The following is a 72089-nucleotide window of genomic DNA, read 5'->3' as shown; positions in this document are numbered from 1 at the left end:
CTAGCCTTTGTCTAGACAAGCGCTTATAGTATTCATCAAACTTGAGGTCGGTCCGACTTTAATGCTCTTTGAGTCATCCAATGCAGATATCGATTAGATCTAATCTTTATTGGCTTGCGTTGAACACACTAAGGCCGCTCCTGACTTATAAGTCAACACTATGTGACCAGTGCCCAGTACCACTGCCGAACTTGACTAATAAGTCACAGCTTCACAGTTGATACTTACACCTTTGCCAATTCTGACTAATTAGTCAGTACCATGCACAAGTGAGCAAGGTTTGCTAAGCATTCAATAATCAATCCATGTCCACATTTACACAATCAACATGCCTCATGAACAACCATGTATGTGACATATGGGGTGCAGTTCTCTTACCTCTGGTTCGAGCGAGAAATATAATAAGAACAACTCCTGAGAACGATCGACCTTTTGATTCCTTAGCGGTTACTTAATCACAACCAATTATAACCTCCATTAATGAAAATCAACAATGAAAGGGTCTTGACCTAAACCCCACTCTCGGGACCTCGAAACATGCCCACACGGTGAGTAGATTCGATCCCAGGCCTTAAGGATTGAAACCCCAAGCCAAACACCCCTAAAAACACTCAAAACAGGATTTTGGAGGAACAGAGTAGCGCTACAGTACTGCTCCCTAGCGCCCTAGCACTATACTCAGAACCCCAAACCGCCCATCAGCAATCCTGTGTAGCACTATAGCGCCCTCTGATGGGCGCTACCCCCAGACTGATGTTCCCCTGAAACCTCCTTCTTCGACTCCTTCAATTCCAACCTGATTCCAATGCTTCCAAACCTAATTTTTGATGCCAAATGAACCCAAAAACCATCCTCACATACCCCAAGCATCACACCCACAAGAACCCTAGCCAAAACTCCCAACAAAACCAATCATTCAACCTAGAAATTCCAACTGAAACCAGAACTAAAACAGAGCAAACCAGGGAATTTAATGGCTAGAAGCTTACCTCAACCTCAGATTATGATGCTCTTCAATGGTGGAACACTCTCCCAAACTCTCAAGACTTACTTCCCAAGCTTGAATCCTCAAGAATGGCTCAAAAATCACAAAGAAAACTGAAGGAGAAAAGGTATAGGAAAGCTCTTGAACTATACTCTGTTTTCCTCTTCTTTCTACAACCTTAATGGCTTATATCTATCCTAGGGGTGAAAAGACCAAAATACCCCTAGGTCTAATAAGGGTTTCTAAAGGCTCCCAAGGGCAGAATTGGTATTTCCCACCTATCTCGTTAATCATAATTAATACTCTCCAATTCCCGCTATTCTCGATAATCTCAAACACTAATAATTCATATCTCGTTACCCTTTAATTCCCGGCAACGCTCTAATCATTAAAATCACCCCGAGACTCATCCCAAGCCCCGAACTTAAACCTGTTATGACTAGACCGCCAATTAATATTTCAAGATCGTCTCATGCCGAATAGCTCGAACAAACCCACATTATAATGTGGTCTCAACAATATATCACCGACATGCATACAAATATACAATTACGCCCTCAACGAGCCAAATTACCAAAACACCTGTAATGCCCAAAATTTCCTAATAAGGTTTAGGACCTTCATTAGGAGGCCGGGAGGGCCATAATTGATTTATTATGGTATTTAATGATTATATGCATGTTTATGTGAATTATATTATGATATGATGTTATATACATGCATGTGGGTTCACAAGTGTTTATTAAACTGTTTTGGCAATTTGGCCGTTTAGAGCATAATTGTGAATTTGGGTGCATTTTGTGATCTGTGAATGAGATCCCATCATTATGGAGATATGTTCGAGCTTTTCGGCATGAGACGATCATGAAATGCAAGTGTTCGGTTTAGTCATAATGGGTTGGGGCTCGGGGTGAGTCTCTGGATGGTTTTAATGATTAGAGCATTACCGGGAATCAAAGGGTAATGGGATATGGATTATTGGTGTTTGAGAATATTGAGAATAGCGGGAACTGGAGAGTGTTAATTATGATTAACGAAATAGGTGCGAAATGACAGTTTTGCCCTTGGTGGCTGTTAAGGTTTTATTTTAGGCTTAAGGGCATTTAGGTCTTTACCCCTAAAGGATTTATATAAACCATTAAGGCTGTAGAAGAGAAACAAAAACATAGTATCCTTCTCCTTCTCTCCCGATAGGTTTTCTCCTTCATTTCTCTTTGGATGTTCAAGCTTCTTTTGAGGAATTAAGCCAAAGAACCAAGCTTTGCCAAGCTAGGGTTATGCTCCACCATTGAAGAGGGGGTGTTGCTGAGATTGAGGTGAGTTTTCAGCCATTAGAACTATAGCTTTTACTCTATTTTCTGAGTTAAGTTTTAGCTGGTTTTTGAGTTGGAAAGTTGAGTTTCGATGGGTGTTTTGGCTAGGGTTCTTTGGGTTGTGATGCTTGGGGCATGTGAGCATGGTTTTTAGGTTCATTTGGGACTGAATTTGATGTTTGGAAGCTTTTGATTTGGGTTGGAAATGGTAGAATCGAAGGAGGAAATTTCTGGGTTGAAGCTGGCTGAAGGTAGCACTACAGCGCCCAGTGTAGGGCACTACAGCGCCCAGTGTAGGGCACTACAGCGCTACCTGCAGAGGAGGTTGGGCGGTTGTGGTTCTGAGTAGAGCGCTGGGGCGCTAGGAGGGTGTAATGCCCCAAACCCTAGGGACCATTACGGTGTGCCTTGTAAACAGTGCTAAACTCGCTAACCGAGTCATTTGGCCAAAAACGTGAACTAAGTATGATTAGTGGTTTAGGGATTAAACATTTTTGGTTAAGATGTAACGTTTCACTAGAACATTTAATATATATATTGGGATCCCAAAAATATAATTTCAGAGTCTATTACAGAAAATATTTACAACAGGCCGTTCTAAGCGGCAAAACAGGGTTCAACCCTAGTTCCACTTTAAACCTCGGCCGTGGCGGACGAGCAGCTGCATATGTACACGTCATCACCTAAGCTCTCCAACTCAAGGATGGTCCAACTTCCTCTTGCCTTTACCTGCACCACGTAGCACCCGTGAGCCGAAGCCCAGCAAGAAAACACCATATAACATGATATAATATCAACAGATAACATGTCGTAATATCAACAGATAGCATGATGTAATATCATCAGGTAACATGATATAATATCAACAGGTAACATGACGTAATATCAACAGATAACATGATGTAATATCATCAGGTAACATGATATAATATCAATAGATAGCTCAATTGATAGGTGGTTCCTTCATAAGCTTAATCAGGATAGGTGCATGGTGATAGTCACCAACATAACCATCCTCTCGACTCTAGAGTCGTAACTAAGGACAACGTCCCCCAGCCATGTGACAAACAGTCACCGGGGTCATATACCTTGGCTGAAATCATCTGGTCTTAGACCAGGTAAGCGCTTATAGTTCTCATTGACCTTCCGGTCGGTCCAGCACTGATACCCTATATGGATCATCCAATGCCGACCTCGATTAGATCTAATCTCCATTTGGCCCGGCGTTCGCAACGCACTGCCACTTCTGACTCTTGGGTCAGTGAAACTCGACCAGTGTTCAGCCCGTTGTGAACTTAACTAATAAGTCACAGCTTCACAGACGGATCTGACACCATTGCCGATTCTGACTAATAAGCCAGCGCCATACACAAGTAAGCCATGCCACCAAACATATATCACATATCCAATATCCATAAACAAGGCATTCAGCACGCTTACTTAACAGGTACTAGTACAATTAGGTCCATGCACAACACAGAGGCTCAAGCTCTGAACAACATCATACCCAATATACAAAGCATGTCCTAATCACATGTTTCTCGTGCATCACATGCATCATACTCAACAATCCAACATGCACTAATAACCGTCATGCATGTCACGTTCAACAATTAACCAACATGCATCAAGAATAGCCATGCATGTCATACTTAATAATCAACCCACATGCATCAGGAATAGCCATGCATGTCACATATACACAGGGTGTAGTTTTCTTACCTCAGATTCGAGCTAGAATGATTTAAAGAACAACCCTTGAGAACGATCAACTTTTAGTCCTTTAGCGGTCACCTAGTCATAACCAAATATAAGATACCATCAATAAAAATGGTCAACATAAATTCCCAAATCAATATCTAGCCTCCGGGACATCAATCCCCACTTAACTGGGTGCTAGGTACAACCCCGAGGCCTAAGGCTTGAATCCCCAAGCTTAAAATACCATTTTGGGCTAAAATGACCTTAAGGGCCGCGACCCTCCCCAGCTGCACCGCAGTGCGCCCTCAAACAGAGAGGGCCTTCCCTGCCAGACGCCAAGGGCCGCGGCGCTCAGCCCAGACCAGCAAAAAGACCACACGCGAACTCAGTTTTCCCCTGTATTTTTCCTCTCAAACCAGCCATTCAAACTAACTCAAAACCTCCTCCAAACACACAATTAAACCCCTAAAAATCACCCATAACTTCCTCTCATCAAAACCCAACCTAAACTTCAATTAAAACCTCCTCAAATCCATACTTCCATCAAGAAACCAAAAGCTGAAAACTTAAAATGAAAACAGGGTATAACCAGAAACTCAATGGATAAAACTCACCTCAAACCTAGAATTAAATCCTCTCCAATAGCTGAACCAAGCCTAAAACCTCAGCCCCTTGATTTCCTAGCTTGATTCCACCCTTTGAGCTCAAAACTCCAAAGAAGGAAAGAGGAAAATGAATGTACGGGAAGGAGAAAGTTCTTACTCTGTTTTTGTTCTGTTTCTACAGCCTTCCAAACCCCAAAAACTGATATAAATCCTTAAGGTCAAAAGACCATAATGCCCTTAAGCCAAATAAATCCCTCTAAAAGCTTCCGAGGGTAAAACCATCCTTTCCCACCTATCCCGTTAACTATAATTAACGCTCTCCAATTCCCGCTATTCTCAATATTCCCAAATACCAATAAATCATATCCCATTACCCTTTAATTCCCAGTAATGCTCTAATCATTAAAATGATCCCAAGACTCACCCCGAGCCCCGAACTTAAACCCGTTATGACTAGATCGAACACTTACATCTCATGATCGTCTCATGCCGATTAGCTCGAACCAATCCACCTTATAATGTGGCTATATTAATTAATCACAACCATGCACCCAAAATATACAATTACGCCCACAGTGGCCAAATTACCAAAATACCCTTATAATAATAAATACTCCCATATGCATGCATTTACCATCATATAATAATATAATTCACATGAACATGCATATAATCATTAAATACTATAATAAATCAATTATGGCCCTCCCGGCCTCCTAATCAAGGTCCTAAACCTTATTAGGAAATTTGGGGCATTACAGAGGGCAGCGCTGTAGCGCTACCCTGTCTCTTCAGAACCCTGTTTTAAGTGTTTTTAAGGGTTTTTGGCTCGGGGTTTCAATCCTTAAGGCCCGGGATCGAATCTACTCACCGTGTGGGCATGTTTCGAGGTCCCGAGAGTGGGGTTTAGACCAAGACCCTATCATTGTTGATTTTCATTAATTGGAGATTATATTTGGTTATGACTAGGTGACCGCTAAGGGATTAAAGGATCAATCGTTCTTAAGGGTCGCTCTCGCTTGGACCAGAGGTAAGAAAACTGCACCCCATATGTGACATGCATGGCTATGATTGATGCATGTTGGATGTTGAATGTGAACATTGATAGCATAATGTATGCTTGGCAATTTTTCCCATTTGCGTATGGTTATTATTGAGGCATGCTGGATGATTAAGTGTGATGCATGTGATGCACGAGAAACATGTGGTTAGGACATGCCATGAATGATGAAAATGAGATTGGTCAGAGCTTGAGTCTCTGTGTTTGTGCATGATCATAATTATGCTAGCAACTGTTTAGTAAGCATGCTGAATGCCCTATTCTTAGATAATTGGCATATGATACACATTGATAGCATTGCTTACCTGTGCATGGTACTGACTAATTAGTCAGATTTGGCAAAGGTGCTAGTATCAACTGTGAAGCTGTGACTCATTAGTCAGGTTCGGCAGTGGTACTGGGCACTGGTCACGTTGCACTGACTCATTAGTCAGAACGGCCTTAGCGTGTATCACGCAAGCCAACAAAGATTAGATCTAATCGACTTTTCGCATTGAATGACTCAAAGAGCATTAATGCCGGATCGACCTCAAGGTCGACGAACATTATAAGTGCTTGAAGGCTAGTGGCTTAACTAGCAGCCACTCTTCCATTTGATCTAGTGACTTGCTTGTCGGTCACTCAATATGGTTTACCAGAACCTATTGAAGGCTAGTGGCTTACCTAGCAACCACTCTTCCACTTGAATTAGTGACTTGCTTGTCAGTCACTCAGTATGGTTTACCAGAACCTGTTGGGGCTGGTGGCTTACCTAACAGCCACTCCTCCATTTAAATTAATGACCTGCTTGTCGGTCACTCAGCATGGTTTATCAGAACCTCAAGTGTTGCGACACTCATCTGATTAGGATTGACTTGATAGTCCTCTAATCAGAAGGCCAGGATTTCTTATCCTGGATACCCCAGCATTGTTTGAGGTCATTTGCATGCTTGAATAAAGCTATGTTTGCTAGGCATGCCAGATATGGTTTGATATCATGATATGACTGTTTATGAGCATATGAGTTTTCTTGCTGGGCTTCGGCTCACGGGTGCTTTGTGGTGCAGGTAAAGGCAAAAGGAAGCTGGACCATCCTTGAGTTGGAGAGCTTAGGTGATGACGTGTACATATGCAGCTGCTCGACCAATACTTGGGCGAGGTTTGAAAGTGGAACTAGGGCTGAACCCTGTTTTGCCACTTAGAACGGCTTGTTGTAAACACTTTCTTGTAATAAACTCTGAAATTATATTTTTGGGATCCCAATGTAAACAGTAAACGTTCTAGTGAAATGTTATATCTTAACCAAAGTTTTTAACCCCTAAACCGCTAATCATACTTAGTTACACGTTTATGGCCAAACGACTCGATTTGCGAGTTTAGCATTGTTTGCAATGTGCACTGTAGCGGTCCCTGAATTTGGGGCGTTACAACACCTCTGTTATCAAATGTGGACCCACATGTATGCATTTAACATCATATTATAATATAATTCACATAAACATGCATATAATCATTTAATGGAATAATTAAACAGTTATGGCCCTCTCGACCTACTAATCCAGCCATTAAACCGCATTAGGGATTTCAGGGCATTACAACTATCCCCTCCTTATAGAAATTTCGTCCTCAAAATTTACCTGAACAGCTCGGGACACTGACTCTGGATATCTGACTCCAGCTCCCAGGTCGCTTCCTCGACCTTGCTGTTCCTCCATAATACCTTAACCAAATGTATAGTCTTATTCCTGAGGACCTTGTCCTTTCTATTAAGTATCTGAACTGGCTGCTCCTCAAAGGAGAGATCTGGCTCAAGCTCCAGATCTTCATAGCTCAAAATATGATTCACATCAGACACATACCTCCAAAGAGCTGAAACATGAAATACATTATGCACGGCTGACAACACCGGAGGCAAAGCCAATCTGTAAGCCACTTGACCAACCTTCTCCAGGATCTCAAATGGACCTACAAATCTAGGACTCAGCTTGCCTTTCTTCCCAAACCTTCTCACCCCTTTCCATGGTGAGACTCTAAGGAAAACATAGTCTCCCACTTGGAACTCCACGTTCCTGCGCTTGGGATCTGCATAAGTTTTCTGCCTACTCTGAGCAGCAAGCATATGAGCTCTAATCTTCTCAATGGCCTCGCTAGTTCTCTGAACTGCCTCAGGACCTATGTATCTCCTTTCACCTGTCTCATCCCAATGAATGGGAGATCTGCACTTCCTACCATACAACATCTCATAAGGTGCAACTCCAATGGTAGACTGATAACTGTTGTTGTATGAGAACTCTATCAAAGGTAGATACTTACTCCAAAATCCACCAAAGTCCAGCACACATGCTCGCAGCATGTCTTCCAATATTTGGATCGTCCTCTCATATTGCCCATCTGTCTGAGGATGATAAGTAGTACTAAACTTCAATTGTGTCCCCATGGCCTTCTACAAACTCCCCCAGAACTTGGAAGTAAAAGTAGGGTCCTGATTTGACACGATCGACCTAGGCGCTCCATGGAGACGCACGATCTCTCTCACATAGAGATCTACATACTGATCAACTGTATATGTAGTCCTCACTGGCAAGAAGGGAGCTGACTTGGTGTAGCGATCCACTCTCACCCAAATAGAATCATGCTGACCAACAGTCCTGGGTAAGCCCACCAAGAAATCCATCGTGATGTCCTCCCACTTCCACTCTGGGATATCCAGAGGCTGCAATAACCCTGCCGACCTCTGATGGTCAGCCTTGACCTGCTGACATGTCAAGCACTTAGCCACATACTCTACTACATCCCTCTTCATCCCCGGCCACCAATACAACGATCTCACATCTTGATACATCTTCGTGGTGCCTAGATGCAAAGAGTAAGGTGTAGTATGAGATTCATCCAGAATCTCTCGCCTCAAAACAGTTTCTAACGGAACACATACCCGCCCCTTGTATCTTAACAAGCCTAACTCAGACACTGTATAATCTCTGGATGCTCCAGCCAAAACATCCTCTCTGATCTTGATCAGCTGTGGATCACTCAACTGACCCTCCTTGATTCTCTCCAACAGCGTAGACTGTAGCGTAATATTAGCCAAGTGGCCCACCAGCAACTCTATACCAGCTCTGGTCATATCATCTGCTAATTCTCTGGCTATCAGCCTCATACCATAAATCTGTCTCGGACCCTTCCGGCTGAAGCATCAGCTATCATGTTGGCCTTTCCTGGATGATACAAAATCTCACAGTCACAATTTTTTATTAACTCCAACCAACGCCTTTGTCTCATATTTAGATCTTTCTGGGTGAAGAAGTATTTTAGGCTCTTGTGGTCTATATAGATCTCACACTTCTCTCCATAAAGACAGTGCCTCCATATCTTTAAAGCAAGGACCACAGCCGCCAACTCCAAATCATGAGTGGGATATCTCTTTTCATACTCCTTCAACTGACGAGAAGCATAAGCAATTACCTTCTCTAACTGCATTAGAACACAGCCCAAACCCTGATGAGAAGCATCGCAATAAATCACAAACTTCTCCTGATCTGTTGGAAGACTCAGAATTGGAGCTGTAATCAATCTCTGCTTCAGTTCCTGGAAGCTGTTCTCACATTTATCTGACCACACAAATTTCTGACTCTTGCGTGTCAGCTCAGTCAATGTAGTAGCAATCTTTGAGAACCCTTCCACGAAACGCCTATAATAACCTGCCAATCCAAGGAAACTTCTAACCTCAGAAGCATTCTTTGGCCTTGGCCAATCTCTAACCGCTTCAATCTTTGCTGGGTCTACCTTAATCCCCTCCTTAATGACAATGTGCCCAAGAAAGGATACATGAGATAACTAGAACTAACATTTCTTGAACTTAGCAAACAGTTTGTGTTCCCTCAGTCTCTGTAGAACCAACCTCAGATACTACTCATGCTCTGACTCAGATTGAGAATATACCAGAATATCATCGATGAAGACGATCACAAACTGGTCCAGATAATCCTTGAACACTCGGTTCATCAAATCCATAAAAGCAGCAGGGGCATTAGTCAATCCAAATGACATGACTAAGAACTCATAATGCCCATACCTGGTACGGAAAGCAGTCTTCGGTATGTCTTATTCCTTGACCCTTAACTGATGATAACCAGAACGATGGTCGATCTTTGAGAATACCTTCCTACCTTGCAACTGATCGAACAGATCATCTATCCTTGGCAAAGGATACTTGTTCTTAATTGTCAGCTTATTCACTTATCTATAATCAATACTCATCCTTAGAGAACCATCCTTCTTCTTTACAAACTGAACTGGCGCACCCCAAGGTGAGAAGCTAGGTCTAATAAAACCCGAATCCAACAGTTCTTGCTGCTGTACTTTTAATTCTTTCAACTCAGCTGGGGCCATTATGTAAGGTGCTCTAGACACTGGCTCCATCCCTGGTGCCAGTTCTATAACTAACTAAATTTCTCCATGCGGTGGCAACCCTGGAAAATCTTCTGGGAACCACTACTACAAAACTGGGCTTTCCCGACACCCAACCACGACAGTCAACTCTGTTGACTGTCGTAATTGCTTAGCGGGACTCTACGCCGACAGTTAAAAACTGTAGGCATAGAGACCAATGCTGACAGCTAATAACTGTCACCGTTGCTTTTGACTGTCGCTATTGATCCCAACGCCGACAGTTAATTCGAGACCAATGCCGACAGTTAAAATGTGTCACTATTGACCCCAACGCCGACAGTTAATTCGAGACCAATGCCGACAGTTAAAATGTGTCGCTATTGACCTCAACGCCGACAGTTAATTCAAGAACAATGCTGACAGGTAAACGGTGTCGCTATTGACCCCAATAACGACAGTTAATAAAAGTCCAATGCCGACAGTCATTAAATGTCACCAAAATTCAAATAAAATATTATAATTAATTAATAGTATAATTTTAAAAATAAACTAAATTATGTAAATATATATTTATAAAAATTATGTATTTATTAAAAACTTTTAAAACTATATTTTTTTTTGTTTCTAAATTTTTCATATTATTGACTTTTGTATTTATAATAGTTTTTATATTAAAATTAAAATTTATTATTCTATAACATATTTATAAAATTAACTATATTATTAACAATATTATTCTTTAACATATTTATAAAATTTGTATTTGTTAAAATAAAGTTGTTTTATTAATTGGAAAAAAATTGTAAAAAAATTAATGAATAGTATAATTTTAAAAATAAAGTAAATTATGTAAATATATATTTATAAAAATTATATATGTATTTATTAGAAATTTTTAAAACTAGATTTTTTTTTGTTTCTAAATTTTTCATATTAACTTTTGTATTTATAATAATTTTTATATCAAAATTTAAACTTATTATTCTTTAACATATTTATAAAATTAACTATATTATTCTTTAACACATTAATAAAATTTGTATTAGTTAAAAAGAATTTTTTTATTAATTGGACAAATATTGTAAAAAAATTAATGAAAAGTATAATTTTAAAAATAAAGTAAATTATGTAAATATATATTTATAAAATCTATGTATTTATTAAAAACTTTTAAAACTAGATTTTTTTTGTTTATAAATTTTTTATATTATTAGCTTTTGTATTTATAATAATTTTTATATCAAAATTTAAATTTATTATTCTTTAACATATTTATAAATTAAATTAACTATATTATTCTTTAACACATTTATAAAATTTGTATTAGTTAAAAAAGAGTTGTTTTATTTATTGAAAATATATTGTAAAAAAATTAATGTATAAATTTATTAGTTATGATTTTTTTATTAATATATATATGTTTAAATAATTTTTTTATAAAAACGTATAGGAGCAATGCCGACAGTTAAAATGTGTCGTTGTTGGTAAATTGATTTTTTTTAAGGGGCAATGCCGACACCTATAAGTTGTCGCTATTGGAGGCAATAACGACAGCTTATAGGTGTTGGCATTGCCCCTTAAAAAAATTTCTCCATCTAAAAATTTTAGTTTCCCCCTACACATCTCTTTTTCCCTCTCTTTCTTTTCCCCTCTTCCTTTTCCCCTCTTCCTTTTTCTTTCTTCCAGCCAAACGCTCATCTTTCTTCTAGCCAACATTCCAGCCAACGTTCAGCCTCTTCTTCAGCCACCAGCCAGCCGCGTGTGACCCGCACCACCAGCCACCTCCGACGCCGCCGACGCTGAACAACTAGCCACATGTCTCCTCTGCAAGGTACCCATTTATTCACTTAACTATTAGTAATAAAATGTTGTTCCTTGTCTGAGATTTTTTATCACAGGTTTGTATTTTGTCTATGGCTCTTTAAACAAGAGAAACGTTAGAAGAATCTAGGCTATTGCATTGTAACCGTGGCTTTTGGTTTATGCTTTTGTGTTGCACACAAAGTGTTTGATAAAATACACTTAGTGTGTTGCCTATTTGAGTTGCACACATGCTATTTCCTTCTTGTTTCTTGATCATTTGCACCTTTTTTAAATGCCCTGTTATATATAAATATACATATATATCCTTGATAATTGGCCCAAACTCACGTGTATTATATATATAATTAGGAAATCTAGCAACAGTCCCCTAAAGCAACAGTGTTAAATAAAACAAACACAGCTAAGAGAAGAAACTGGAGAAGAAAGCGAGTTTTCAAATACAAAAAAATGATGATACATAGAGAGAGAGAGACTGAGACAAATGTAATAAGGCATGCTGCTGTTTGATTGCTGAGAAAGTTTTCAAGAATGATGGAAAATATTTGAGTGTGCATAATAGTATATAGCTTATAATAGCTAGACTTACCCCTTAAAAAAAACTGGTAAAAGTAGAAAAACACAACCCGTAAGCCATCAATCTCTTTAATCTTTTTTATTTATTTCTTTTTTTGGGGTGGGAGCCTTGTGGGTTTTATTTCTTTTTAACTTTGCAAAAATTAAAGTTGGGGGCACTGGTGTTAATTATTCCTTCTCTGCAATTTTCTGTTTTCTGGTTCCCTTGATGCTTGACACCAGAGTTCACATTCAATCATTTTTAGTGGTTGTGTGTGTATGGTTATGATTAATCATCAAAAGTTTGGCCAAACTAGAGTTTGATATCTTGGGGTCTATTTTTTAAATTCTTACAAATTAATTATGTTATTAGTATTATTATTTTAGAAAGTAAATGTTGACAGGGATTTAAGCATAAACTTATTACTCTTTTATTTATTTTATTTCATGTTTTTGAAAGGCTCTTTGGGATAAAACTCTTGAGCTCAGATTTTTGCTTCAGAAAGCAATCTAAAGTTCAAATAGATCATCTCAGGTATGTTTTAATGGTTAAAAATTATTAATTTGGATTCTATTTGTTTAAACATATTTAGAGGTATATTCTTTTATTCTTTTTAAAATTATACAAGTGTATGTTAGAAGAGTTTGAATATCTTAAATATTCATCCATAGTGAAGTAGGTTCTGGGATTATAATTGTGTGCTGCGGTGATAACGGAAGGTTGAGAACTTGCATGTCTTAGTGAAGTAGGTTCTGTGATATATATATAATTGCGTGCTGGGGAAGATATAAGGAAGAAAAATTGTTTGTTGTTTGAATTGATTGAATTATTTGAATTGATATTGACAGATGGTTATGTTACAAATATAGGGGAAGTGCTGTCCGTTTTAAATCATAAAAAATAGTATGAATGATTTAGATTATGAAATATTAACGTTTCACTTTCATTTATATTCAAATAGAGCTCAAGTAGCCATATATTTTGACTACTTCAAGCTTTCAAGTAGTCCTAATCAATTCCTCATTCTAAGTTTGCTCAGCAGCATAAACCTGAATGACCTCCTCATATTTCTCTGTTTCTGATGCTAGTAAAGCCTATATAAGAAGAATACGAATTCATCACCTTTACAGAAAATTTCAATTGATTAAAAAACTTGACGCCCTCATTTTCAATTCATACTTACTCCTCGTCTGAATAAATTAAACAAATACTATCTATTTATTTCAAATTGGCATAATTTAACTTTAGTCATCAATCAAATGCTCTAATATTACTACAACTAGGGTCTTGTACTCCAAGAACTTTGACTCGGAATAATTCATAGGTTATTTGAGGATACATTTTTTTTAATGTTTTTATATTAATCTTTGTAGAGTTGCATTTATATTGTTGATGCATATAAATTTTACTGGAGTAGCTGTGTTAAAGGGATTCACGCTGGACAAATGGTTCTGTGGCTTGTTGAAGCAATTGGTAACTTTTCAATAGTTCTTTCCTTCTCTCAATGTGTATGCAATTATGTACTAAAACACACACACAAGCAAATGAACAAGAAAAGAAATAACAGAGAAAAAAATGCAAAGATGTTTGTTTTCTTCTCCACTATCAATTACACAGTTACAACTTCATTCAATACAAGCTTGAGAAACACACTGAGAAGAGCATCCTTTGGAAGCCCTTTCGAGAAAACACCCTCTCAGCCCTGGCTTATCTTCTTTCACTCTTTCTCACTATTACAACTCCCAAGACTTGTTACAACTGATTATTACAGAGCTAAAAAACAATGTAATTGTGCCACTCTATTGATCCAAATGGTTTATTTGAGGACTGATATTTTAACAGAAAACTATCTCATTCTTTTGCTTTCTGGTCTTATCTTTTTCTCATTACAAGCTTCTTTTGCTAATAATGTAATCCAATGACACAGATGTTTATCTTGCTGGGACTGTCATGTTGATCTTTAGCATGGGCTTATACAGATTGTTTATCAGTAATGTGCCTCCTGATGTAGGTTCTGGGATTATAACAATCTTGCCAATATGTCAGAAGTCATGTGTGTTTGTTGCTTCTTATTTCTAAAATCAAATTGCTTGTTTGGGTTTTGCTCTAATTATTAACACACTGTTGCAGGAGAAAAAACCAAGTGAAAGGCAATCTTAATGCCAAAGTTGGAAAGATAGCTGGCTGTGTTGATGTTAATGCCCAAAAATGTATCACTACTCTGGGGGAGGCATAATCCTGGGTAGGTTTAATGGCTTATATTTCTTAAGTTGAGAGGTCAGGCCCATGGGTTGCTGCCTGAAATCTAGGGTTTGATTTCTCGTATGGACTTATATAGCAATTTGTCTGAGTGTAGGCTTTAGTGGAAGGGAAAATATGTGTGTGTGTGTGTGTGTGTGTGTGTGTGTTTACTCTTTAGTATTCTATATTCTCCAATAATCATTAAAATGTTTATAGAGTGAAAGTGCAAGGGAGTTACGAAGCAATGTAAAGTTTTCTCTGGACTTTTATTTGGAGAAACCAAAAGTTTAGAGGTTGTTGTTTGCTTAAATAGTGTTTTGACTCGACTTGCAAACCAGAGTCTAACTTATGCAATCATGACTTTAAAACCAGTTTGCAGAACATGCATATATGAGATGCTCTCAGATGAGGAGGTCGATTACTGTTCTGTATGCAAATTGATTTTGGGCCGTCTTCCAGTGGAGAAACTCAGGTCAGTACTTTGTCTCTAGAGGCTGTAAATATAACCATTCCACTATATTTTTTTACCAGTTATTATTTTTTGTTTTTAGTTTCCCTTTATTTGAAAATAAACAGCAACTTAAGCTATGAAACTATTTTTTTTTTTAACAGAATATACCTTTTCTCTCTTCTCCTACCAATTTTAGCATAAACAAGTGGGATGAAAGTTAAAGAGCGACAACCCTTATAAATGAAAATGTATTAAAGGCCGATTTTTGTTGTTAGCAATGATATATTAAAATAGTTGCATTGATTAACATTAATACAATTGTTAGTTTTGTTCTCTTAGTTTTGAAGTAAGCACAACATGTGAACTTGAGATATATGGAAACTAGTGATTTTCTGCTAATTGTGGCCATTGCAACTTGCAAAGCTATTGAGTGTTGAAATTTTTTACTTAATTACTTGTGTTAATACAGGGTTGCCTACAAAATAATCAGACAACTCTGGAATGGACTCTTTTTCCTTGGATACATATTTGAAACCAAGTATGCCTCTCTTTCCCTCCACATATTAAAAGAGGTTTATTAGTCACTCCATTGGGACTGGGAGGGAGGTATTTATGAGAGAACATATAGTTTTATGGTGTCACACGTGTATTATAGGATAAGATCTTTGGTAGGCAATTAATTAAATGTATTATTTTGTCTTTTAAACTGTAGCTATTAGTCTCTAGTTTACTACTATGGAGAGAATGTCGAGCATCACCTTAGTTTAAAGAACTAAGACTTTTAAATTGAGACTGACAAGTATGTATTCCTTAGTTTAAAGAACTAAGACTAACTACTTAAGCCATGAGGCTATTCGGTTTGAGAAGAAAAATACAACTTTTATATAAATCATTTTTGTGACTAAAAACCACATTCATCCTTTTTATGTATTCTGCAACCTTAAGTTTTATATTTATTTTAGTTTTGGTTTGACTTTAATGGTGTTTATTTTATATTGTAGGCTAAAACTCTACTTGATATTTAAGAGAATCAAGACAATTATATAAGAGAACCAAGACAACAATAAATTCTTCTTCAAGTTGTTGGGTATTATTTTATTTCTTTCTTGTAAGAATTATGTACATTGAGGATTTGATGTGTTATTTACATTGAGAATAATGAATTTTAATTGAGAATTATAATAATTTTTATTGAGAATTATTTAGACTCATAGGGATTTGATGTATTATTTACATTTCAATTGTATGAGTAAATATTGCATGTATATGAATTTTTATTATGATAAATATAATTTTTTTTATAAGTTATGGTAATAATAATTAATTATGAGTAATTTTTTTATTGATATTTATATCAAACTTCAATTGTTAAATATATAATTAAAAGTTTTAAAAAATATATATCGAAAAATTATTATATATATAAATTTAATGTTATAGCGACACCTATTAACTGTCGGCGTTGCCAGCAATGGTGACATGTATTAACTGTCGGCGTTGCCAGCAACGGCGACACGTATTAACTGTCGGCGTTGCCAGAAATGACGACACCTATTAACTGTCGGCGTAGCCAGCAACGACAACACTTATTAACTGTCGGTGTAGCTACCCTACGCCGACATAGGCAAATACGACAGTTAGCCGACTGTCGTTATTGCTCAATAGCGATAGTTAAAAACTGTCGGGAAAACTCATTTTTGTAGTAGTGAACACATCCAGAAATTCACAAACAAGTCTGGTATCTTCTGGTCTCACTGGCACGACCTGAGTGGCGTCAACCACACTGGTTAAGAATCCAATGCAACCTCCTTGCAATAGATCCCTGGCCCTCAATACATAAATCATAGGTATACGAGGTCCATGCACAGTACCAACAAACACAAAAGGATCCTCACCTTCATGCTCAAAGGTGACCATCTTCCTTCTGCAATCAATGGTTGCCCCATACTTTGCCAACCAATCCATACCCAATATCATGTCGAAGTCGGTCATAACCAACTCTATCAAACCCACTGACAACTCTCTACCTTCCACTGTCACTGGCAAAGATCTGACCCATCTCCTAGATACCACTAACTCTCCAGTGGGTAATAAAGTTCCAAACCCCACAATATAAAAATCACAGGGTCTACATAGTCTATCAATAATACTATTAGCAACAAAAGAGTGTGTAGCACCAGAATCAATCAATACATTATAAAGGGTTCCAGCACTAAGAAGCTGACCTGTAACAACTGAGGGAGAAGCCTCAGCTTCTGCTTGTGTCAATGCGAACACTCGAGCTGGGGCCGAGCTGTCCGCTTTCCTGGGTTCTTCTTTTCTTGCCTTAGGGCTATCCTTCTTACAATGACCTACTACTCCACACAAGTAGGAGGCCTTTGCCCTACACTCTCCCAAATGATGCCTCTTGCACCTGGGCATTCAAGACGAGTCTTCCAGGCTTCACTACCACCTGGACGACCCATTGAAATACCACAGGGCCGCCTATCAGGACCTGTAACTGGGAAGGTATCAGGAACCTTCCTCTTCTGCTCACTGGGGCCTATACCCCTACCAGAACCCACAAATGGAGAACCTGTCCTTCTGAAATCCTTTCTGGCTGCACTGTCTCGCCAGATCTTGTTCTCTGCACTCTCAACTGTGAGTGCCTTCTCAACCACCTGTGCATAGGTAGTAACCCTAGCCATAGTGGTGATACGTACATCACAGGCTAATCTAGGCTAAAGCCCCTGGATAAATCTCTCTCTTCTGGTCCCATCAGTGGGTACCAGCTCCATGGTAAATTTCGCCAAACGATCAAATTTCAAGGCATACTTAGTGACTGACAAACCTCCCTGAAGTAGCCTGATGAATTCCTCAGCTTTAGCTGCCCTGATGGCATCATTGTAATATTTCTCGTTGAACAGAGTCTGAAACTCTTCCTAACTCAGGGCATTTACATTCCTGGTCTGGGTAGTCACCTCCCACCAAATTCGGGCATCCTCCCGAAACATATAAGTGGCACAGGCCACCCTTTCATTACCAGACACCCTCATGAAATCAAGGATAGTGGTAATCATACTCATCCATTGCTCTGCCTTGGCAGGATCTGCACTGCCCTAAAAAAATGGAGGTTGTTGCTTCCTGAACCTTTCATAAAGAGGCTCCCATTTATTTCCAACCTCAGGTAGCTGCTCTGCCGCTGGAACCGACACAGGAGGTGCCTCTGATACACTGGCCACTGCTGGCGCTTGCTGCTGTTTTAGGAGACGAAGCTCTTCTCCCTGTCTCAACACTGTTGCCTGCAAATCACTAATCATTTGCTGCCAGCTTACAGGAGCTGGCTGTGGAATCTGTGACTGGTCATTTTCCTGACCCCGACTATTATTATTCTGGCCTTGATCACTCTGGCCAGCTGAAGTATCTATCTGCCCTGGATTCATTCTTATTACTAATACCTTGCTGAAACAATGATCAATATGACCAGCCATGTAGTAATAACTAAACCTCTTGCCGCCTTACGGTCCAAGAACAAGCAAACAATTATCATATTCCACAGTCATACAATTATACAAGCAGATACATGTTTATAACATTTAGCACCCAGCATGTATCACATAATAATTCATAATCAACCATACTAATGAGTATGTTCTAGCAATCTCAAAAATCACAAAGAAAACTAAAGGAGAAAAGGTACGGGAAAGCTCTTGAACTATACTCTGTTTTCCTCTTCTTTCTACAACCTTAATGGCTTATATCTATCCTAGGGGTGAAAAGACCAAAATACCCCTTGGTCTAATAAGGGTTCTAAAGGCTCCCAAGGGCAGAATTGGTATTTCCCACCTATCTCGTTAATCATAATTATTGCTCTCCAATTCCCGCTATTCTCGATAATCTCAAACACCAATAATTCATATCCTGTTACCCTTTAATTCATGGCAACAAATCATTAAAATCACCTCGAGACTCCGAACTTAAACCTGTTATGACTAGACCGCCAATTAATATTTCAAGATCATCTCATGCCGAATAGCTCGAACAAACCCACATTATAATGTGGTCTCAACAATATATTACCGACATGCATACAAATATACAATTACGCCCTCAACGGGCCAAATTACCAAAACACCCCTATTATCAAATGTGGACCCACATGCATGCATTTAACATCATATTATAATATAATTCACATAAACATGCATATAATCATTTAATGGCACAATTAAACAGTTATGGCCCTCCTGGCCTACTAATCCAGCCATTAAACCGCATTAGGGATTTCGGGGCATTGCAGTTGGTCTCGCAATGCTAGGGCCCTCTTGCTGTGCGAGGCCTCTTAGCCTCGTTTTGTGTCTCTGTGACTTAATCCTTCATTTATGTTTGCAAGGTGGCATTTAGAAAGATGTCCAATGAAGGAGTGGAGCCCGAGGGCAACCTTGCCAAGGAAGGGTGCCCTTGCTATGCGAGATCCTCTTGCAAGGTGTGATGTGTCTCGTCCCTTTGTCAACTTAAGCTATTAATTTTAGACATCTTTACTTGGTGATGCTATAAGGAATGTCTAAGGTAGGAAGATAACTCAATTGGGAGCCAAAGTCAAGGGAGGATTTCCATCGTTCACACTTGATAAAGTATGAATTAAGATGCCTCTCGTTTTGGGAGATGGATATTACTAAAGAGATATTCATAAGTTGACTTTCATTGAGTCCTCGCGATGCATGTGCATCTAAGTTAGGAGGTGAATACACAAGGGCATCGCATTGCGACCTCGAATTGCGGGAGCATCAAGGTATCCATAAATTGACTTTCATTGTGTCCTTGTGATGCAGGCGCATTTTTCCATGGGCCTATGACATAAAGATCTCTTATCTCGCGACTCTTTGAGATGTACCAGTTCGCAAGTAATTTTATAAGCTCACACAAGTATTAAGGAAGTGTAAATCCCTTTCTCTTTTTCTCATTGGTGTGAGACTTTGAGAAGCCTTGTTTTCCTTAGTCAGGGACTATGAGAAGCCATTCTTTTTTCTTTTTTTCTTTTTTTTTGTGAGGGACTTTTGCAAGTCCTCATGGTCAATATCTTTATTTTGAAAGGGTTCCCTTTGGGACCCCTCTACTGCGTGTGATTCGTGTCTGTTGGTGCACCTTGATTACTGGTAAGGATATGTTGACCCTTTGGGTTCTCACTATCCTTTTATATATTTTTGCTCGTGGATTTTATTTTGTGCGAGAAACGTCCTTCTCGTCATTATGCATAGTACTATTTTTGCAAGCGTCTTCTTCGAGACCCTTTTTGCAAGTGTCTTCTTTGACACCCTTTTCACAAGCGTCTTCTTTGAGACCATTTTGCAAGCATCTTCTTTGAGACCCTTTTTGGGCTAGGTGACCTTGACCGACCCAGGATTGTTATGAGGACCCCTTTTGGTCTTTAAGGTGATCTCCCCTTGGGTTGGGGCCCTTATAGGGAGATGGTACTTACGAAATCTCGCAAGCGCCTATTTTTAAGGCCCTATTTCCCTTGGTAAGGTGACCCAGTCAATATAGACATAGGGATCTCTTTGGGCTCCCCTTTTGTCTTCTACCACGTGGTCCCTTTGTGGGGTGGGTGTGTTTATGAAGATGTAACTTTTGACGGACCTTTTGACTTCCTTAGATTCTATAAGGGTAGCTAGTCCTTATAGATTCAAATGTTATTTTATAAGGTTCACCGCTCACACATATATACATTATAAGTAATTTTATATATATTTCACAAGGCCAGACACCTGTTTTGCTCTTGGACAAGCACCTATTGAGGCTCGCAAGGCTAGGCACCTATTTTTCACATGTCTAGGTGTCTGTTGAGGCTCGCGAGGGTGGACGCCTATTTTGCACAAGGCTAGGTGCCCATTGAGGCTCGCAAGGCTAGGCACCTATTTTTCACATGGCTAGGTGCCCGTTGAGGCTTGCGAGTCTAGGCACCTATTTTGCACATGGCTAGGTGCCTGTTGAGGCTCGCAAGGCTAGGCACCTATTTTGCACATGGCTAGTTGCCTATTGAAGCTCACGAGGTTGGACACCTCCTAAGTGGTTGATGGGGTCTATCTTGCCAAGCACTTTGTTTTTCATTTTCTCCGATATGCTTTGACAATTTCGGATTCCTGGAGTCAACTTGGTGACCTCTTTGGATCTTTATGGGGACCAATTGCGATGACTTCTTTGGTTCCTAAGCGACTCAGATAAAGGGAGTCTTTAAAAGGTTATCCTTGATGAATCCTGCTTGCTTCTTCCTTGAAGCCTTCTTGTAGACCTTTTCCAATCTTCAACTTGATCAGTGACTCCTCTATCACAACGAACTCTTCTATGTAGAATCTTCAGATGTATTGGTAGAAGGATGATTAAAGGAAGGTTTTCTTCACTCAACATGCAAGTTCTTATTGCCCTCTTCCACACGTATATACTTTTGGGATTTTTTGAAGAAGTCGTCTAAGTTTTCAATCTCCCTCTTGAGCATGTTATCCCATAACTTGTTTCTAGGGCGAACTCTGGTCGTGATTGCCATCTTGAGCTATGCTTTAGTCACACTCCCCATCTTAGTTGCTTCCATATTGAATCTGTGGATATAGCTCTTCAGGCTTTCACTCTTACCTTGTTTTATGTTAGCGAGGTTGGTACTCAGCACAACATAGTCATAGACCGCATGGTGTTGCTGAAGAAATTCACCAGAGAACTGCTGCCATGACCTAATTGTTCCCGGCCTTAACCTCTTGAACCACTTATATGCCACCCCTTTGAGTGTAATGACGAAGCAATGACACTTTGCTCTGTTGTTGACCCATCTTAGCTTCATTAGGTTATTGAAGGTGTTTGAGTGATATTTTGGGTCTATATTGCCCTCGTATGGAGTCATGCGATGCTCTTTGAGGCTGGTGGGGAGTTGCTCAACCTAGATCTCCCTTGTGAAGGGCAACTCACAGTCTAATTCTTTGTCATCTCTGTACCCCCAATTGTAGTGATGATCTTGCTTTGAGGGTTTTGCATATCAATGTTTAATTCCTTCTTCTTTCCATTTAAGGAGTCTCGTGGGTTCTTAGGGTGAACCCTTGCTTTGGTTGTGTCCATCAGAGGAGCTGTAAAGGGGTGTGGTTTTTACCTCGGACCCTCTTTGGTTAAGTTTATCCCGTAAGTCGGGTGAAGCTCTTTTGGAGGTTGCCTTGGGTTCGCACCTCCCGTGGGTGGGGTTCGTACCATGTTGCTCCGTTGGTGTAGAATCTTCCTTGCACCCTGGGCGGGGGTATGACAAGTGGAGATTTGCATTTTTCCACCGTCCATTGGCATGGTGGTTTCTCCTCGTATATGTTCCCTCTCTTTATGCTTAGAGAGGGGGGCATCAGAGTTTTCGTGTAATAGGTCATTGAGTATCTCTCGCATGTTCTCCACGGTGGCCTACAAACTTTGGTTTTTCAAGTGTAGGTCATTTATTTCCTCTTCATAGCGACGATATCGGGAACTTGAACTCACTGAGTGTACTCATGGGCATTTACCATGTCTTTGTTTGGAGGGACCCGGGTCCTGATGGTTCGGACTTGGGGCCACCAGTGGCCGTTGCAGAGGGTGAGTTGTACAACCCTTCGTTGGAGTTGTTGTTGGGGTTTTATGCCCTAATTAAAACCTAATTTCTTTGTAATCTTATTTTATTATCAATAAAAGAATAGAAATCATTTTTTGACTTGGTCAATCACTTTGCTCACATGTTTTATTTTCATGATTATTTATTTAATATAAACTTCTATTAAATCCCGAGCATATAGCTGAGCGTATTTATAGTGACGTAATCACTGTGGAATATAAATATGATTATATGTTCAAAACAAGTTAGTCCTAAGATTAGTCAGTGCACAAGATTCTTTATTTTCATGCATGAACATGTTAAAAATTGGATTATTTGATGTGTTTGAATAATTGGATGGTTTTTCATGTTTTTATGAAGCATATTGATTTTATGTGATTATTAGCAATTTTTACGTTATTTTGTTGTATTTTATATGTCATTAATTTTTATATATGCTTTATTTTGTGTAAAACATGTTAAAAATGAATTAGAAAATGGTTTTGGTTTGAAAAATTGCTCAAAATAGTTTTTTTTGACAAATTTGGCCTGGCTGCCCATGCACGCGCGCACCCGCACGCTCGTGCGCCCCCGCGCGCGATGAAGAAAATTAGAATCATCCAGTTTTTTTAAAAATAAAATTAAAAATGTGAAAATTTATTATTTATAATCAAAGCCAAAAATATTATATTTGTTTTATCATTTAAAATTATTTTTAAAAAAAGATATTTTTGTTAGTTGACGTTTAAATAATTAGATATTTTCTGCAAAGATTCAAATTCAAATTTAAAAAATAGACTAACAACTTAATTTTAAATCTTTTAATATATTAAAATATTAGAATTAAGATATAAGATATTTTCTTTTAAATTCTTCATTTTTTTTATCTTTATTTGAAAATATAAATATCTTTTTATTCTATAGTTTTTAATATTTAAATTATTTGAAATTTGAATATTGTTAGTTAGATATTTTTATGGATATTTGAATTTGATTAACTGTTTTGAGATATTTATGATTGTTATAACTATTAATATATTTTTTTTAAATGGTTAAAATATTAGCTAATAGTTGTAACAACACAAGATATTTTTTGAAAAACAATTAAGATATTGATTTTAAAATTGGTTAAATTTTGAAAAATATCATTTTTTTCAACCAATTAATAAAATATTTTTTTAATAAATGGGATTTAAATTAACTTTGGTTAATTGCTGATAAATCCTATTTAAATTAAATTAATATTTTTTTCAAATTAACCTAAAACCAAGTTGATTGTTGATAAATGAAAGTTAAATTAACTATTGTTAATTGTTGTTAAATTTCATTTAAATTGACTTATTTTTTGTAAAAATTTAATTAATTTGAATTTTTTGATAAATTATAGATAATTAATTGTGATATTTTTGCAAATGAAATAAATTGTGATATTTTTGCATAAATTCATAGAATTGCTTGTATAGTAACATGATTAGGCCAATCCAATTATAACATGTCTGTTTGCACTATATGTGGTATTTTTGCAACTGAGCTTAGATGCAGATGGTGATCCATATGTTTGTTAAATATATAGATTTTGCCAAATAAAATATTAATAAAATGATAGGTTTTATTTGGGCCTATTAGAAAATGTAAAGTTTAAATTCCTCTCTTGTGGGTGATTCCACTTGTGAAGACCCATTTTCTTTGCATGACTATAGTGGGTCTAATCAATAAATAACTATTAATAAATCGAAGGTTTAAATTCCTGTCATTTGGACCTTGTATGGAAGATAGGGGGCCTTTGTAGTGGGAACGATATACTGGACCCAACCTTCCTTCATACAAGCACAATTGTTAAGGTACATTTACCTGAGTTGGACTTAATTGTATAAGTTCATTATATTAGTTAAACCTAAATATTGATTAGCAATAAATTAATTCTAAATTAATTGAATTTGTTTCAATGTGACACTTTAGAATTAATAGGAAATTATAGGACTTTGGTTTTAAAAATTCTAATCTTACAATTTTTTGGAGAACCAGCCATTAATTTTTGAAAAATAAAAAAAAATACTATTTTTAATTTTATAATGAGCTTTTTTTTAGATTTTTATTCGATCTCAACCGTTGGTTTAACATAGACAATACCTTAATGGGGCCTCGAGGCGCTTTGATTCATCCCCCTACGGAAGGTGTTCATTAGCTATTTTGACAAAGTTAGATTTCGAAAGATAGATAACTATAGGTCAAATTCTACTAGACTCACCCATACAGTGACTACCAGGACTAAATCTATGATTATCGAAATCGTGGGTCTAGCTCATAAAATAAGAGATTTTGTTTTCTTATTTTGATCGAATAGTAGGTTGTTAATAGTGATGTCCATTATTAAATGAGTTTACAACTCTATTTAACTAGTGGTATTTTTGACTCTCGCCATCCGAGACAAGGATATCATAGATTAGTTAAAAACCTAAGAAATAGAGATATGATTATTTTGGTATTTTTTCTCATATCTTACATATTTTGGTATATGTTGTGCTATTTCTTGAATTTTGTGTGAATAGAAGTTTTATTAAGAAAAAGTGATTGATTTATATTTTATTGATAATTTGTAGTTTTGAGCTAAGTAGTGTCTGTGTCTACTCCCATCCATTCTCAACTTTCGATGGAGAAACTCACTGGAGAAAACTCCCTTAATTGGAAGCAGAATATCAACATAGAGTTGATTGGTGACAACTCTGAATTCGTCATGATTGAGGAATCTCCAGAACGAGCACTATGTCTGCACGCTCGTGATGGCACCATAAATGCTTGGATAGCACTGTCTCCGCAGATACGTGATGACACCGTGAATGCTCGAATGGCACCGTGTCTGCACGTTCGTGATCAACTCAACTATGGTCTGACGTAGCTCATGAACGAGCTTCAGATTTTTGAGCCTATCATGGGTGGACCTAGTAAGGGAGGAGAAAATAAGACTACTACTGGTGTTGCTGATCTAGCTAAGGCTAAAGCTAACCAAGCTTTGTCCTCGAAAGCTAGAAACAAGAGGAAAGGTGGACAAAATAACAACCCCAAGCCTGCAAAGGCTGCAAAGACGAGTGCACAACCAAGTGCACAGACGCCTAAGGGGAAGAACAAGAAAGGAAAAGGTAAGTGCTTTCACTGCAAAGAGATTGCCCCAAGTTTCTAGCAGCAAAAAACAAAGGTAATGATTATAGTTCATTTATCTTAGAAACATGTGTTTTAGAGAATGGTAAATCTATTTGGATTATTGATTTTGGATCTACCAACCATGTTTGTAACTCTTTACAGCTTCTTGAATCATGGGAGGAAGTGGACGAAGGTGGCTTAAAGCTTAGAGTTGGGAACGGAGCGTTCGTTGCAGTCCAAGCTAGAGGAAGAGCTCGTCTGAAGTTCAGAAATAAATACTTAATTTCAAAAGATGTATTTTTTATTCCGGATTTTAGTAGAAATTCAATTTCAGTTTCCATGTTGCAATTAGAACAATTTTTTATGAATTTCACAAGTTCTAATATATCTATTTCCTTCAATGGATCACAATTGTGTATTGCAAGTTTGGAAAATGGGCTTTATATTCTTCGACCTAATGAACCCCTCGCTCTTAACAATGATTTATTCAAAGTAGCTAAACCTAGGACCAATAAACGTCAAAATACCGATAACGATAATATGACGTATTTATGGCACTTGAGACTAGGTCACATTGGCTATGATAGGATTCAAAGACTTACAAAGGACAAACCTTTGAGGGAACTCACCTTAGGTGAATTACCTGTCTGTGAATCTTGTCTAGAAGGCAAACTGACCCAGCGTCCATTCTCTGCAAAGGGTGACAGGGCCAAAGAATCACTTGGACTTGTTCATTCAGATGTTTGTGGACCTTTGAATGTACAAGCCAGGGGTAGTTTTGAGTATTTTGTCACTTTCATTGATGATTACTCTAGATACTCATGTCTTTACCTAATGCATAGGAGATCAAAAACATTTTCAAAGTTTTAGGAATTCCTAGCAATGGCTCAGAACCAATTAGGTAAAACGTTAAAGATCTTGCTATCTGATAGGGGTGGAGAATATTTGGATATGCAGTTACAAGATCATTTAATTGAACTTGGGATTTTATCACAACTTACTGCCCCAGGTACTCCGCAACAAAATGGTGTAGCGGAACACCGAAACAGAATTTTATTGGAAATGGTTATATGCATGCTTAGTTACTCAACTATACCAACTTCGTTCTGGGGACATGCAATTGAAACTGCGAACGACATTCTCAATGTCGTGCCGTCTAAATCAATCCCCAAAACACCTTTAGAACGCTGGAATGGTCGTGAACCTAGTTTACGCCATTATAGAATCTGGGGGTGTCCCGCTCACGTCCTGAGGAAAAAGGAGGGAAAGCTAGAACCGCAAACTAAGGTTTGCATGTTTGTTGGCCATCCTATAGGTACTCGGGGTGGACTTTTCTATAGTCATTCAAAAAAGAAAGTGTTTACTTCTACGAATGCTACTTTTCTGGAAAATGACTATGTCCAAAACTTCAAACCTCGCAGCAAAGTAGTTTTAGAGGAGATGGTTAAAGAATTGAATCCAAACAATGTTCCATCGTCATCAACGCGAGTTGAAGATGAAATTTCCACTCTTCATGTCCACTCTTCACAGAGTTATGTAATTTTGAGAAGAAAAGAGAAATTAGGACAGATTTATTAATTAAGATAAATTGTTATCTAAATTAATAAATAAATTTAAATCAAGGTTCAAATTATAAATAATTAATTTTATAAAGGATTTAAATAATTATTTAATTAATTAAATCAATAGAAAATAATACAGGCCTTGATTTTAAGTCCAATGGGCTTATAGTCAAATGGGAAATTTCACGAGCCTAAAGCCCATGATAATTTTGACCTAGGGCTGCTAATTGGCTATTATTTTATTGATTTTTTTAATTAAATTAAATGACATAATTGAGTCTATAGAAGGAGTGCTAAGTGAGAGAAGAAAACATAAGTCAAAAGTCAGATTTTCTAATAGTTTTTAGATTCTCTCTAAACACAAGTCCTTTTCTAAGCCTCTTTGTTATTTTCTATTCTTCTCTTTGTATCTATCTCATGTGTTGAGAATTGTCCACTCTAGTCTAGGTGATTCTAAGGATACTTTGGAAGACTGTGAAGATAATAGAAGATCGATTTAGTTTCTTGATAATACTCTGCGATAGAAAGGATACAAGGGTTAGAGAAACTGAAGGAAGGACTCATTCATTCCGCTGCGTATACTGTAAGTATTCTTATCATTGTTTCTCTTTGAATTCAGTTTTAGAAACATTTTCTAGGTTATCTCATATTAATTTGTTTAATATTAGATCTACGTGAAAATAAATAAAGATCATGTATGAGTTTCCAACAGTTGTGGCATGTGTTATAGGGTTTGGTGTAGGATGAATGGCAGGGGATGATACTTCTTTCTCTTTGCCATTATCTCTAGGCAGATCCGTCGCACCTCCATTCATCGGCGGGGGAGGATCCCTCATGGATGCCCTTAGCTGGGTTCCGTCTAGGTGAACCTTCGGTTCTTGGTGGTCTTGTAGACATTTTGAACGCCTTGGCATGTTTTCTTACTGAAATTAATGTAGGAACTACTATTTGTTAGTTATTCTTCCCACTGACGGTGCCAAACTGTTGATGATGAGAACTTGTCAACTATGTTAGGTCGGAAAACTCAAAGTTTAGTAAGAGAATAACTAAGTATGAATTTAGAATAGAATTGAGGAAAGATAAAGGTAGATCAACAATGGAGTAAAAACTCGTATATTTCTTAATATCCTGAGTACACAATGAATTTTCCAATCCCTTATTCTGAGGGGTGAATGTCTATTTATAGCTGGGCTCTAATGGCTCCTTGTGCATGGTGGTCCATGGGGATAAAATAATACACGGGTACACTGTCAGGGCAGTAGCTCAAGTGGTAGTGGTGTTGGAGGAGTGGTGTTCGACTTTAGTACGTGTTAGGGGTCTGCAAAAGTACTCATACCTTGGTACCATATTACACCTCCACTACTTGTCGGGTACGGACCTCATAAGCATGCTAAGGAAGTCCTTATTATGTATCATTCTAGTACTGCCACTACTTGTCCGGCATGGGTACCTAGTTCGTTCCATGTGCTCTCCAGGCTTGTACTTACCTGACCAAACGTACTACGTACTCAGGCTTTGTCCTCCTTTGTCTTCCTTGGGTCATCTTGGCCTTGTTGTCCATACCTCCTAACACTTGACAAAGATGAGGTATGGCTCCCTTCGTGGGAGTTTGTTGTGAACAAATTATTGTGCTCTAGCATGATTGGTCAAGCGAAGGATGCTCCACTGGTGGCATGAGGCTCAGGTAATGAGTCACAACCTCATCAACAAAGTCGGTATCACTAAGTAAGGCGATATAGGTGCGACGCATATGGGCATGAGACCCTCAGGCATGAGGCGTATGGGCGCGAGGCCCGAGGACCCCCAACAAGGCGGGGGTCTCGCGAGGCCCATGGACGAGTGGCACTTGGGCGCGAGGTGCTTGGGTCTTCAGGTAGGTTGGGGCTTTGCGAGGTGCAAGGGTGCGTGGCACCTGGGCGTGAGGCGTTCTAGTCTCCAGCGAGGTGGGGTCTCGCAAGGCCCATGGACGAGTGGCACTTAGGTGCGAGGCACTTGGGTCTTCAACTAGGATGGGGCTTCGTGAGGCGCAAGGGTGCGTGGCACCTGGGCGCGAGGCGTCCTGGTCTTCACTGTGATCAACACATGGGCGCGAGGCATGGGCCTCATGATCCACACGGGAGCATGACTCCTAAGAGCAAGGCGCTCGGGTCTCCAACCAGGCTGGGGTCTCGCGAGGTGCATGGACACCCAACACATGGGCGCGAGACACACAAGGGTGTCGTGAGCCTTCAAATCTTCAGCAAGGTAGGAACTTGCAGGGCACTTGGGAGTGTTGGCTAGACCGTGGTCTCGTGAGACCTACAGGCCCGAGCTCGATATAATGACTATGTGTCCGTTAGCCATTTATTTCAACAAGGGATCAGACATTTTTTCCTTGGTGGATTTTTGGCATCCATAGGCTTTGATTGTTAAGCGGGGTCACTTTCTTTTTAAGAGACTCCACACACACGTCAATGCAAGGAGGTTAAACATGTTTTCTTGATTGTTATTTTTTATGCAATGCATGTTGTATGCTAAATATTTTAGGGCACGTACTTTAGAAGGCAAAAGATGGACAAAGGTTGCCATAGTTTTGACCAAAGTTGTCATAGAGAGGACCCAGTGCTTCCTCGTAGTTATCTCTCCCATTTATGTGTGTAGTGTGCGCATAGGTTTTGCATAATGAAGATATGCATGATGATATTTGGAATTAATTATTAAAATTTCAAAAATATGTTTATTGATTTTAGTATTGAAATTCATATATATAAATGAATAAATTAATTTTTGAAATTAATTATATTATTTGAGTGGGAGAAAATAAAATTGGTAAGTTAAAAAATAGTTTTTGATTTATTGAATTTTAAAAGATGATGATAATGATGATCATCAATTTGAATTTTGAATTTAAAATTTAATTTTTGAAATATGGTTGTCATTTTTTTCTTCAAAAGATAAATACCTTATTTTGTGGAAGATTGATTTTAGTTAAATAAATAAATAAATGAAAAAATAAAATATCCCTAAAAAGGGAATATAACAATTCACGCATGTCACAGTCCAAGGACTGTGCCATGCGTGTAGCATTGCATTGATATTGTATCAGTGTTGTTTTTATTTTATTTTATTTATTTATTTAATTAATAATTTAAAAATAGATATTTTCAAATTTGTTGAGTTAGATATTTACCTAAATCAATTCCTATCATCATTATGATATTATTATTATATTACCATCATTATTAGGAATAATAGGGTAATAGAGTAATCTCTATATATATGATATAGAATAATAAATACAATATACGAGATATAAGAAAAGTTTCAGAATTTTTGTCGCACAAAAAGATTATCTTCTTCTTCTTCTTCTTCTTTATTCTAACATTTCTCAGACCGTAATCCAAGTTCTCATGTGTTGAGAAATACTTGTGATTCCTAAATTACAAATCCGTGTTCTTTATGTGCCCACACACATCTTGAGGTGTAGAGGAAGATCGTACTTTGAGTACTCAAAGCGTTGGTTAGGAAGATCGAAATATATACGAAAAGACTCAATGATACTTATTAGATTTCAAGAGGTAAATAATCATGTTCTTGAATATTTATGTATATGTTTATATGATATATATATAAATATTGTATATTTATATATATGTTGCATGATTAATAATATTGTATGTTAATGTTTCTGTCTGGATGTTTTCTTGATCATATAAACTGTTTATATGAGTGATGGAAATTTTTTATTGTTGTATACAATGGGCCCACCATGTCTATTCCCCTGCGTACTCTGATTGTTTTTCTAACAATTGGTACCAGAGCAGGTCATTAATCTATTCATATTATTAATTGTTGTGTGTCATTATGTGCATTTTTATATTATATGTTGTATATGTTTGAATTGATGGATGTTTATTTCGATGATGATAGATTCTTAAGGGTTGTTTAATAATTGTGCTTTTGGGTTTAGGAATTATTCTTAAAATTTCTAGATGAAATATGTAAGCTCCTTTTGGGGCATAGGAATTTTGTAATTTTTTCTTTTAAAATTTTTGGCTGAAATTCCAAAATGGCTCGAGCCCGAGCCTAGACCCGAGCCGCGCTTGCCTGCGCCACTCGTGCCCGTGCGCACCTCACTACCCAAGCTCGCACCCTAGCGCCTCCCAACCCTGCCCAGGCCTCTGCGCCTGCCTGCCCAGGCTCGCGCCCAGCCTACCCAACGTAGGCGCTTGTGAGCCTCTATCGCTGGACCACCATGCTGTCGCCGCCCCACTTGTTACGCACCTAGGGTTTGTATCATACAAACCCTAATGTATTGTTACCATAACTGTTTTAATTAAAAAAAAATCAAAAATTGAATTGAAATGGTTTTAATTTGGAAATTTCATTAATTGAAATAATATTGATTATTTTCCTTAATTAAAAATATTTTAATTGTTATCTACCATAATTAAAATTGTTTAAATTAAAATATCCAAAATTAAAATTATCTTGAATTTTAATTTATAAAATTAAATTATTTAATTTAATTTTTAATTAAATTACCCAAATTCAATTTAGGCCTTAGATACTTTTTGGGTGTTAAAACCCAAAGTTTAATTATTTTAAAAGTTTGTTTAAAATAATTAAAAAAAATTGTATAATTCAAAATGGATATGGAAAAGAGTAAATTGGCTCAACAAGACTGCTTCTTAAGGTTGAAGATCAAGGTTCTCTTCATCAGGCCTTAAATAGTCTAGGTTACATTTTCTTGTATTTTTTGCAAGTGTTGTAATTTCTCTATAAATACCCAAAAGTTACCATATTCACTTTTATTTACTTATTATAAATGTTTGAATGTGATTAAAATGTTTAATATTTTATCATGCATTATAACATGTCATTCATATACCCACACAGTATGCAATTAGCATGCATTACATTCGTGTAGAAACATTCAATTAGGAACGTCCTATAATTTTTGTTATATGTTTATATATGATAAATCATATAATAATAAATTTATTCTTAATTAGTAAAGATGGTAAATTAAAATTAAAGTTGTTTAATTTGTTGTTTTAATGAAAAATATTTTATTAAAATAAAAATGATATTCTCTTAATTATAGCAAAATTAGAATTAGAATTAAGGGCACAATTTTGTTTTGTTTTGCTTAATTGGATTAGTAATTATTAGAATATCATTTGGTAAAAATAATTAAATTTATTTTTACAACTAAATTAAAAAAATATTTATTTTGTGAAAAACTCACTTTTTTCAAAATAGTGAGTAGGAGAGGGAGTTATGACAAACAGCCTCATGGTCTCCATTATTGGTTGAACACCGAGAGGAATAGGAAAGGCCTGGTGTCGCCTCCGTTTGCGGCCTCCCTAAGGAAATGCTTCCGAATATGTTTATTTTATCTCAAGGTTGACTTCTCTTATGAGAATATAATTAGTGATGTATTTCAAGTTTGACTGACCCTAAGGCAAATTCTTGAGTTAAGTCATTGATTGAAAATAATGGGTTACACATCAAAGGTGTATCTAGGCTTTCGAGAACGACTAATGCATCTTCACCAAACTAGCAGTAGTTTATAAGTCAAAAGAGAAAAAAACATTTTTAAGTTCTTACTTATGAAATTGAGATTTGTCTCAAAATTAATTTGGAGTTAGTCTGACCTACCCCAAGACGGTCCATTAATTTTCAAATTAATAAATCGTGGATTAGTATTATTTTATGTGTTTTTATATGTTGCATTCATGCATCATGTTTACTTTTCCAAATAAAATCTTATATTTATTATATGTTTTAATTAATTATATATTTTTTTATTTATTTCCAGCAACAATGGTTAATTCTCTTAATCTTGATCAAGAAACTCAAAATGTGAAAGAACCAGTGAATCCTCGTGACGACTACCTAAGTAAATATGATTTTCTCATCTCCTTTTAGTAAATTTGAATAGTTGATTCAATTTTTTTATGCCACATACCATATTTTTGTCATCTTTTCAGGAACACATTATTCAAGAAAAGAAAAGAATGTGAAAGAAAAACAAGAAAATGATTGCAGATTGGTAGGCCAAGAGATAACTGACATGAAAATTAGTTTTTCATTTTTAACTTTGTATTAAGTCTCTTTTCTTTAAATTAGTTCTAGAATTCTTTCTAGAAACTATGTTTTTAGATTCATTTATTTGATGAATGAACAAGTTTAATATATTTTTTTGAATAATAAATTCAGTTGTTATTTCTGAAATATACTTGTTCCACCTATTTCATCAATGAGTATAAATGATAATTATGAATTATTCATTATTGTGCAAATCATAGATTTAATAAATAAGACATCTTATTCCAACCACAATTAAGTGAAGCATATATGTGAAATATTTTTTATATTGGTAGTAATTAATTAGACAAATAAAACAAATAAAAGACAGTCTTTTTTTGGAACCATTCATTAGTTCTCTCCCTGTTTATATAGTCTGTTAGTTAAAGTTAACCAAAAGACTTTTCTCTTATAAAGACTAAAAAATCACATAATCATTTAGTTAATACATGAAGATGTATGTTGAACATTTTAATGTTCAAAGCTAAAAGAAATAATAAATAGTAAGTCAATATTGATTGCCATTTATTTAAGATATGTTTAACTTCGATTGAATGCAAAGAAAATTTCTAGAAAATTTCATGCAACATTCAAAGAAAATTCACTTAAAGAATTATTTGATCTGATCAAAAGGAAGTCTAAACTCGAATTTGGAATTCAAGTAATTTGCACGTGAACTTGGAATTCAAACCCAACTCACACACAACTAGAATGCTAAGCAAAATTAGTATTTTGGAAATTAAATAAAATCATATTAGATAAGATTAAATAGATAATGAGTGATCATTATCGTCTTTATTATTTATATAAATTTAACACTTGTTATACTCTGTACATGTTTGATTGGACAACATCAAAGACTTAGAGGTTGGGATTCACAAGTGGTTATGTGAATAAATTGAAAATTTTTCGTGGAGTCATTTAGTGAACAATTTAATAATCATAAAAGATTACAAAAGAGTTTGTATCTCTTCAATGCTACTTTAATAAAGCATGATTATTATAATCACTATATTTTCTATTTAAGTTGTACTAGAAATAATGACTGCAAGTCAAGTAAGCAAGTTACTGATAATTAACAATGATAAAACCAAAGAATATCACAAATTCTGTAAAGCATTATTGTAGTGGGAGCGTTAGTTAGTAACTACTCCATTACAAATCTAAAGATAGTTAAATTGTGTGTAACACAAGCTAGCTATATTTCATTCACATACTAGTATGAAATGAATTTTTTTTTATGGAAAACAATGGTTGAAACACCATGAATCTAGAAATGGAATTTGGAATTATATGACATCTGGATTCTTGAACATCCAACTAAAGTTCATTGAACTTCAATCTGAAACAGGATATTCAAGATGAAGAGGAGAACAGAGGAAAAGTACAGACTTTTCAAAGTTAGGCTAATAGCCTAAGGCTATGAATAGAAAGAAGAATTTATTACTCGAATAAATATCTTCTAATGTAACCAAACTTAAATCTGTTTACATACTTTTATCCACTGCTTTATGCATGTATTATGAGATTAATTTAAATGGATGTCTAAGTAGTCTTTACTGAATGGCTGACATGACAAAATCATTTGAAAATCTCAACTAGAAAGATTATGTTGTGATTCTTATTCTTAATATTGACAACGTTATAATCATTGGGAATAATGTAGAGAAATCGTCAATAGAGAAGAAATGGTTAGATAAACATTTCCAAATATTAGATTTAGAAAAGCCAAGAACTTTCTATACATTCAAGTCTATAGAGATTGAAAGAACAATCCTTGGGCACTATCTCAAGCAATTTATATAGATAAGAATCTTAAATGCTTTAGTTTACAAAAAATCTAAGAAATGTTTTTTGCCTTCCCGATCATAAGGATGTATTATCTAAATAATAATGTCCATTATTCTTTTACTAGAAAAGGAGGGCATAAGACAGTTATTCCTACAACTTAGTGATAGACTGTTTAATGTATCGAATGTAATATTTTCGAATTTACATTTGTTAAATAGTGGGAATAGTCAGCAGTTATCAAGCCAATGATGGATTAGTCATTGAATAATTTTAAGGACTTAATTCTGAGTATCTTGAATATAATAGAGATTATATGTATGTGCATTTAGGCAGTAACCTAAAATCCCAAAGGATGAACTAATTTTAAATCTTCAAAGATTGATATCAGAATCAGCTTCCATAACTGTGGAGGAGACACATTATTCTGGAAATGTATTAGACATTTTAGATTTGTATGTTTCACCACAAAAGCCGAAATATAGCAGCTATGAGCAGTTAAATAGGTCATTTGATTTAGTTGAGTTCTTTGTCATTCTGGAAAGGTTTTCAGACTAGAGTACACAACTAGTATCTCATTGCGAAAGCAATGGAGATGCATCTATTTAGAAAATTAGAATTCATGAGAGGGTAAAGCACATAAAATGAAGTATAATTTAATTTAAGAAATTTTTACATAATTGATGTAATGATCTTGAAGATAACTTCAAAATAATTTCTTACAAAATTGTACAAAGAATTTCGCTAGACAAATTCGGTCAGGAGAATGTAATTGGCATATTAAAAGAGATGCCTCAATTTGCTTTAGGGAAAGTGGGAGATTGTTGGGAATAGTGCCCTTAAAGCAATTGTAGTTAACAAATGTTTTAAATGAAATATATAATTGAATTGAATTATTATAGATATAGACTACGTCCAATATTATGTTGATAATATTAAGTAAATATTAGAAAATTCCAAAGTTTATCTATGAAGTCTTAATCTCATATTGATATGAGAGGGTCGAGATTAAGATAATAAACTTAAAACAGTTCGGAGTAAAATAAAATTATGGAATCTTTAGATTAATTACTGCTAGTATGGTTCGCTGGTATTATGAATACAAGTGACCTAGATCCGGGTCACTAGTATAGTAGGACACTTTAGTGAAGGTACTTTATATATAGTGATATATAGAACTGGACCAGATGTGATTTGTTAATACTTGTTTGAATACCGTTTCATAGTATTAATCAAACGCATCAAATGATGATCATATACACGATGATCTTAATCTCGAGGTTGCTATGAACTCCTATATATGTCATCTGATCCTTTGATTCATGCGTTAGGTTTGTCAGAATGATCAGGCTAAGAATAATTGTTTTCGGGACTCAATGATATATATGGCTGGGGACATAGTTTAACAAATATGAAATCTATACCTACTTATAGATTGAATAATGGTTCTCTATTGGGTTGACTTTTGGAACTGAAAATGTTATGAGCGATCACGTCACAAATATTTTGTGACACAACCTTCACTAGTAAAGTCAATGGTACTCTAGGAACAAGATATAGCTAAAAGGGTAAAAATTTAATTTTATTCCCTTTTAATTATGAACCATTAATAGAGGATTAATGTTGTATGTAATGATTATATCAATGGATACTTTATTCTTTAATAAAGTACTCAGATTTATATGTCTATATTATCAAGAGTTCAATGTCATATTTATAGTAGAGTAATCATGAGATTAATAAATATGATTATTTAATCAAAGAGTTTTGATTAATAATCTAATATTTAATGGAACTTGATATTATAGGTGCATAGGTCCCCAGGGTGGCTGTATCAACACTATATCATGGTAAGAGTTGATATAAGGGTGAAACTGTGATTTGGAAATTGGAGAAGAATTTTATTCTTTAGGTCAAATATACAAATATGTGATAATTAAGGTTAAATAATTAATTTGGAATTAATTATTAAATTTTAAAAAATATGTTAATTTATTTAAATATATAATTTTGAAATTCATATATATAAATGAATAAATTAATTATTTTATTTGAGTGTGAGAAAATAAAATTGGTAAGTAAAAAAATTAGTTTTTGATTTATTGAATTTTAAAAGATGATGATAATGATGATCATCAATTTGAATTTTGAATTTAAAATTTAAATTTTGAAATATGGTTGTCATCTTTTCCTTAAAAAAATAAATACTTTATTTTGTGGAAGATTGATTTTAGTTAAATAAATAAATAAAAGAAAAATGAAATATCTCTGAAAAGGGAATATAGCAGTTCACATATAACACAGTCCAAGGACTGTGCCATGCGTGTAGCACTGCACTGATTTTGTATCTGTGTTGTTTTATTTTATTTATTTATTTAATTAATAATTTGAAAATATATTTTCAAATTTTGTAAGTTAGATATTTACCTAAATCAATTCCTATCATCATTGTGATATTATTATTATTATATTACTATTATTACTAGGAATAATAAGGTGATAGAATAATATCTATATATATGATATAGAATAATAAATACAATATACAAGATACAAGAAAAGTTTCAGAATTTTTGTCACACAAAAAGATTATCTTCTTCTTTATTCTAACATTTCTCAGACCATAATCCAAGTTCTCATGTGTTGAGAAATACTTGTGATTTCTAAATTACCAACTCATGTTCTTTATGTGCCCACACACATTTTGAGGTGTAGAGAACACTCTGGAAGATCGTGGTTTGAGTACTCAAAGCGTTGGATAGGAAGATCAAAATATATATGAGAAGACTCAAGGACACTTGATAGGCTTCAAGAATCAAATAATCATGTTCTTAAATATTTCTGTATATGTTTATATGATATATATAAATATATTGTATATTTATATATATGTTGCATGATTAATAATATTGTATGTTAATGTTTCTGTCTGGATGTTTTCGTGATCATCTAAACTGTTTATATGAGTGATGGAAAATTTTAATGTTGTATACAATGGGTCCACCACGCCTATTCCTCTGCGTACTCTGATTGTTTTTCCAACACTTCCAAGATGTATCTCTGCACCTCAAGACGTGTGTGGGCACGTAGAGTTTTGGTTGGAATTTTTAGATTCACAAGATATTTTCAACACAAGAGATCTTTGAATTTTCAGGTTTGAGACAATTTTCATGGATAAGAAAAATATTACGATGTATTTTTCTCTGTGTGTGAAAAACTTAGAAATCTCTAGAATCTTGTAGTTGTATATAAACTAATTTTCTATCAGATAGATTTATAAATTCAAAATTTCAAATTATAAACCAATAACTAATTAATTAAATAAAAGAAATATCCAAGACTATTCTTGGACCTAGTCACACGCCAATCAGAGTGCAAGGCGCGTAGCACATCCTCTTTTTAGGGATATGTGTCTTAGTTACTTTTATTTAATGATCATTTATTCAAAAACATCTCAACTTGATAACTAATCTTATCCGATTAACTAATAAATAGATTTCAAATCAATTTTTAATCAACTGAATTATCTTTTCACATTATTTAAATAAATAAAACTCATTGATTCAAAATTAATTATCTTAAATATTAAAATGCCAATTTCGAAAATATAATTTTAATTAAAAAATTATTATAAAAAATTACATTAATTAATTTATTAATTTTGAAAAATTAATATATTAATTAATTAATTTATCTCATTTATATATTTGACCCAGAAGAACAAATTTCTTCGAAATATCATTTTCCTGATTTTTCCTTGTTTCAACTCTTACCTTGAATAGTATTGATAGAACCAACTCAGGGACATATGAACCTATAATTTCAAGCTCCAATAGATTATAAATTAAAACTCTTTAATATAATAACCTTAATTTATTAATTTCAATATTATTCCACTAAACATATGAGACTGCACTCTTGTAATTATAGATATTTATTTATTGAGTACTTTTTAAATATAAAAAGTGTCCATCGATTTCATCATTACATACAATTCAATTATCTATTAATGGTTCATAATTAAAGTAGGGTTAGGATACCATTTTTCTCTTTAATTATATATTGTTTCCTTAAGTACCATTAACTTTACTCGTGAAGGTTAATTCACAAACTGATTTATGAATTTGAGCTCAATAACCTTTCAGTTCCAAAAGCTAACCCTTAAGTGAGCCATTATTCAATTCCTCTCGAAAATATATAGATTCCATATATGTATATTATGTCCCCAACTATTTACACCAATGAGTTCCAAAAACAAAAGTTTTCAGCCTGATTATTTTGACAAACCATAACGAGTGAATCAAGAACTCAAATGACATAAACAGGAGTTCATAATAACTTCAGGATTAAGATTAAATTGTATATGATAATCTTATTTATATGTTTAAGTAATACTTATAAAATAAACGGTATTTAGTTACGTATTAATAACATATTGGGTCCAGGCGACATGTTGCCATCCCTCTGCCTTAGGTGTCTAAAATTACTCTTAAACATCGCCAAATGACTTCAAACTTTTAGGGGATGCTTGGATATCTCATTGTATCACTTTAGACCAAAAACAAGTTGATTATAGATGCCTACAACAAAAACTCATATTTTCACTTGAACTTAAGTGAAACCATTAAGTGTTTTACATCACCTTGTGTAAAACTTCTTAACTATTATATTTAGCCAATCTCAAAAGGAGACGTTATACCCTTGTTATGTCTCCCACTAGGAGGCGTTGTAGCGTCTCAGAATTTTACTTATCTAGATAGCAGTAGCTTGTGCGGTAGTATTTTAGTTTTCGTGGTTATTGGTTCAAGCCGAAATTTAGTTGGAAACTCATAGAGATAGTCATGGATTTTATAAGTTTAGCCTATAGTTTAAAAATATTAATTTTAGCATAGGGTTTGATTAATATAGCTGGTCCTAGAAATATTATTTATTATAACCTAAGGTTTAGATAGAATAATTAAGAAAGTGACACTTGTCACATGTATGTTTATTAAGGATTAAGGAGTTTAGATGAATAAATTAATAAGGATAAATCTAGGAAGTATAGAACCTTCTCTCAACTGTTAGGATCACTTTTTACTCAGTCAAAGTGGTTTAAACAAATTCAAGTGTGCTGAAAGTGTGCAAAAACGTGTTTGATATATTAGCGTATGCTGATATATCGCAGCTATAGGGGCCGATATATCGCCTATGATTGATATGAAAAATACGTCGACTTCGCAAGAATGAAACCAGGGAGGCTCAGAATTATGGGGCAGGCGATATATAGCCTATAGGGGGCGATATATTGGATCCCTTTGGCATTTTTGAAAATCTGTGGAATCCGAGCTAGAAACAGCCCTCAACAACTTGGACTTGCTCTTGAATGTTTTTGACCGAGTTCTGAACATCTATTGAGCTGAAAATTCAATTTTTATTCATTTGAAAAGAAGTTCATTTCACTACTTGAACTCTATAAGTATGACATTTCACTCAGCCATTTGCATCATCATTCAAGCACTTCTCAGAGCCTCTAAGCTGCTAAGTTCGTTCTAGAGAGAAACACTAGGGTTTTGGGGTTAAAAGCTTTCAAATCCAAGCTCTTCTAAACACTTGGGAAGTAAGATAGAGTGTTATTTCGATATTGAGGTGTAGATTGAAGTTCTAATCTATCTAAGGTACTCTTATCTTCAGGTTTAGTTCATTACAGTTCCTCTTATTCATTCATTTTCTTCCAAATCCTAACTTGTAATAATGGCTTTTGGTTAGGTGTTTTATTCCTTTGAAACTTTAGGTTTTCGATAAGTTCTTATCTTAATGGTTTAGATCTTCTTTTTATCTTCATTTCTTTAGAAAACTTATGGATCTTACTGTTTGGTTTTAGGAGTTTTCAATCTCGTTCTTGTCTCCAATATCTCGGTTTTCGGTAAGGAAAATAAGTTAGATTTTATGTGTTATGATTATGTTTATATGCTATGTGTATGTATGTATGTATATGTTTTATATTGAAGTCACTTGGGAAATATGGTTGCTTAGATAGCGAATAACCAAATCCTAAGATTTTTTATCATTATCGTAGACTATAGTTATATTTAAACCTACCTCTAAATAGTAGCAAGAGGACCTAGATGGTTTCTATCACATACTACAGTAATGAATTAATGGCCATTAATTTGTAGTCTTATGTTTTATAATTTTCATTTTTACGTCTTACGATATATGTTTTTACATCTTATGTTTTATGATATGCTTTAGTAGTTTTTCCTTACTGGGCATTAGGCTCATTCCTTTTTATTTAGATGGTGCAGGAAAATAAGCATGGAAGGCGGGGCGAATTCATGGCAGCTTTGACATGTGTATTGGGAGAGAATTGAATGAATGGACTGGTGGGAAAGATCGAGGATGACGTTTATATTTTGAGTCTTTTTAATTATGTATTATGATTTTTCGTATTTAGTATTTGAAGGATTAATAATAAATGTTTAAGTTTTTCTTATGTTTTTATGTAATAACAATTGGATTCTATATTTTGGATTTTTATAATAAAGTTCTATTATTTTATGCATGTATTCAAAAATAGTAGTTATGTCTTAGTTGTTTTTAATGGTCTGAGATCTTCAAGTTAGTTGGGTCATTACAGACGTCATATGCTGGCCCTTTGGTGCCAACATATCACATCTCCCATATGGAGACGTAAGATTGGCAGTAAACAAGGGAGACTTGACATGTTTGAATTATTATTTTTTTCTAATTTTAATTTCCAAGTTATATAAGTTATTTTAATTGAATAATACCCAAATTTCACAAAAATATAAATTATATTAAAAACTATGATGCAAGAAAAAACATGACTAAATTATAACTCAAACATATTTGTTTCTATGCATTTTCTTTCAAACTATTACACAAATCCATCAATCTTTTTTCTCCTTAGCACTAAAACCCCAAAATTATTTAGTCCATCAAGCAAATCTTAAGAATTCTTTCTTTCTTTTTCTATTTTTTAAATGTATCCATGTCTCTCCAAGGGAGACATTTCAAACATTTAATATGTCTTCCCCCTGGGACATGTGGAGTGTGTTACCAAAAGAAAAATAGAAATATATTTTATGTCTCGCATAAAATTTTATGTCTTATCAAGGGAGACTTGATAAATCACTATTTTATGTCTCGCCAGGTAAGATATAAAATACCCCTCCACTTTTTTATGTCTTGCAGCTATGGTGGATGACATAAAAAATGATTCCTCTTTTTTTTTATATATTATAGTTGTGAATTATTGAATTTATATGTATATGTATATGCTTGGTGATAAATATTGTAGGTAATTGTATTACATTTCATAAATAAGAAATTTTCCACTACTAGATAGGTTCCAAGGTATAATTCAAATGTCTTGTAGTATTTTAATGAAAACGTGGGATATGGATAAACTATGTGCAGTTACGCCATGCATTTTTTTAAACTAATAATTTTTTTTTCTTCTAAGGCATATACACAATAAAAATATTGTTGTCCAAAATCTCTATTCCAAGCCTTCCCTTATTGCTTGAAGCTTCAACTAAGTATAATGAGATTTGAGATTTAACAATCCTTAAAACTCATGCAAGTCAAGCAAATCTTGATGAGTTTTAGGAGAAAACTTTTGTCTTTGAGAGCTAGAGAGACAGAGAGTAAGTTGGAAAGAATGATCAAGACTTTACAACTCTAATAACCCATATTTTTAGTGTAGGCATCGTCATTAGTCTAACCAATAGGATTGGAGCATTTAAAACACATCATTTAGAGCATTTTACGTAATTGTATGACCCTGCATGCAAGCGATACATCGCCTACTAGCAAGTGATGCATCTCCTGCTGGGGCTTTTGAAGCCCTTCGTATTTTGGCGATGCTACGCCACTTAGGGGGCAACACATCGCCATCTCCTCTGACTTTGGATCCTTCCAATGGTCATAAAATTGCTCCAAATGCTACCAAACTTTTTGAGAATGTTTGGATACCTCATTGTATCACTTTAGACCCATAAAAGTCACTTTTAGATGCATTCTACACAATCTCATGTTTTCACTTCTCCTTAAGTAAAAACTGTTAAGTATTTTACACCTCAACATGTAAACATCTTAACCATTATATTTAAACATTCTCAACATTCCTCACTTGGTTAAATATAATTCTCTCTTCTTAGCTTAACAGTTTTTGTGCATAAAATAAAGTATCTTTCGATTTGAACTTTACCTTATTGAAAGTATTACAAAGCCTTATCGAAGTCATTGGTGTCTTAAAGATTGAACCAAGTACTCTTTAATGATAAAATTGGTAACACCTCACAAATCTCCACTTGACCATTCATTTTCATACTTTTCTCGCTTAGCTATCATATGGCCATGTGCTCATCCATATTATGAACTTTTCAGGGAGAAACGCCAACTGGCATGAGAGGCGGAACCACCTCTAAGTTCACATAGGTGAAGTTCTTATAACATCTTTGCTGCTTTTAGTGATGCTTGTTGCCACAACTGAACTTCATTAAAAGCCCTAGGATTAACCCTCACTTGATAGCAACAAACACTAACCATCCTTGGATGACACTCTTGATTATGTTTTTGTTGAAACTATTCACCCAATGCTAGTTCTTAACCATTAAAATCTTGCCCTTGATGTTCACAAGTTTGGAGTTGGGTTGTTGTAACATCTCAAATTTGCTAATAAGGCTTATTGCCTTGATTAGTGTGTTAGAAGGGCATTAACGGATATTATGTGTATTTTATGATTATATTCATTATTAATTATGTGAGTTATATTATGATATGACTATTGTAGCATGTTTAGGTGTATTAAGTATGCATGTGGGCCTGTTTCTTATTCAAATGGTATTTTCATAATTTTGACCCGTTGAGGGTATATTTGTACATATATGTGTTTTGTGATTTAGACCACATTTTTATGTGAATGTATTTGAGTTATTCGACACGAGAAGATCCTAGTGAGCAAATGAGCGGAAAAGTCACAACGAGGTTAAATACTTGGCTTGGGGTGAGCCTAGGGGTATTTTGGTAATTTAGCACTGCACGCCCTGATTTTCCCACGGGCTGATTAGCAAGCCGAGCTTCGGCCTAACCATGATTACCTCATGATCATCCCCAGGGCTGGAGCTTCTGTCGTAATGTCGTGCCTTCTTAGCTGAGGAAGCCCCAAGAGTTCGCCTTCATCGCCCAAGGCCGGGGCAGGGATTCCGAAGGCCGAAGACCGAGCTAAGTATGCAGCTCGTGGTACGAGCTGGATATGGAGGCTGTGACCCTTTGTGAAGTCAACACATGCAAGGTAAATGTGCATATATCAGGCATCACATGTCTGATATCCCTCTGACTTCTCGGACACGCAGCAGGAACGTGCGTGTTCAGACACCCACGACTGGGTTGGGCCGTGCGACCCATTACCTCCTTACCTATTGATTTGACCACACTTATGTGTCAGGTTTAGGAATTAATCATGAATGTCACAGAATTGATACGACAACTAAGAAGGTCACAGGATGACCTTCTTACCAACTTCCAGGTGCCTTCTCCTATAAATATGGAGACCCTGGGAGTTGATAGGGGTTGGAAAAATAATCTCTTGTAAGAAATACTCTGTAATCAAATACTCAGTATAGATCAATAATATTGACTAGTGGAGTAGAAGGATTTTAACCTTCGAACCACTTAAAAAACGTGCCTTGAGTCACCTCTTTCATCCTCTAAGATCATATATTTGTTTCGGTTCTACATTTGGCACTAATCCCTTTCTCTTATTCTCTTAATTACCTGTTGGCGAAGAACCGCGTCAACAGTTTGGTGCTTTCATTGAGAGCAAGTTCGATTAGTGCTGCTGCAAACATCCAACTATGGTGACTACTCGGTCCAGGCATGGTAACGAGACAGAACAACATGATGGACAAGAGGCTCATTATACTACCATCCTTGATGAGCAAGTTCCTGAAGTCCAGCAGCGGCCAGGAAAATAGCCGGTGGGCCAAGATGATACCGGTAGTTCGGCGCCTCGACCACCTAATCTGAACCCATGTTATTATACTGCGGTGGAGATGGAGAACGCTCAACTGAGGAGCCAATTGGCAACAGCTAGCCATCAAATCCAGGATATCCTGGCCCGATTACCCCCTCTCACAACCGGCGTTAACGTCAGAGAGAGGCAAGGCGAGGCTCCTAAGTCTCGCCGGGGTAACCGGTCCAGGCATAGCCGTTCGAATAGACTTCCGGCAGCCAACTCCACCCCTTCATCACACCATCGAGAGGCAAACTTCGAGGAAATTCCTAGGACCGGACAACAGCAATACAGCCGTTCGGTCAGGACATCAACTCCTAGCTCTCAGCCATCCTCGAGGACGCCCAGGAGAGCTCGAGGAGATTCCTGAAGGAGATCCGAGGAGGGCTCGCGACGTCAGCCCGTCCCCGACGACCGTCCTGCGCCTCGTCCAGATCGCTCGGCGCGGGATCAACAGGTTGGCAGGGCCGAAAGGCCCCCACCAAACTTGATCCGTCCAGACGGAACTAGGATCGCCTCCCCAGTCAGGAATCCTCCATCTCCGATCCGATATCCGTCTCCTCCTCGTCCCGTCCGGGACATCCCAGCCTATGGGGGTAGTAGGAGAAACTCGCCATCAGCTGGACCTTCCCGGCGTAGCAGGGCGCCAGGGGAAAGCTCAGGTTGTCACCACCAAAGGCAGACTCCAAGCCTATCCAGCAGGAGCCACTGGACCGGCAGTCGCCGGAGTGATCTCTCTGGGGGAGACCTGCGTCAGCGGTTAAGTTCGGCACAAAGTCACCAGACCACCCAGGGAGGTGACCTGCGAGATCGCCTCAACTCTCATAGAGGGGGCAGAGCAGGAGGAGATGGCCAGGCTCGTTCAGGGGGGGCCCTGTCCGAAGTACGCAACGGGGGGAATGTCCCAAATAACCTATCTCAAGATAGGAGGGGCAATAACCCACCAAATGTGTACAATGGATCCGGAGCTGTTGAATAGCCCCGGAATAACCAAGGACATCAGGACCAAACCCTCGAGTGTCTGACTCAGTTGGAGGAGCTGACGAGGAAGCTCCTATCAGAAAAATAAAAAGACGAATATGATTCAGGAGACGAGATGGAACTCTTCGCCCCCAATATAGCATCAACGACATACCCATCTAGTTTCCGTATGCCTCACTTGTCAAAGTTCAACGGGGACGGAGACTCGTCGGACCATTTAGGGATGTTTAACACCCTAATGATGGCCCATAACATTGGCCCGAAGCTGAGATGCTTGATCTTCCCCTCCACACTGACTAGACCTGCCAGGCAGTGGTTCAAGCAAAGTAAAAGACAGTCAATCAGTTCCTGGAAGACCTTCTTAGCCGACTTCAAAAGGGCATTCCGAGCCTCCCAGGCCGCCCGTGTTCAGGCCGACTCCCTAGCTAACGTGAGACAGCAGCCTGGTGAGACTCTGAAGGCCTACCTGAGCAGATTCGCGAACGTCGCTGCTCGGGCTAGAGACGCGGATGATAGCTCCAAGCTCATGGCCATGAGAACCGGAATCCTTGTCGGAGGAGACCTATGGAAGGATATACAAAGGAAGGGAGTCAGCTCGGTCAACGAATTCCTTAACAGGGCCCAGGAATGGATAAACTTGGAAGAAGCCGAAGCCTCAGCTGCGGGAACCAGGCAGATTCCCGATCAGCCCGCGGGAGTAGGGACGGAGGTCGTGGCAATGACCCCAAACGTCGCACAGAGCAACCAGCCCGGCGGAGGCAAAAGAAAGGGCAATGGCAAAAATAGTCAGCACGGCCAAAAGAAGAATAGGTCCGTAGATAAGTTTAAGCCCGTTTTCACGACGTATACCGAGCTCACCCAGTCCAGAGAGAGTATCTTCTTGGCCAACTCTACTCGGGTCCCTTGGAAAAGGCCGGAGCCATTGAAGCACCACAAGGGAAAGAGAGACACTTCCAAATTTTTCTGTTTTCATAACGACATCGGCCACAATACCGACGATTGTAGGCATTTAAAAGATGAGATCGAGACTCTCATCCGAGCCGGTCCCTTGGCTCAATACTCGCGGAACAGGGTCCCAGCGAGTCGACCTGCTCCAGAAGCCCCAGCCAGTCAGCCCGGGTCTCGGGTAGATCAGGATGTCCCTCCCCCCGTGGTCGGAGGAGAGATATCCACCATCTCTGGAGGACCGCACATGGCTGGCACGAGCAGAGGTGCCCAGAAGAGATACGTGAATGAACTAAAGGCTCACAACGGAGTGGAGTTCGTCCCGGAGCAGCGCCAGTCAAAGCAGCAGCGATTGGAGAGGCAACCAATCATTTTTACGGAGGAAGATGCAGGCCATGTCCAGTTCCCTCACAATGATCCCTTGGTTGTAGCAGTCCAGCTCGCCAACCGGAGAGTGAGGAGGGTACTAATAGACAATGGGAGCTCGGTGAACCTCCTATTCCGATCCACCTTAGAGAAGATGGGTTTGACCGTCGCCGAGCTAAAGGCAACCTCCATGATGTTGTATGGTTTTTCGGGAGAAGGATCAGCGGCGATAGGGACGATTGAGCTGGTGATCACCCTAGGGGAAGAATCTCGGACAGTCTCCAAACTACTCGAGTTCGTGGTCATAGACTGCCCCACTGCTTACAACGCCATTTTGGGCCGACCTACGCTCATGGCTTTCGAGGCTACACTTCCATTCGACACCTCGCCATGAAGTTCCCTACTTCAACAGGAATCTGCACTATCCAGGGCGATCAACTCGCTGCCAGGGAATGCTACAGCATTTCCATGAAGGGAAAATCTAAACCCGGGCAGCTGGCTATGGCCATTCTGAATGAAGAGGAATCTCAGGAACCCTCAGCAGACCCTGAGATTGAAAAACCTCAAAGCGCCAAAGGGGGAAATGTCGCTTTAAGTGAGGATATTGACCCCCGAGTAGGCGAAGATAGATCCGAGCTCCAGGCTATTGAGGAGCTCGAGGAGGTGAACCTTGATCCACAAAATCCATCACGGATGGTCAAGCTCGGGAAAAATCTCTGCGGCAAGAGGAAGGCGGAGCTGACTACGTTTCTGCGGGCTAACTTAGACGTATTTGCCTGGTCCCACGAGGACATGGTGGGGATTAGCCCGAGTGTCATCATGCACACGCTTCATCTGGACAAAAGCATTCCTGCCAAGTCTCAAAAGCAAAAACGTTTAGGAACAACCCGGGCTGAAGCCCTAGAAGAAGAAGTAGCTCGGCTAAAAAAATGTGGCTTTATCCGCGAAGCCAAGTTTCCAATTTGGGTCGCCAACCCCGTGCTAGTTCCAAAGCCCAACGGAAAATGGCGAACCTGCATCGACTTCTCCGACCTGAATAAAGCCTGCCCCAAGGATTGTTTTCCATTGCCAAGGATTGACCAGCTGGTGGATGCCACGACGGGGCACGAGCTCATGTCCTTTATGGACGCGTACTCAGGCTACAATCAGATCGCGATGAATCCGGCGGACCAGGAACACACCAACTTCATGACCCCGACTAATGTCTATTACTATAAGGTCATGCCGTTCGGACTGAAGAACGCCGAAGCTACCTACCAAAGGCTAGTAAATAGAATGTTCGCGGACCAGATCGGTAAAAACATGGAAGTGTACGTTGATGACATGCTAGTCAAGTCAAAGACTGCCGATAACCATGTTTCCGACCTGGAAGAATGTTTTAAAATACTACGAGAATACGGCATGAGGCTCAATCCCCAGAAATGCACTTTTGGAGTCGCGTCAGGGAAATTCCTGGGGTTCATAGTCAATACCCGAGGAATCGAGGCAAACCCCGATAAGATCAGGTCGCTGCTCGAGCTTCCTCCGCCCAGGTCGCGGAAAGATGTCCAAGGCTTAATAGGAAGAGTGGCAGCGCTCAACCGGTTTATTTCCAAGTCAACCGATAAGTGTTTGCCCTTCTACAACCTGTTCGACAGCGACCTGTTCACTGAGTTCTATGAAAGACATGGGATTGTAAAAAGTTTCTCCTCCGTGGCCTATCTTCAGGCTAATGGCTAGGTCGAAGCTGTCAACAAGACCCTAAAGGCGAGCCTCAAGAAAAGATTAGATGAAGCGAAGGGGGTCTGGCCAGAACAGCTCCCCCAGGTCCTATGGGCATACCGGACCTCACATCGGACTCCTACGGGTCATACTCCCTTTTCCTTAACCTTTGGGAGTGAGGCAGTCCTCCCCGTGGAGATAAAGGTTCTTTCGCATAGAGTCCAGTCTTACGACCAAGATCGAAACCATGAGCTCCTGTGCCATTCCCTCGATCTGGTTGAGGAAAGGCGAGAGGATTCGCAACTCCAGCTCGCCCATTATCAGCAGAAAATCACCCGCTACTTCAACACCAAGGTCAAAAAACGCGCTTTTAGCATGGGTGACTTGGTCCTGAGGAGAGTTTTCCTCGCTAGAAAAGATCCCAAAGATGGAGTTTTGGGACCGAACTGGGAAGGACCATACCAGGTCATCGAAGTCATCAAGGAGGGAACTTATAATTTAGCTCGACTTGATGGAGGGGGGGTCCCGCGGACTTGGAACACCATCCACTTAAAGAGATATTATCAATGATCCACTTGTAAGGCCTGGAAGGCCACTTTTTATGTATTAATGAAAATCAGCTTTTTACGCATATTTGCAAGTGTAATCTTAAAGTAACCACGAAAGACCCTTTCCCAGTTACTTGGGGGGCATATGGTACCTGGATATAACCAGGTCTCTTTAACGACTTAGATGTTGATTCTTATCGATTGAACGTTGTTTTCTTAAAAACGCGAGATATGGATAAGGGTTAACGCTAACTAAGTCCTATCCTGGTTTTAACCGGGTCATAAAACTTAGAAGTTGATTTAAATCTATTGATCGTTGTTCTTCTTAAAGAGCTCGAGATATGGATAAAAGTTAACCCGAACTAAGTTTTCAAATTAAGTTCCTGGTTTTAACTGGGTCATAAAACTTAGAAGTTGATTTAAATCTATTGATCGTTGTTCTTCTTAAAGAGCTCGAGATATGGATAAAAGTTAACACGAACTAAGTTTTCAAATTAAGTTCCTGGTTTTAACCGGGTCATAAAACTTAGAAGTTGATTTAAATCTATTGATCGTTGTTCTTCTTAAAGAGCTCGAGATATGGATAAAAGTTAACACGAACTAAGTTTTCAAATTAAGTTCCTAGTTTTAACCGGGTCATAAAACTTAGAAGTTGATTTAAATCTATTGATCGTTGTTCTTCTTAAAGAGCTCAAGATATGGATAAAAGTTAACACGAACTAAGTTTTCAAATTAAGTTCCTGGTTTTAACCGGGTCATAAAACTTAGAAGTTGATTTAAATCTATTGATCGTTGTTCTTCTTAAAGAGCTCGAGATATGGATAAAAGTTAACACGAACTAAGTTTTCAAATTAAGTTCTTGGTTTTAACCGGGTCATAAAACTTAGAAGTTAATTTAAATCTATTGATCGATGTTCTTCCTAAAGAGCTCGAGATATGGATAAAAATTAATGCAGACTAAGTTTCTCAAAAAAAAAAAAATTATTATTGTAACCAAAGCGCGAAAAGGCATGAAAAAGTGTAAATTAAAAGCGTCAAAGCAAATTGTCTCGAGGTGAAAACACCTCATGCAAAGGTTACATAGAAAAAAAAAAAACGCCCTAAGCTCCGTCAGATGGCCCCTGGGAGGTTGCTGTCTCACCCTGCTCCGCCGCGCCAGAGCCTTCCCCAGTCTCCAAAGGCGGTGCCTCTTTGTCAAGGCGAGCTTGGAACTTCACCAGCAAGCGCGCCCAGAGACTCGGTGACATGAAGGAAAAGTCAGCCTCCGGATTGTAGACCCAGCAGTGATAGAACAGATCTTCCATGGACTGCTCCGAAGTGGTCCGTTCGGCCTGGGCGGCCTGGATCTCAGTCTTCGCGGCCTCGAGGTCTGTCCGCGAGGTGGCAAGGGAGGTCTCGAGCTCTTGGACCTTCGAGCGGGTCTTCTCCAACTCGGCCTTCGAGGTCTCCAAGGCATCTTTAGTCGCCTTAGCCGCCTGAAGAGAGGCCTGATGCTCGGTCCTCATATCCTCGAGCTGAGTTTTGGCCCTGACGATGCTCCGGTGAAGAGCGACGACGCCCTGCGAGAAATGAAAGATAAATTTCCTTAGAGGAAAAATAGGGCAAAGTGTAATGGTAAAAGCTTTAAAGAAAACAGGGCAGCTTACCGTTAGGGTCATGCTCATTGAAGACTCCATTACGCCAACCGGGCTCATTGTCTCAATAGCCCGGAGTTCCTTCTCGGTGAACTTGTATATATGGCTGACGGCGTAGTTCACCGACTCATACACCGTTCCCCGGAAGGCCTCTGGGATCTTCTCCAGGTCCTGGGGATTGATTGGGATGCGTACATGGAGGCCACCACGGCTGAAGTCCCGAGCTCCGTTCCTACGTCCTGGGTGGTGGCTGGAGCTCGTGGAGGTGGTGGAGGCATTTGGCCTGCTCCTGCAGCAGGAAGAATCGCTCCCGCGACCTGGTCTGCCGGGGTTTTCTCCTTCTCCTTTGCCGGAGACTTGGTGGAGACCCCAGCGGCGCTCTTGGACGCCCGGAGCCTTTTCATTCTTGGCCCGGCTGAGGGGTTCCCCCCGAAGACTGCGCCTCGCAAGCTCTCCTCGGGCTGAGACATCTCTTCTGTCAAAACAAAAACATGGTTAGTACAAGTTAGCAACCATACAGAGACAAAGACAAAGGGTTAAAGGTAAAAAGTATGCGAATACTAAGGGAGCCCTACCCCCTGAGCTGGAAGAAGAACCTAAGGCGATTACTTCCCGAACTGGTGCAAGTTCTGGGTCCGGGTCTGACTCAGGGCTAGATTCTCCTACGTACTGCCTAAGCCCCGGAGCTAAGATACCCCTCCGGAGGGATGGCCATGAGCGGAGGTTGGTCCCATACTCCTCGAATAGGATCGACCTAAAGGCTAGGGTGTTATCTACTACTACGGTACCCCTAGGTCGGCTATCTTGGTAGTCCAACACGAGCCGATCGACGCAGTGGAGCAGGGTTGTGTCCAGGTCCGGATCACTTCGGTGATGATGGACGAGCTGTCGGGGGTTGAATCTAGCTAGCCGGGGGTCGGCAATTGCCCTATCTAAGTTCCTAAATATGTAAAGGTTACCTTGGCCCGAGGGACCCGCGGCTGCTCCGGACTGGATCCTCTCTTCGTCTGTTATCTGGGCGACCTCCAGCGCCCGCTTCCTGCTCCTCACAAGTGGAGTCTCGTCCTCCTCGTCCTCCTCATCCTCGTCCATCGCGACCTCCTCCACGATGATGGGCATAGAGGAGCGAGCTGGGGGAGGCCCCCGAGGCCTCCTTAGATTCAAAGTCTGATTTGGGAAAATCAGCTTACAAGCCACCATCGTCTCGTCCATCACGAGCACCCGGTAGTCCTTCTCACTGGGGGGCAAGCCCGCCAGTGTCTCGTATTGACCCCCGAGGGTCGCAGATTTCTCTATCTTCGCGAAGATAGCTGCAGGATTAATCCAAGTCAGAAAGGGACACAGGAATTGTACGAAATCTAACCTATGAGCTAAAGATAAAAAGAACTTACGAGGACGATTGAAGTAGTGGTGCTCGTAGTTCCGGAACCCAGTTGACATGAAGAACTGGTCCTTAAAGTCATTAGGGTGGCTGGGCAGCTCGATGACCGCTGCCGTATTGGGAAACCGGGTTAGATAGTAAAACTCGTCGCCTCGCCCCCGCTGGTCTGGGCTGGCTTTGAGGCAGAAGAAATATAAAATGTCTGCAGGAGTGGGGACCTCCCACTCGTGCTTCTGGAACAAATACCTCAACCCTGCCAGCAGACGGTAGGAGTTAGGGGGGAGCTGAAACGGGGCCAACCCCACGTAGTTGAGGAAATCAGCAAAATACTGATCCAGTGGAAGGAAGGCCCCTGCCTTAAAGTGTTCACCGCTCCAAGCCGCGAACGACTCGTCGAGCGGCGCACAGCTCCGCTCGCCATCTGAAGCAGGTCGGGCCACTACGGATGCTTTCCCCAGGGCGATATTGTGGGAAAGGAAGATTTTGTTAATCTTCACCTGGTCGGTGATCTTTGAGACGATCCTCTCCGCCTCAAAGAATGCATCAGGAGCCACCTCGACCTCTTTCTCCACTGCCGGCCCGAAGCGGTGGATCGGGGAGCTAGGCATCGCCGCCTTTCCCCTGTCCTGCTGGGAGGCCGAGCTGCTGACGTTCTTCTGTGGAAAATTCCTCTTTGGAGCCATCTGGTTGCCTAACGAACAAAAGAAAACATTTCAGAAAAGGCGACCCAAGCATGAGGAAAAAGCAATTATTATTTGCACGAGCTGAGGTAAGCCCAACTTGTGGAGAGTGGGACCACGCGGTTCGATGAACACGCGCCTGTGCTCCCAACAGATCCCCGATTCCTCGGGATTCGTGTGTCAGGAGGGTCAGGATAGAATTTGCCTTGGGGGGAAAGTTTCAGTAGGCAGAAAATTGCAAAACCGCCTGTGAGGCGTGTTCCCTAAGCTACCCGGTTTTACACCCAAAACTACCAAAACTCCTACCCAGAAAATTTTCCCCAGAGAAAGCATCCTAAAACCCATACTCTTAAATGATTTCCTACAACAAAGATACCCTAACCTAAAAAAGGCTTTCACCCTCCGTATCCACAAAACCCAGTAAAACCTTGCATGCCACTACAGTAAAAATTTTACCTATGCCACAGTGGCATATATTTTCAAAACGCACATGGTCAGGAAACTTACAGTGTGGCTGGGAGGTGGATGGAGGTGTCACCTTTGTAAAAGCTTCGTCGATGTATTGGCTTCCAAATCTTTGAAGAAATCCGTGCGCCTAAGCTTCTTGAACGCTGAAAGTAGCAGTAACATAGTAGGGGGTTTATTCTTCTGAGATAAAGAGAGAAGAAGAAGAGAAGTTTGAAAAATTTCAAATGAAAGGGTGGCCCATGCGTAGGGTGGCCACCCCTTTTTATATGCGTAAAGGATCACGTGTAGAGGGTCGTTGGATGGCCCTGATGAGGGATCCGAGGCCCTCCACTCGAAATACAAAACGACGGCTGGGCATAGGCTAGGCCATTAAATGCGGTTCTCGTAAGGCGTACCGTCACCACCCACGATGTTCCACGTATCAGGTGCTTGCGTAAAAAGTAGAATACGAAGAGTTCATGGGGAAGTCTGAAAGCCCCTGCTGTGGTCTTATATACGGTGTGATATACCACGAGCAGGAGCTTAGGGGGCAGATGTATGCCCTGATTTTCCCACGGGCTGATTAGCAAGCCGAGCTTCAGCCTAACCATGATTACTTCATGATCATCCCCAGGGCTGGAGCTTCTGTCGTGATGTCGTGCCTTCTTAGCTCGAGGAAGCCCCAAGAGCTCGCCTTCACCGCCCAAGGCCGGGGCAGGGATTCCGAAGGCCGAAGACCGAGCTAAGTATGCAGCTCGTGGTACGAGCTGGATATGGAGACTGTAACCCTTTGTGAAGTCAACACACGCAAGGTAAACGTGCATATATCAGGCATCACGTGTCTGATATCCCCCTGACTTCTCGGACACGCAGCAGGAACGTGCGTGTTCAGACACCCACGACTGGGTTGGGCCGTGCGGGCCATTACCTCCTTACCTATTGATTTGACCACACTTATGTGTCAGGTTTAGGAATTAATCATGAATGTCACAGAATTGATACGACAACTAAGAAGGTCACAGGATGACCTTCTTACCAACTTCCAGGTGCCTTCTCCTATAAATATGGAGACCCTAGGAGTTGATAGGGTTTGGAAAAATAATCTCTTGTAAGAAATACTCTGTAATCAAATACTCAGTATAGATCAATAATATTGACTAGTGGAGTAGAAGGATTTTAACCTTCGAACCACTTAAAAAACGTGCCTTGAGTCACCTCTTTCATCCTCTAAGGTTATATATTTGTTTCGGTTCTAAATTTGGCACTAATCCCTTTCTCTTCTTCTCTTAATTACCTGTTGGCGAAGAACCGCGTCAACAAGCACACTAACATGATTTATTGGGTAATGGGAATTATTTGGTGATTACATGGGGATATTTGAATTAATTGGGAAATATGGTGTTAATTGAGGATTAGTGGGAAATGGTGGCAAAGGACCATTTTGCCCTTGAGGGCAGGCAAGGGGTATTTTGGTCTTTTCCCTAGCCTTGGAATAGCTTAGTCAATTAGAAGCCTTTAGAAGAAAATCATATTACACACTAAACAACTCTCCCATTTCTCTCTCTCTCTCTCTCCCTTTCTCTCTCATTTTCCCTCTTTCTCTCTTGGTTGTGGTTAAGTTTTTTTTTTTTAATTTTGGGGAAGGAAGTCCTTGCATTGGAGGCTTAGAGCTGGAAATTGGAATAAGGTACAACTTTGGGTCATAATTACTCAGTTGAGGTAAGAGTTTTAATCTGTTTTTTGGTGAATTTCTAGTTTGTTTTTAGTGTTCTTGAGTTTTGAACCCAAGGTTTGGATTTTGAATTGTGGTGAGGTTTTGGCTTGGTTCTTGATGTTAATATGATGCCTATGATGTGTTGTTATGAGTTTAGAACTCAATCATGGGTTTGGTTGAAGTTTGGGGACTGATTTTAGGGGTTTTGGTTCGGAGAAAATTGCTGGAAAATGCTGGAATTTTGGGTTCGCGGGGTTGTGCTGCGACGCTATTCTTGGAGCGTCACGACCTGCATGAACTTAGAGGCATTGGGGTTCTTCTGAAACACCTTGGCACCACGACTCCTGGTAGTCTGCACCGCAGCGCGTGTCCTATGTCTTTATGGTTCGGGGCTCTCTGCCTAGAGGCGCGACGCGGCCTTTCAAAGGGAGGGTTGTGTCTCTAATTAGGGAAAATGGCCAAATGAGGTTTTGAGTTGCGAGGACTAAAACCTAAGGAAGGGCTCGAGAAGGATTATACTACCCGGTTTAGTAGAATTCGAGGTCTCGGAGGCTAGGACTCGGTTCAAAAGCCTTTATTCGCTCATTATTAATGGTTATTCACTATTAAGGTTGTGATTAGGGTTCACCAATTAGTTCGGGTGGAAAGGGTCATTCTTAGGGTCGTGAAACTTGTCTCGTTAAGGATCTAAGGTAAGAAAACTGCACATGGTCTGTGGTTAGGGCTTGAGCCTAGTCATTGAACATGGTTATAACTATGATTGAGATGTCTTATTAAACGTGTCTAATTGTATTGAGAATATCTGTGATAAATGATTTATGCTTGTCTGTATTATCTGATTGAAAGGCTTGACTTATGAGTCAAGGGTGGCAATAGCGCACTGAGCGCAAGCCGAAATGCTTAGGCATATCCAAGTGTGTGACATATGCTTTAATGACCTTATGGTCACTTGGAAAACAAAGTGTCAGGTATGCTTGACTAGCCCTGTGGTTAGTTATTAGTAAATAGGGCTACGGGCCCCAATGTGACTCTATAGTCACTTAGTTTGATTGGATGCATGCATGAGTAGAGTTATTACTGCAAAGCTTGCCAGATAAGATTTTGAAATCTGTTATTAACTGCTTATGAGCATGCCTATGTTTACTTGCTGAGCCTTGGCTCACAGGTGCTATGTGGTGTAGGTAAAGGAAAGGAGAAGCTGGGCTAGGCATGAGTTGGAGAGCTTCAATGGCGGCGTGTACATATGTAGCATGCTCAACTTCAATGGTCGTGGATTCAAAGAGGAACTAGGGTCAAACCCTAATTTTGCCGCTTAGTTTGTATTCACCTTTTGGGTTGTAAATAGCTTTTTTTAAATGTTTATTTTGGGATCCCATGTACGAACTTAAACTTTTTAATGAGAGTAAATTTTCCTTTGACCAAAATTTTTAACCCTAACTTGTTAATTACTTCTAGTTACGCGTTTATGTCCAAATGACTTGATTAGCGACTCCAACACTATTTAAAATATACAGTGTAATGGTCGTGGATATCTGGGGCGTTACAACTTGGTATTAGAGATGGCAAGGTTTAAGAGTTCCTGAAAACTGGTTGGGCATGTACAATCGCCGCTAAAGACAAGCTCGACTCAAGGTTTGGTACTGTTTTTGAGGTTATGTGTTTAATTGTTTAAATGAGATATAAATTCCTTATTGGTCTGCCTTATTTGGGAGTGTGAGATATTCTTATAGGGATTGACCCTTGATTGCTGTGTGTCTATTAAAGATGTGCTTATTAGCACTATCACTGCCTGTGAATGCTAAGGAAACACTTATCAGTTCCATTATATGCATATGTAAGCTAGAAAATGCTTATTAGCATTGTTATTTGCTTATGAATGTCAGAAATCATTTATTAGCATTGTTATTTGCTTATAAATGTCAGGAAGTTCTTACTAGCACTATGTTTGAGCATGAATATGAACTGACATGCTTATTAGCATGACGACTGAGTGTGAAAGCTATTGAAATGCTTATTAGCATTGTGATTGTATGTGAATGCTTATTTGATCGGTTTTGAACCGTGGGATGACAAGATGTATTGTTATCACTACCTGATAGGTCGAGTTGTTAACTGCAGATAAACTTGGAAGTATGCTTCCAAACCGGCCAGATGGATTAGCCGGCCAAGAAATACAGGCCTAGAAAGATAATCAGGGCCAGGCCCCTCTGACAGCTCCAGAGAAATAGCAGCAAATTCTTGCTGATATGGAAGCTAGATTACAGAGGCAAGAAGAAGAGATCCGTCTATTGAGATAACAACAAGTTCCAGCAGGGAACATTCCACCAGTTGTGCCACCTGCATTGGTACTGGTAGTAGTACAGCCGCCAGAGGCTGAGAACAGATGGGAACCCCTTTATGAAAGATTCAGAAAGCAGCACCCTCCAGTTTTTTAGGGTAGTGTAGATTCGGTTAAGGTTGAACAATGGATGAGTATGATTACTGCTATCCCGGACTTCATGAGGGTAGTTGGTAATGAGAGAGATGGCCTATGCCAGTTATATGTTTAAGGAGGATGTCCAAATTTGGTGGGAAGTAATATCCTAGACTAGGAATGTGAATACTATAACGCCCTACTTCCTTAGAGCCGTTACTAAGTGAGTTTAAAATGTGCAATTAACTCGCTAATCGAGGTTTTAAGAAAAAAGTGTAGCTAAACCATAGACAAAGTGACATAATTTGAAAATACAACCATTCATTGAAAATTATAAGGTGTTTAACATTCGGGATCCTAAAACACTTGTTTAGAAATATTTACAATACCAAAATATGACTAAAGTCGACTAAACGACAAAACTAGGTTTAACACAAGCATCTCCCAAAAATACCCATGGCCGTGGCAGCCAGGCAGGCCAAACATGTACGCGCCGCTTCACGCTCTCCGTACTCATGGTTGGTCGATCTTCCCCTTGCCCTTACCTGCACCATAGAGCACTTGTGAGCCAAAGCCCAGCAAGAAAACTCACACAAGCAAATAACATATGCATATTGATCATTCAACATATAATCAAGCCACCAACAGGCTAAGCACATACGACCATCTCGTCCTAGATGTTTTACCCGGCACTGGGTTTGCAGTCCATACAGTGAGGATATCCCAGGTATCCTATAGGGTCTCGCATCGGTAACTCACACTCCGCGTGCTAAATGCTGCTCCTGGCCTTTTGCCATACTCGGCCTTGCCATTCTCGGTCCTTGCCGTTCCCGGCTCTTGCCGTTCCTGGCTCTTGCCGTTCATTCACATATATGCACACATAGCATAGCTAAATAAATACTTAAACACGTATAAACATATTCAATGGGCTACTACCTGCAACACAATCATATAGGGTCATGCCCTGCAACACAAGCTATAGGGCCTCGCCCTGCTCTACGGGTACAACAATTTTCTACTTGTGTCCGGAGCTTTCCAAGCACCGATGTCCCAAGCACAGTCCCCTAGTCCGAGCCTCACCCTCACTGAACCCTAGTCACAACGCATCAACAATATCCATCCATCAAGTTCTAATCCATTAAATAACTTTAGGTCATAATTCTAGTCTCCGGGACATTGAATTCTATCAATCCGAGTGATAAAATCCATCCCAAGCCTTTACTATTGGATTCCCAAGCCTAAAACCTCCTTAAAGCCCAAAAGTACACTAATTTCCGCGGCCCCATGAAGCCATGCCGCGGCCCGCCTCAACTAGAGACCCCCTACCCCAAAATAGGGCAGGCGTGCCGCGTCCCAAGCTAGGGCATGCTGTGGCCCACCCCTCTTCCTGGCCTCCAACTTGTTCTAGAGGGTCGCGACTCAGCAAGAACAATGCCGCAGCCCGACCCTTCGAACCCAGAAAAATCCTCCATTTTTACCTCCAAAACCAAGCCAATTTACCCCAAAATCAACCCAACAATTCAAACTAATCATCACAGAGGTTTTACCACAATCTCAGCAACAAAACCTAAAAAGAGTTAACCCCAAATCCCATCTAAAACTCTAGAATGATCCTTCACCTATCCCACATGGAAAACTCTGAAATACCAGTAGGAAACCAATGTAATTCACCAAGTTAAGAGCTTACCTTTGCTTGATTAAACCTCTGAGTTAATCTCCTAAGCTCCAAGCTTCAATCCCCCAAAATCTCAGCTTTAAATCCTTAATCTCTGGTTAGATTTCACCAAAATTTACTAAGCTTCCAAGAGAGAAAAGGGAACTGAGAGATAGAGAGAGAAAGGGTCGGTTTCCTAAAGTTCTGAACACTTCCTCCCTTTTGTTTTATTTAACCTAAGTTTCTAAGGTTACCTCAATGGCTCGGGGTGCCAAAAACGTCCCCGAGGGCAAAATGGTAAATTTTCCCAATAATCCCTCCTAAACATTCTAACTTCAAATATATCTCCAAATATCTATTTCCATAATCCGATAACCCCATAAAACGTCCAATACCCGAAATACCCCTCGACTCGCCCCAAGTCGGGTTTTCGACCTCATTGTGACTCTCTAGCTAACCGATCCCTAGGTCTGTTTCGGATCGTGCAACACAGATATATCACAAGTATATCACAATTATTAGAATTATCACATTTATGCCCTCAACGGGCTAAAATTACAAACATGTCCCTAATAACCAAACGGGGCCCACATGCATATTTAATTCACCTAAACATGCATCTCTAATCACATATTCATAAAAATTAACATATTATAATAATAAATCACTTATTTCCCTCTAGGCACGCTAATCAAGGCCCTAAGCCTTATCAGCAAATTTGGGTTGCTACAACTATCCCCTCCTTACAGAAATTTCATCCTCGAAATTACTTGAACAACTTGGGATACCGCTCCCGCATCACTGATTCAAGTTCCCATGTCACCTCCTCAACCTTGCTGTTCCTCCACAGCACTTTCACCAAGGCGATGGTCTTGCTCCGCAAGACTTTATCCTTTCAGTCAAGAATCTAAACCGGCTTCTCCTCATATGATAAATCCTGGTCCAGCTCCAAGTTCTCATAACTCAGTACATGCATCGAATCTGATACATACTTCCGGAGCATGGACACGTGAAAAACATTATGAACCCCTGATAAAGGCTGGAGGCATCGCCGGTCTGTAAGCTACCTCTCCAACCCATTCCAGAATCTCAAAGGGGCCAACAAACCTAGGGCTCAGCTTGCCCCGAACACCAAACCGCTTCACTCCCCTCAAAGGTGAAACCCTAAGAAACACATGGTTGCCGACTTGAAACTCTACGCTTCTGCGTTTCAAGTCTGAGTAACTCTTCTGGCGACTCTGGGTGGCGAGCATTTGAGCTCTAATCTTCCTAATCGCCTCACTGGTCCCCTGAACCATCTCAGGACCCAAATATCTTCTCTCATCCGTCTCATCCCAATGGATAGGTGATCTGCACTTCCTCCCATAAAGCATCTCATACGGAGCCACTCCGATAGTCGCCTGATAACTGTTATTGTACGAGAACTCAATCAAAGGGAGATACCTAATCCAAGATCCCCCAAAGTCTAGCACACAGTCTCATAGCATGTTCTCCAGTATCTGAATTGTCCTCTCAAACTGTCCATCTGTCTAAGGATGATAAGCGGTACTAAACTGCAACTGCGTGCCTATAGCCTTCTGCAGACTCTTCTAAAACTTGGAGGTGAAGGTGGGGTCCCTGTCGAATACTATCGACCTCGGAGCCCCATGAAGTCAAAAATTTCCTTCACATACAATTTGGCATACTGCTTCACAGTATAACTCGTCCTGACAGGTAAAAAGTAGGCGGACTTGGTATACCTATCCACAATCACCCACACCGAGTCATGCTGTCCCACGCTCTTTGGCAAATCAACCACGAAGTCCATGGTGATATCTTCCCACTTCCACTCTGGAATCCCTAGAGGCTGCAACAACCCTGCTAGCCTCTGATGTTCAGCCTTCACCTGCTGACAAGTTAAGCACTTGGCCACATAATCCACCACATCCCTCTTCATGCCCGACCACCAATACAAAGCTCTCAAGTCTTGGTACATCTTCATCATACTTGGATGTAAGGAATAGGGAGTGGTATGCGATTATTCCAAGATCTCTCGCCGGATATTAGAATCCATCGGAACACAGATCCGAACCTTGTACTTCAGCAACCCCATATCCGAGATAGAAAAGTCCTTATCCACTCCGACTAAGACGTTCTCTCTATGACCTCTCAGCTGGGAATCCTTCCCTTGCGACTCCTTGATCCTTTCAAGGAGTGTAGACTAAAAAGTGATGTTGGCTAATCGACCAACCACCAATTCTATACCCGCTCTAGTCATCTCCTTAGCTAACTTATTAGATATCTGTCTCAAACTGAACAACTGTTCTGGGCCCTTCCGACTCAATGCATCATCCAGGCACTACATTAGCCTCCCCAGGATGGTATAGGATATCACAATCATAATCCTTAACCAACTCCAGCCACCGTCTCTGACGCATATTCAAATCCTTTTGAGTAAAGAAGTACTTCAAACTCTTATGGTCGGTGTATACCTCGCACTTCTCACCATATAGATAATGTCTCTAAATCTTAAGTGCGAATACCACCGTTGCCAACTCCAGATCATGCATGGGATATCTCTGCTCATACTCCTTTAACTGTCTCGATGCATAGGCTATCACCTTTCCGGCTTGCATCAGCACACACTCTAAACCCTATCTGGAAGCATCACAATAAACCACAAACTTCTCATTATCTGTCGGCAGACTCAATAATGGCGCGGTGATCAGTCGCCACTTCAATTCCTTGAAACTATTCTCACAGTTGTCTGTCCAAACATACTTAGTCTTCTTCCTTGTCAATTCAGTCAACGACGTAGCTATCCTGGAGAACGCTTCAACAAATCGCCAATAATATCCTGCCAATCCCAGAAAACTCCTAACTTCAGGTACACTGCTTGGTCTAGGCCAATCTCTCACTGCCTCAATCTTACTTGGGTCAACCAGAATCCCCTCCTTACTAATGATATGGCCCAGAAATGTAACTTGCAGTAGCCAGAACTCACACTTGCTGAACTTAGCATATAGCCTATGCTCCCTCAACCGCTGCAATACCAAACGTAGATGTTGCTCATGCTCTGTCTCTGACTGAGAATACTCCAGAATGTCATCGATAAACACAATCACGAACTTGTCCAAGTAGTCCTTGAAAACCCTATTCATCATGTCCATAAAAGCTGCTGGGGCATTGATTAATCCAAAGAACATAACTAGGAATTCATAGTGTCCATACCTCGTGCGGAAAACGGTCTTTGGTATGTCCTCTTCTTTAATCCTTAACTGATGGTAACCTGACCAGAGATCAATCTTGGAAAACACTATTCTTCCCTGTAGCTGGTCAAATAAATCTTTGATCCTAGGCAATGGATACTTGTTCTTAATGGTCAACTTGTTCAACTCCTTGTAGTCAATGCACATCCTAAGAGATCCATCATTCTTCTTGACAAACAACACTGGAGCACCCCATGGCGAGAAACTCGATTTGATGAACTTCAAATCCAGTAACTCCTGCAGCTGAATCTTTAACTCCTTCAACTCTGCCGGAGCCATCCTGTAAGGTGTCCTTGATACTGGCTCCGCTCCTGGTGCAAACTCTATAACAAACTCAATCTCCTGCTGTGGCGGCAACCCTGATAGATCTACTGGAAATTAATCTGGAAACTCACATACCAATCTGGTCTCACCCGGTCCAACCGACACAACCTTAGAGGTATCCACAACATTCGCTAGGAATCCTATGCAAATTTCCTGCATCAAGTCTCTAGCCTTCAGTGCTGAAATCATAGGTACTCCCAGTCCACTAACTGTCCCCACAAATACAATGGGTACCTCCCCTTCTGGTTCAAAAGTCACCATCCTGCGTTTGCAGTCAATCACCGCCTCATACTTCGATAACCAATCCATCCCTAGGATCATATCGAAGTCATCCATTACTAGCTCAATCAGATCAACAGACAACTGCCTACCATCTATCTCTACTGGCAAAGCTCTAATCATTATCCTAGAGACTACCAGTTCTCCAGTGGGCAACATAGTCTGAAAACCCCTAGCATACAAAACACTAGGTCTATACAACTGATCTATCACTCTAGCAGACACAAACGAATGAGTAGCTACCGAATCAAACAATGAAGTATAAGAAAACTCGACACTAGAAATCTGACCTGTCCCAACCGAGGGGCTAGCCTCCGCCTCAAGCTAAGTCAAGGTGAACACCCTGGCAGGAGCGAGATTGTCGCCCTGCTTTGGCTCCTCTTTCCTGGCTTGTGGGCAGTCTTTTTTCAGATGATTGACACTCCCACAGATAAAGTAGGCCTTAATCCTGCACTCCCCCTGATGTCGTCGTCTGCACCGAGGACATACTGGAAAACTCCTCCAGTTGTCACCTTCGCCCTGATGGCCACTAAAAGCACCCCGTGCTTTCCTATCCGAGCTAGGAGGAACAAAAAATTATGGGGCCTTTCTCTTCTGCTCATTGGAGCCACTACCCCGGATGGATCTAATAAAAGGAGGCACCATCCTCCTGGCATCGCGCCTAACATCGCTTTCTCTCCAAATTTGATCCTCGACCCCCTCAACTGTAAGGGCCTTGTCCATGACCTGAGCATAAGTAGTAGTCTCTGGGTCTAAAGTAATCTTCACATCATGGGCGATCATAACATTCAACCCCCGTACAAATATATCTCTTCTTGCCGCATCAGTCGGCACCAAATCCGGCGTGAACTTCGCCAACCGGTCAAATTTCAAGGCGTACTTTGTAACGATCAACCGATTCTAAGTCAGGTTGATGAACTCGTCAACCTTTGCAGCTCGAACTGCAACACTGTATTATTTCTCATTAAAGATGTTCTTGAACTCTTCCCAAGTCATAACTGCCACATTCCTTCTCTGAGTCACTACATCCCACCAGATGCGAGCATCTTCTCTGAACATGTACCTGGCACAAGCTACTGTCTTGTTCCCTACCACCCTCATAAAATCCAGGATGGAGGAAATCATATTCATCCACTGCTCTACCCGTAGTGGGTTTGGTCCACCCTCAAAGGTGGGAGGATGCTGCTTCATCAACCTCTCATACAAAGGTTCCCACCTGTTCTCCATAATAGGCTGAACCGGCACTGGCACCACATCCTGCTGAACTGGCAATCCAGTGACCTGAGAAGGGGCATGCTGCCTCATTTGTCAAAGTTCTTCCTCAGTTTGTTGCAGTCTTGCTTCCATTTTGGCAAACATATGTTGCCAATTCTGTGGGGCAGGTGGAGGGTCCTGACCCTGGTTGTTATCCTCGGCCCTACTGCCGCGGAGTCTCGATGATTGTCGAGGCATCTTAACAATATGTCTGCAATCAACGACGCCACTTATGAGGCATGCTAACAACATCCAAAACCACCTCCCAAACACATCAGCCAATCATAACAACAATCCACAAAACATACAAATAGCATATAACACTCAACAGACCATGCCCTAACATCATGCATATGTTAACTCATTCATCATGCTTTATATCAATTAAGCAGGCAAACAAGGAATTTAAGCACATATTCAAACATATAAGTCAATTATTACCAACCAACCCTGAGTTAAGCTTGTTACTGACAGCGAGCGTGCATGTTCGGTCAATCTCTAGGAACCATAAACCTTGGCTCGATCTGATACCAAGTTGTAACACCCTACTTCCTTAGAGCCGTTACTAAGTGAGTTTAAAACGTGCAATTAACTCGCTAACCGAGGTTTTAAGACAAAAGTGTAGCTAAACCATAGACAAAGTCACATAATTTGAAAATACAACCATTCATTGAAAATTATGAGGTGTTTAACATTCGGGATCCTAAAACACTTGTTTAGAAATATTTAAAATACCAAAATATGACTAAAGTCGACTAAACAAAAAAACTAGGTTTAACACAAGCATCTCCCAAAAATACCCCTGGCCGTGGCAGCCAGGCAGACCAAACATGTACGCGTTGCTTCACACTCTTCGTACTCATGGTTGGTCGATATTCCCCTTGCCCTTACCTGCACCATAGAGCACCCGTGAGCCGAAGCCCAACAAGAAAACTCATACAAGAAAATAACATATGCATATTGATCATTCAACATATAATTAAGCCACCAACAGGCTAAACACATACGACCATGCCGTCCCAGGTATTTTACCAGGCCCTGGGTTTGTGGTCCACACAGTGAGGATATCCCAAGTATCCTATAGGGTCTCTCTTTGGCAACTCGCACTCCGCATACTAAATGCTGCTCTCGGCCCCTTGCCATACTCGACCTTGTCATTCTTGGCCTTTGCCGTTCCCAGCCCTTACCGTTCTCAGCCTTCGCCATTCCCGGCCCTCGCCATTCTCGACTCTTGCCATTCTCGGCTCTTGCTGTTCATTCACATATATGCACACATAACATAACTATATAAATACTTAAACACGTATAAACATATTCAATGGGCTATGCCTTGCAACACAATCATATAGGGCCATTCCCTGCAACACAATCATATAGGGCCATTCCCTGCAACACAAGCTATAGGGCCTCGCCCTGCTCTACGGGTACAATATTTTTCTTACCTGTGTTCCGAGCTTTCCAAGCACCGATGTCCCGAGCACAATCCCCTAGTCCGAGCCTCACTGAACCCTAGTCACAATGCATCAACAATATCCATCCATCAAGTTCTAATCCATTAAATAACTTTAGGTCATAATTCTAGTCTCTGAGACATTGAATTCTATCAATCCGAGTGATAAAATCCATCTCGAGCCTTAACTATTGGATTCCCGAGCCTAAAACCTCCTTAAAGCCCAAAAGCACACTAAGTGTTGCGGTCCCATGAAGCCATGCCGTGGCCCACCTCAACCAGAGACCCCTAACCCCAAAACAGGGCAGGCGTGCCACAGCCCAAGCTAGGGCATGCCGTGACCCGCCCCTCTTCCTGGCCTCCAACTTGTTCTAGAGGGCTGTGACTCAGCAAGAACAATGCAGTGGCCTGACCTTTCGAACCCTAAAAAATCCTCCATTTTTACCTCCAAAACCAAGCCAATTTACCCCAAAATCAACCCAACAATTCAAACTAATCATCACAGAGGTTTTACCACAATCTCAGCAACAAAACCTAAAAAGAGTTAACCCCAAATCCCATCTAAAACTCTAGAATGATCCTTCACCTATCCCACATGGAAAACTCTGAAATACCAGTAGGAAACCAATGTAATTCACCAAGTTAAGAGCTAACCTTTGCTTGATTAAACCTCTGAGTTAATCTCCTAAGCTCCAAGCTTCAATCCCCCAAAATCTCAGCTTTAAATCCTTAATCTCTGGTTAGATTTCACCAAAATTTACTAAGCTTCCAAGAGAGAAAAGGGAACTGAGAGATAGAGAGAGAAAGGGTCGGTTTCCTAAAGTTCTGAACACTTCCTCCCTTTTGTTTTATTTAACTTAAGTCTCTAAGGTTACCTCAATGGCTCAGGGTGCCAAAAACGTCCCCGAGGGAAAAATGGTAAATTTCCCCAATATTCCTTCCTAAACATTCTAACTTCAAATATATTCCAAATATCTATTTCCATAACCCGATAACCCTATAAAACGTCCAATACCCGAAATACCCCTGACTCGCCCCGAGTCGGGTTTTCGACCCTGTTGTGACTTTCTAGCTAACCGCTCCCTAGGTCTGTCTTGGATCGTGCAACATAGATATATCACAAGTATATCACAATTATTAGAATTATCACATTTATGCCCTCAACGGGATAAAATTAAAAACATGCCCCTAATAACCAAACTGGGCCCACATGCATATTTAATTCACCTAAACATGCATCTCTAATCACATATTCATAAAAATTCACATATTATAATAATAAATCACTTATTGCCCTCTAGACACGCTAATCAAGGACCTAAGCCTTATCAGCAAATTTGGGTGGCTACAAATACCATGGATTGGGAAGAGTTCATAAATTTGTTTAATGAAAAGTAGTAGAATGATGCAGTTCGGGCTGCAAAGGTAGAGGAATTTGATAGGCTGCTATAGAGGAATATGTCAGTGATGGAGTATGTATTGAAATTTGGTAGGCTTGCCAAGTTTGCTGCGAACTTTGTGCCCACATATGGGACAAGGAAGGAATGGTTCCTTTAGGGGTTGCAACCTATGATAGCCAGAGATGTACGGATCACGACTGCCTGGGGTCACGACATATGCTCAAGTGGTAGAGAAAGCCCTTACTGCATAGGGCGTTGTGAACAAGATCTGGTAGGAGAATGCAACCATAAGAGATATTAGGAGGACAAGACCTCCATTTACAACTTTTTGTAGAGGCAGAGGCCCTAGTGATCATAAAAGGAAGGCTCCAGTTACTTTGTTAGTTTCAGGCCCCGACAAGAGGCCTAGGGGTGTACAGATAGGCCGTCAGGACAACAATGAGATTTGGAAAACTTACCCAGAATGCACCAGATGTAGAAGACACCATCTGGGAGAATGTCGGGCAAAGGCCTGCTTTTTATGCTGGACAGTGGGACATTTGAAGAAAGATTGCCCAAGAGCAAAGAAAGAGGAACCAAAGAAAGCGGATAGCTTGACTCCAGCTCGAGTGTTTGCATTGATGCAGGTAGAGGCTAGTCCCTCAGTAGTGACAGGTCAACTTTCTATTGCTGGAACCTCTTATACCATTTTGATTGACTCTGGTGCTACACATTCCTTTGTTTCTAGTAGAATAATTGATTGACTGTGTAGACCATGTGACTATTATACTGTGGGATTAGGGACTTTATTTCCCACTGGGAGTCAGTAGTCTCTAAAAGATGGATTAGATCAGTGCCAGTAGTGGTTGATAGCAGGGAGTTGTCAGTGGACTTGATCGAATTGGTTATGGATGATTTTGATATGATTTTGGGTATGGAATGATTAGCTAAATACGAGGCAACTATAGACTGCAAGAAAAAGATGGTGACCTTTGAATCTGAGGGTGAGGATCCCTTTGTTTTTGTTTGCACTGTGCATGGACCCTGTGTACCTATCAGCATTGAGAGCTAGAGGCCTATTACAAGGTGATTGCATAGGATTCCTAGCCAGTGTGGTGGATACCACTCAGGTCGTGTTAGTGGGACCAGAAGGGACCAGAATAATCTACGAGTTTCTGGATGTGTTTCCAGAAAATTTGTCAGGGTTGCTGCTTGTACAGAGAGATAGAGTTTGTTATGGAACTGGCACCAGGGACAGAACTAGTGTCTAGGGCACCATAAAAAATGGCCCCAACAGAGTTGAAAAAACTGAAGGTACAATTACAGAAGTTGTTAGACTTGGGTTTTATTAGACACAGTTTCTCGCCATGGGGCGCACCGGTCTTATTTGTGAAGAAGAATGATGCTTCTCTGAGGATGTGCATTGATTACAGGAACTGAACAAGATAACCATCAAGAACAAGTATCCATTGCCAAGGATAGATGACCTATTTGATCAGTTACAAGGTAAGACTATATTCTCAAAGACTGATCTTCAATCTGGTTATCACTAGCTGAGGATCAAATAGGAAGATATACTGAAGACAACCTTCCACACCATATATGGGCATTATTAGTTCCTGGTTATGTCATTTGGTTTGACTAATTCCCCATCAACTTTTATGGATCTGATGAACAAAGTGTTCAAGGATTACCTGGATCAGTTTGTGATTGTCTTCATTGATGATATACTGATTTACTCTCAGTCAGAAGCAGAACATGAGCATCATCTCAGGTTGGTTATACAGAGGTTGAGAGAGCACAAACTATATGCAAAGTTTAAGAAATATGAGTTCTGGTTACCTCAGGTGACTTTCCTTAGTCGCATTGTTAGTAAGGATGGAATCAAGGTGGATCCTATAAAGATTGAGGCAGTCAGAGATTGGCCAAGGCAAATAGATACTTCATAGATTAGAAGTTTCCTTGGATTGGCAAGATTTTACTGGCGTTTTGTGGAAGGATTCTCAAAGATTGCTACACCCCTGCCAGAGCTGACACGCAAGAACTTAAAGTTTGCGTGGTCAGATAGATGTGAGAACATCTTCCCGGAGTTAAAGCAGCGATTGATTACAGCTCTAGTACTAAGTCTTCCATCAGATCAGGAGAAGTTTGTGGTTTACTGCGATGCCTCGAGACAAGGGTTAGGTTGTGTCCTTATGCAAGTGGGAAAGGTGATTGCCTATGCATCATGACAGCTGAAGGATTATGAACAACAGTACCCTACGTATGATTTGGAGTTAGAAGCGGTGGTCTTTGCACTAAAGGTCTGGAGGCATTACCTTTATGGTGAGAAGTGTGAGATATACACTGACCACAAGAGCTTGAAGTATTTCTTCACACAGAAAGATCTGAACACGAGGCAGAGATGTTGGTTAGAGTTGGTAAAAGATTATGACTGGGAGATTCCATATCATCCAGGGAAAAACAACGTGGTGGCATATGCCTTAAGCCAGAAAGATCCAGGATAGTTATTCAATTCAAAACAGATATTCATGAAATTGGCAGAGGATATGACCAGAGCAGGGATAGAGTTAGCAGTGGGTTAGTTAGACAATATCACCTTATAGCTTACTCTTTTAGAGGGGATAAAAGAAAGTCAGTTGAATGATCCTCAGTTGATGAAAATTAGAGAGGACATCTTAGCTGGAGTGGCTAAAGACTATATAGTTTCAGAGATAGGTTTATTGAGATATAAGGGTTGGATTTGTGTTATGGTGGATGCTACTATTAGACAGGAGATTCTGGATAAATCTCATACTACCCCTTATTCTTTGCATCCAGGCACCGCGAAGATGTATCCGGATTTGAAGACTTTATATTGGTGGTCTGGGATTTAGAGAGATGTAACTGAATATGTGCCTATGTTCCTGACATGTCAGGAAGTCAAGACTGAACATCAGAGACCAGTGGGGCTATTACAGCCTTTGGATATCCCGGAGTGGAAATGGGATGAAATTACCATGGATTTTGCGGTTGGCTTGCTAAAGATGTTGGGTTAGTATGATTCGGCATAGGTTATTGTGGATCGGTATATCAAATCAACTCACTTTCTACAAGTGAGGATGACTTATATAGTTGACCAGTATGTAGATCTTTAAGTGAGAGAGAGATAGTACGTCTTCATGGGGCTCCAAAGTCGATTGTGTCAGATCGGGACACCACATTTACTTCCAAGTTATGGGGAAGTTTGTAGAAAACTATGGGAACATAGATGAAATTCTATACATATTACCATCCTCAGACAGATGGCCAGTCCAAGAGGCCAATTCATATATTGGAAGACATGCTTCGGGCATGCATTTTGGACTTTGAAGGGTCTTGGAGTAAGTATTTACCTTTGATAGAATTTTCCTACAATAACAGCTATCAGTCGATCATTGGAGTGGCTCCTTATGAGATGTTGTATGGTAGGAAGTGTAGGTCACCCATTCACTGGGACGAGATGGATGAAAGGAAATACTTGAGTCCTGAAGCAGTTCAGAGGACCAATTAGGCTCTCAAAAATATTAGAGCCTGGATGCTCATGTCGCAAAGTAGACAGAAAAGTTATTCAGATCCAAAGTGCAAGAACGTGGAGTTCCAAGTGGGAAACTATGTCTTCCTTAGGGTTTCACCATTGAAAGGGGTGAAGAAGTTTGGGAAGAAGGGAAAGTTGAGCCCTAGATTTGTAGGACCTTTTGAGATCATGGAGAGGATTGGTCAGGTAGCCTATAGGTTGGCCTTAACTCATGCATTGTTGGGAGTGCAAATGTGTTCCATATTTTTATGCTTCAGAAGTTTGTGTTAGATGAGACTCATGTATTGAGTTATGAAGATCTAGAGCTGCAGACAGATTTATCCTACGAGGAACAGCCAATCTAGATATTAGACATGAAGGACAAGGCCCTAAGGAATAAAACTATACCTTCAGTGAAGGTATAATGGAGGAACAACAAGGGCGGGGTAGCGACCTGGGAATAGGAGTCAGATATGCGAGATCAGTATCCCGAGCTGTTCAGGTAAAAATTTCAAGGACGAAATTCCTATATGGAGGGGATAATTGTAACATCCCAAATTTGTTAATAAGGATTAATACCTTGATTAGTGTGTTGAGAGGGCATAAATGGATATTATGTGCATTTTATGATTATATGAATTAAGTGAGTTATATTATGATATGACTATTATAGCATGTTTAGGTGTAATAAGTATGCATGTCGGCCCGTTTCTTATTAGAAGGGTATTTTCTTAATTTTGACCTGTTGAGGGTATATTTGTAAATATATGTATTTTGTAATTTAGACCATATTATTATGTGGATATATATGAGTTTTTCTGCACAAGATGATCCTAGTGAGTAAATTAGCAAAAAAGTCACAACGGGGATAAATATGCGACTTGGAGGGAGCTTAGGGGTATTTTTG

This window comes from Humulus lupulus, chromosome 1 (genome assembly GCF_963169125.1).
Source record: "Humulus lupulus chromosome 1, drHumLupu1.1, whole genome shotgun sequence".
Classification (NCBI taxonomy): Eukaryota; Viridiplantae; Streptophyta; class Magnoliopsida; order Rosales; family Cannabaceae; genus Humulus; species Humulus lupulus.
The sequence above is the reverse complement of the archived record's forward strand: the minus strand, read 5'-3'. Positions refer to the sequence as shown.